The 72089-nt window shown below is 38.0% G+C and overlaps 1 protein-coding gene across 1 annotated transcript; it reads left to right on the top strand.

Annotated features, from left to right (window-relative positions):
• The first annotated feature begins 35859 nt into the window (after positions 1-35859).
• On the top strand, positions 35860-63852 carry LOC124169013 (zinc finger protein 99-like). Its single transcript, XM_046547475.1, has 6 exons — positions 35860-36613; positions 40007-40153; positions 41049-41180; positions 42824-42964; positions 56003-56128; positions 61035-63852. Exons 1-6 carry the CDS (start codon positions 36452-36454, stop codon positions 63459-63461), a joined length of 3135 nt encoding a protein of 1044 aa, XP_046403431.1. The 5' UTR covers positions 35860-36451; the 3' UTR covers positions 63462-63852.
• The last annotated feature ends 8237 nt before the right edge of the window (positions 63853-72089 follow it).

The raw sequence follows: 72089 nt of genomic DNA, 5'->3' as shown, positions 1-72089 counted from the left end.
TGGAATTTGAAAGCCTGAGTGATCACTAATACGGCGGGATGGATGGCAACGTCGCGACGTTGCCATCTTCACTTCCTCTGTAGCCTATATGTTAATACCATCCACAGAATTAGCATGGTTATGGTTGGACGAACTCTGCAAAAATTGCACCGACATGAATTTGCTTAAATTAAGTTCAAGTCCCCACTCTTGGCTTCACAAATGAAGATTGTTTAAATTCGATTATAGAATTTCATTGTCAGAGTGGCCACTAATTTCGCGATAGATGACGGCGTCGTTAGCAAATAAGCGTATTTTACTGTTAATGCTAGGGCAAAGGTCATTTATGTATATGCCTAATGAACAAAAGGGGGCCCGATACGCTTCCTTGTGGGGCACCTTATGTCACTTCAACTACATCAGAGCTAATTCCGTATTAAACTACTTGTTACTTACGATTACTCAGAAAGTCGCGTATCCAGTTTACCACTGTTTCATCTAATCCGCATGTCTGTAAATAGTATATGAGTTAATAGGGAAATTGCATACTTTTTATAGACAGTATGCTGACATACTACAGTAAATACTGAGTACCGCAATATACTTTTTTCCGCTAAAAATTCAGTTTATACACTAGAAAATGAATCCCAAAAGTCTCCCGAGTTTCGCGGGATAAAAAATACCGCCCCCACTAATCTTACGCCGTGACGTCATAATTCAGTAGGAGTCCAAGATCCAAGCCCAGTAACGTCGTAGCTGCAGGTTTGGAAGAGCCAATTTGCGTTTAAAGGAGAACATGGCTGGAATAAGGAAAAATTACATCTGTGCAATAACACCCCAGAAAAAAATTGTCGTTTACATTCCCACGGAGGAAATTAGAAGATAAGCCGCGATACATGCCGTTCGTCGGAATGAGCGTTGCGGAAAAATAAGAGTATAATAAACGGAATGATAAACCCGTGTGCTATATGTGCGAAGATAACTTTAATATAAATGATATTTCGATATTTCATCGACTGAATGACTTGAACCTGAGATTTTTCTATAATTCGGCCGCCTTATAATAAAAACTTCGAGATACTTGTTTCTCGATGGATACGATGGGCTCGAATTACTTATGGCACTTGTTCAATTCCAGTTACGGGAGGACATAGAAAATTCCATGATGTTTAAAATCAAGGAAGGAAACATGAAAATAAAGAGCAGCGTTTATCCTCATGCATTCGAGTGCCAGCCAAGAAGACATCGTTTTCTTCTGCTGTCGGCGTCAAAATGATGAGACGCTGTACTTCGCAACTTTATATCTTGGCTTCAGTGCATGCTATAATTTTATTAATTTATTTATGTCACACCAAAAACAGCACTAAGGCCTTTACATTGGGGCTTATAAACAAGATAAATAATATAAATATAATAATGAACATGTAAAAAAAATAATATCATAAATAACAATCATTTTCAGCTTATACAACAGATACAAAAGGTCAGAAAGATAGACTTTTCACTTGGTTATTAAAATTAGAGACTGAATTGAAAATAGAAGGTAGGCGGAAAAAGAGGGATCTTTGAGATATTGCCAGACGGAAATTGGGCTGGTGTTGAAGTTCAGTATTGCGGGTTTTGCGAGCAGGAATGCGAAGTGAAAAGAAGGATAGGAGATCACTGGATCTGAAGGACCCATTTAAGATGCTGTAAAGAAATTAGATGTCTATTGTCAATCTGCGGTGGTTGGGGTGTAATAATCCAAGTGAATGAAGTATTTCGGCACGTGAAGAGAATCTGAGGTGAGGTATGCGATGTCGAACTATTGCTAAAAAGAAATTGAGTGGACGGTTGATTAATTTTAGTGTGGCGGGAGAAGCAGTTGACCAAATGGGAGAGCAATATTCAAGGATGGGTTGCACACATCCAATGAAGACTGATTTTAAGGCACTCGGTTCGGATATCTTGCTCAGACGATATAGGGTCCCAACCACTGCCATAGCCTTGTTAACAACGGTTTTTATATGCTAGTAAAAGGTTAACTTTTGGTCAAAAGTGACGCCTAAATCGGAGTGGGATAAGACAGAGGAGATGGGTTGTTTATTTAGAATAATGAATTATACGTCATTTTAAAGAAAATTTTATCCTAAATTCCGATTTTTTTAAATTAAAAAATGTAGACACACCAGTGCAATTAATGACTCCGCGCACCGTATAAGTAGCCGTTTTGTCAACTTAATGAACTTTGAAACTCAACCTAGTTTATTAGATTATTTACAAACATCAGTGTGGATTAAAAATGGCTTTTGGGTATTTTTAAAGCGCATATTTTGTTATAAATTAATGAAAATATTTAAACAGTATCTTGTCCTGTAGTTTACCCTGAAAGAAGAAATAAAACTGATAGAAACACCTTTTATTTTATTTGTAATTTTTCTATGACCCATAATCTATAAAAATATTGATATTTGTGAATGTTAATCAACTCTATTAATGCCATGTTGCCAAACGGGGCCGCGGCGGAACCTAGGGAGCTGTTGCGAGAATGGATCGGAGACGTATGATAAAGTAAGTTGTAGATGGAAAAAGAATGGAATACAGAGGTGGTCACAAAAAATGAATCGTAGCATTCTTTGATGTTATTCTACGCCGCGGCGTTGCTTGCTTTCCAGAAAAAGTCGAATCACAAGAGGAATGCTCCGCGGCCCTTGATTTGGAAAATGTGGAGGAAGAAGCAGAATACATGTGTGGATCAGCAATTTCCATTCAGCATTTTATTTTTGTTGTCAGGAAAAACCAAGGATCCATTTAAAGGTTGTCTGGCCATCGTATAAAGTAGGACTGATCTGCACCACAGGGAAAATGGTGAGAATGCAGGTGAAGGTTATCCCTCTAGGATGTCCGATACGGAATTTTTAAGTGGCAACGCTCGTAATGACGATGAGCTCATATTGAGAGTAGGTTCCAGATATCATCATCACTGGTCAACAATCCTAAGATTGGTGTGACGCAGCTCTCCACTCAGTTCTCCTATCAGCTAATCTTTTCACTCCTACGTATTTCTTCTATTTCACATCTCTCTTTACTTGTTCCATATATTTTGTTCGAGGTCTTCCTTTTCCATTCTTGCCTTCCACTTGTCCTTCGACGATTGTCTTCATCAGGCCATCATGTCTCAAGATGTGGCCTATAAGGTTGTTCCGTCTTCTTATTAAGGTTTTCATGAGGCTTCTCTTCTCTCCTACCCTTCTTAGGACTTCCTCGTTACTAACTCGGTCGATCCATTTGATTTTCATCATTCTTCTGTAGCACCACATTTCAAAGGCCTCTATCCTTGCTTTCTCCGCTGCGGTCATTGTCCATGCCTCATATCGCGAGAAAAGCTCCCAAAATGGACGCTCTTTGGAAAATGTTCATATTTTAATGTTACATTAGGAAGGCCTTAATTACAAAATTAACTTATTAACACCTGAAGACGTTGTGTTTATTATATTGATGGAAGTGCGATTGACTGATTCTTTCTGCAAAATAGGAAGTGGCTTCTGAGTTTTTGAGTCACAAGCTGGTAGATTGTGTTAGAAATTCGTGCATATTATCGCTACTAAATTGAAACAATTTATAGTCTGGCTTGCTCAGATTCTAATCTCAAAGAGCTTCCTGTCGCCTTCCAGGCAAACTATTTTTAAGTTGAAAGCATCATTGACTGCCTCGAGGTGGAACATAAGTTCACCATAAGACTCTCTAGCGGACTGCCAAGAGAATACACATGTCACATACGCTTTCGCCAATAATTCATGCAAGTCTCACGTTGTTGTTAACTATAAAACATTTCAGATGCACATCAGCTACCTTTCCATTTCTCGGCATCGACATTCGGCGCCGACGAAGTCTACAGTGTCACTAAAATACCCTGGTATCATGATGGAATCAGTACCAGGAAGCTTGCTAGGATCAGCCAAAGAATAACCATATTCCTTCATCTTCATGCAATCTATTGCTTTCAATAAAAGAAAAATAGATCAAATAATAGCCCTGTAGTCACAATAAACAACTCCGATACGTCTGCACTTCAATAAATGAATCATAAGCACGCCGTCGCTTGTATTCAAGTATGCAACCTCTACCATGGCCGTGCCTCCTCGTACTGAATAATGACGTCACTTTTCTACCAGCGAATCATCGGGCGTTTTCGATTCTCACTTGTATTTGAAAATTCTCGTGAACTTTGATGAATTAAATATCGCAAACCACGTCATAAAATAAAATAAAACTTTCACCGTGGTATGCAAGCATATATTTTTATATAATTTTGGGGCTCTTGATTACATCTGAAATATATGCAAGTTCCCTATTGTGAGGTACCGTGTCAAATGCTTTCTTAAAATCTAAGAATAAAGTGTATTCATGTCTTTTCAATTCGACAAATTCGACAGACATCGTGAAGAAAGAGCGCGAGCTGTGTTTCCGGAAGCCGTGTATATATAAAACATGTTCTCAGTAATAAGGTAAAAGGATAGATTAAATCGAAATCCCTCCGTGAAGGGATTCAGGGCAAATTTTTGGCAGGTGGCTCCTCAAGTTTATTGAAGCCTCCTTAATCATCTAGTTACGACAATTATAATATTTCACACAAACATTTTATTTTCGCTTGATATGTTTTCTTATGACGTATACCCCGGTCTGTCCTTCCCGTATTTCATTTATAGTTAAAGGGTTCCTCGAGCCCGTCCATATTACGATAGTATTACTTACATTAAGTCATCAACAATGTATTCACTACAGCGTATCAGCATTCAACGGCACTTGAACACCTTATAAAAACTGTAACAACTGTCATATAAAGCCTAAATAAGTCTGAGGTTTCAGGCGAGATGGAGTGGAAACGTGACATAATGAAAATGAAAAAGCAGGAGCAATTTCCACAATTTTACACTTATTAATACGATATTTCAGCCTAAATAAGGTTTTAAAAAGGAGAACTGATATCCGTATAAATAATCGGTTATAAACTAGGACTCAACAACAGCTGTCAGCTCCGAGTTCTCAACGCGACGAAAAGTCCGAAAACATTTTGCAGTACAAGACTTCTAAGCCTCTGATGAGCTCAGTTATAACCCCGGAATTTTTCCTCAACAACTGCGCACAGTATAGACGTACTCGGCGACGGAGCCACGTAGTAGTAAGAGACAAACGGTGAGTCCAAATGTGAATCTAAAGATAGGCAGAACCTCGCCAAGGAGCCCGAAAGAAAACACTGCGACAGCCCAACGTGAGTGTGGACGTGGGTTACCTCGGTACATTCCACCCGCTAATCTTAATGCTGATTGGGCTTATGCTAATGGAGTTTGACTCCAGATTCGGTGGCTAGGTCGCGTCCACCTCCATCCTCGTCGGCTCTTAGTTGCTTACGAGGCTTACGAGTGGGGGATGCAGGTCGCTCTATGTGCCAACCTCTCAAGTTTTCACCGACCCGGCCCCATCAGTTAAGTAGGACTACTGGGTGTCTACATACTTTGGAAAACGATAGTACTTACATTCTACGTATGGGGGAAGAATGGATAACTTTCGAGAAGTAATCGCGCGATATCCAAATGAATCCTAATGTAAACCACCACTAACGATTATTCGCGAGTGTATTGGAAATTTTGTGGCTTGGCTACGTATATGACGGCGTTGATAGAAATTCCTATTATCAATAAAAACCGTAACTTACTCTCACTGTAGCGTTGATTTTATTAAAAATATATTAATATGCGTTGTTAGTCATGATATCTATTTTTCGAAATTGAATTCAAAATGGTGTAGCCTATCTACCCACATGACGATGCTGATGTAAATACCTATTCTATTTATCAATCGCTGATTGATAATAATCGTGAAATATTTCAAATTCGTGTCGTTATGGCGAGTTGTGAGACTTGGACGTTGACAGCAGCAGAGAAGTCAAGAGTGGAATCATTCGAAATGTGGTGCTACCGGAGAATGATAAAGATATAGTTGATGAAGCGAATAGGTGCTTTAGACGAATGATGAATATGAAATGAATCGACTAAGTATAATGACGAAGTGCCAAGAAAAAAGGGAGAAAAGAGAAATATTCTAAAATCCTTAGGATAAGACGGGAAAATTGAGTTGGCAATAATATGAGCCATGATAATCTGGCGAAAATCTTATCTTAGAAGGACAGGTGGAAGGAAAGAAGGGCAAGGAAAGTCCCCGAATGTGACATTTCGGATAACATGTTTTTATAACATAACGAACGGTTGTTTTTACATAAAAAATTAATACCTTTGCAATAGAGAAAATTGAAATACCTTATATGTGAAAAAAATTATTTTTTTATAGTCTGTAATGAAACTTTGTTAAAAAAAAAGGTGGATTTCTGGAAAATATCTGCATTTCTAGAGATTGCATTTAATATTCTCTAAATATTTGTGGGCCCTTACGGATGAAGTCACAAGCATTCTTCTACTTGACAATTCGCTGTGTGAATGTCTCTTCATCCGACCAATAAAAATCATTATCAGCCCGTTGCGTGCGAGAGGCGAGTATGTCGTGTGCGAATCTCCACGTCCGCCTACAAAAATATTTCAGCGTGCTACCTCTTGCTTTAAGCTAATCTATTTAATGTTAACAGAGTACTATGTTGTGTTTCATCGCTAGAATTTTGTGCATTGGAGTGCTTGGAACGGCAGAGCAAAACGTTTCTCTTCTCATTTGATACCTTATCTATGCAGTGAATAACCCAATATGCAATAATTACCATAAGTGTACCTCATCGGAGTTTTTGGTTGGTTATCGAGTAAAACTCCGAAGTTGATATTATGTACCTTCTAGAAAATCAAATATCCGCATTTACTCAGAGAGACAGTAAAAGTGTAATAGTAATCGGTGGAGATTTTAATCTTCCATCCATACACTGGGATACTTATACTGTTAAACCGAATTCAAGGAATAGAGAAATCAGCGAAGTATTACTCAACATACATGCAAATCACTCTCTTTCCCAAGTAGTTGACAAGCCTACGAGAGGAAATAAGATATTAGACCTTTTAGCAGTAAGCCATCCTAAGTTGATAAAACAACTCGATATTATTGACGGTATAAGCGATCACAGAGTAATCTTTACAATGTTAAAAATTGATGTAGTGTCAGCCGTAAAACCAAAACGCAATATTTATTTATTTGATAAATGCAACTTCACAAAATTTGGCGAGATGCTTAATGACTCCTACAAAAAATTCGTAGTTACATCAAAGGACCAAAGCACAGACGTAACATGGAAAAACTTCTTAGAAATTCTGCGCCAAGGGATCAACGAACATATTCCGCAAAAACTGAAATGTGATAATAAGGAACCTCGCTGGTACAACAACGACGTCAAAAGGGAACTTAGGAAACAGAGAAAACTATACAACTTGTACAGAAAGTCCATTACGACACGTAATAAATTGAAGGAATTTGAAGCCAAAGAAAGTTACGCTGCACAACGCTCAATAACCAAGAAATCAATGCGCAATGCAATGCGAAAGTTTAAGAAAAAAGTACTAGGAGAATTACTCGAAGAAAATCCAAAATCATTTTGGTCGTACGCGAGAGAGCTTCAGGGAAAACATTCAACCGTAGATTCGTTATTTGATAAAGATGGTAAACTTGTCACCGAAAATATTGACAAAGCTAACTCCTTAAATTCCCACTTCGAAAGTGTATACACTACTGACGATACTCAATTCAATTTAGACATCCCACATACTGACGAATCGATGGAAGAAATATCTATACAACGTGATGGGATAACTAAACAACTACAATCGATTAAGAATAGTAAATCTCCGGGTCCGGAGGGAATCCCCGCGCGAGTCCTCAAGGAGTTAGCTCCACAGATCGCACCTTACTTAGAGATCATATTCAAGAAGTCACTCTCCGAAGGGAAGCTACCGCTAGACTGGAAAATTGCAAGCGTTACACCCATATTCAAAAAGGGAAACAGACATGACCCAGGAAACTACCGTCCGATTTCATTAACATCGATTATAGGCAAGATACTTGAGCATATCATTGTTAGCAATATCATGACTTTCTTGGACAGACGTAACTTCCTCCATGACTGTCAGCACGGATTCCGAAAAGGTAGATCATGCGAAACTCAGCTCGCGCTCTTTCTTCACGACGTTTTAAAATCTGGTGAATCAAAAAGACAAGTTGACGCACTATTTCTAGATTTTAAGAAAGCTTGCGACACTGTACCTCACAACAAACTTTTATACAAATTGCAGTCATGCGGATTAAACGAGACAGTTGTAAACTGGATATACGACTTTCTCAGAGATCGTAAACAAAAAGTAGTTCTTGACGGAATTAGCTCTGATGTTGTAAAAGTTACATCAGGTGTTCCACAAGGAAGCGTAATCGGCCCCCTGTTGTTCATTATATACATTAATGATCTCTGCTCCCGCATTAGCAGTAAAATACGTTTATTTGCTGACGACGCTGTCATCTATCGCGAAATTAGTTACCACTCTGACTATGAAATTATATAATCTGACCTAAACAACGTTCATTTGTGGAGCCAAGAGTGGGGACTCGAACTTAATCTGAGCAAATGCATGGCGGTACACTTCTTGCGGAATTCGTCAAACTCAAACCATGTTTATGCAGTGGATGGTATTAACATAAAGGCAACAGACGAAGTGAAATACCTGGGAGTTACGATAACCTCGAACCTCACGTGGGGAACACATATAAAGAATATTTGCGACATGGCCCTGAAGAAATTAGGATTCGTGAAGCGTATTGTGGGAAAATTTTCGGATGAGAAAGTGAAAGAAAGGTGCTATTTCGCTCTCGTCCGACCGCACCTTGAATATGCAGCGAGCGTATGGGATCCCGTGCAGAAAGACTTAATCCGCGAACTGAATAAAATACAAAGGAAGGCTGCGCGTTTCGTCAAAAACTGCTACGGGCGTACAGACAGCGTTACCCAGATGTTAAGCGAATTAGGCTGGGAGCCATTGGAGACTCGGAGGCTGCGCGTTAGGCTTAGATTGCTTGAACAATTGAGAATGGATATCTTTAAGAGCGACACAGACATAATATTATAGCCTCACTATATTTCCAGGTTCGATAGAAGCGATAAATTAAGAGAGATGGTTTGCCGAACGGATAGATATGGGAATTCGTTTTTCCCCCGAACCATAAAGGACTTTAATAAACGCTAGTACCAACCTCGTTAGAGTACTTCATTTTTTTTAAAGTTGTAAACGGCTGGTGTCCTAACACCCCCTGCCACACGCCTTTTAGGCGGCTTGCGGGGTATTATATAGATGTAGATGTAGGTGTAGATGTAAAACGCATCGGATTTCTTAAAACGATTACTTTTGCAGTCATTTGTATTTGTAACAATTACTTTTACGAAATGCAAGTTTTATTTGTAATTTACTACTTACGTTGGAAGAGGAATCAGTACTATCGATGTAATCGTTAATTGCTCCTAATCGACGCTTACATTATAGATTTTACTGATTTGCCTAGGCCTACGTATAACTTCTAATCCTTGAGTGCCATAATTTCCTTGCTTAGGTTCAGCCACTCTTCTGTTGTAAGCAACAACACAAATGCACCCATTTGTGTTGTTACAATAGTTATCATTGTATGCATCGCGATTTAAAGTGCAACTTTAGCTATTTCTGACTCTAGTTTTCCATATTTTTACTCCAATATTCGACATTAATTGCCAAGTGGTCTTTAGAGTGGACAATTTAGAAGAAGTTAATATAATTTTACTGATTACTTTTAAAATCAGTAATATATACCCGTAAATGATTACATTTTAAAAAGTAACTGCAATATAGCCGAGTTTATTTTTCTCAGCACTTTTACAAACACTGCTCATTGGATAAATATACGATAACGGGCAAGTGGTGGAGGGTTAATTTCACTGGCATCCGAGAAGGTGATTGATTACCGAGGAGCAATATGAAATATTTGACATCTGGTGAGACCTGCCTTCATTTTCCATTTCGCTGATTGTCATTTTGGTACCACTAGATTTGTGCAGCCGAGCTTCTTAACCAGGTGAGATTCTACAGCCTCGAATTAATATTGATATGACTCCCTTCATTCTGTGTAACGGAATTAATTACGTTCGACTGTTTTAGTTACTCCGGTAATCAAAGGTTCATTTCCGTGTCTGAAAACTTCGCGGTGCCCCTTCGCTTGATTAAACTGTGGTATTAAAATTAAAGCAACGGACGAATTGAAGTACCTGGGAGTTATGATAACTTACAATCAATCGTGGGGAACACATATAAGGAATATTTCTGGCAGAGCCCTAAAGAAGTTAAGATTCGTGAAGCGTATTGTGGGAAGATTTTCGGATGAAAAACTGAAAGAGAGGTGCTATTTTATGCTCTTCCTGTCCACACCTTGAATATGCAGCAAGCATATGGGATGCGGTGCAGAAAGACATAATCCGCGAGCTGAACAAAGTACAAATAAAAGCTGCGCGATTCGTAATAGAACTCCAACGGGCGTACAGACAGCGTTACCCAGCGAAGTAGCCACCGGAGACTCGGTGGCTGTGCGATAGGCTAAGATTGTTCGAACAATTGAGAATAGATATCTTTAGGAGTGACATTGAGAACATAATATTAGAGCCCCTCTACATTTCCTGGTCCGACAGAAGCAATAAATTAAGAGAGATATTTTGGCGGACGGATAGATGTGTGAATTCGTTTTTCCTCCGAACCATAAAGGACTTTAAAAAATGCTAGCCGTTATTTCGTTAGACCATTTTCTTTCATATGTAAACGGCTTTTGTCCTAACACCCCCTGCCGCACGCCTTTTTAGGCGACTTGCGGGGTAGTATGTAGATGTAAACTAAAGGGCAGTGAGTGCAACGAGGTCCGGTGCTAAGATTGGCTACATTCAGTTCGTGTTCCGCTCCCGTCGGGTATGGGTGTGTTCTCACTCCGTGTGGTTGACTCAACGTCCAACGTTGTGGAATCGCCGGTTGGGAGTCATTTAGTTACCGGCTAAATGTGTGAAAATAGATGCCTTCATTGAGTGGAAGCCTTATTTGTGCAAAGAAAAGTGTGCTAAATCGAGCTTACAGGAGTGATATCCGCCATGCCAACAACATCTTTCTAGCATTAGTTCGCGTGCAAAGTGTAACACATCTACACGGAATACAACTTCCATCAATAGCGATACCTGCCGTAAAACCTTCCATGGATTTTCTCTTCAGGAGTCGCTGATATCGAAGGGATTGAATCAAGAGGACAATCCTGGAAATGTGTGTACTGCCAAAATTTACGAAAGACAGGACGTATGGACAGGAGTAAATCGGAAGGTAAATCCCTTCAGGAATTATTTTATTTGTTCATAGAGGTTATAAAATAACTAAATATAACGGATCAAAAAAACTAGGGAACACTATTCATAAGTCTCAAGATAAATTGGGAGACAGGTTAAAGTTAATTGAATCGCAGGGTAAAATATTAGAGAAATTTTTAGATCAAATATCCAAATTGCAAAGTGAAAATGTGGTGCTGAAGACGCAACTTTCTGACGCACTAAACCGTTCAGATGGCCTTGCGAAACGCATGTTAGGTATTAAGACGAAATTTCATGGCATCCGCAGCCAATGTGATGAAAATATGGAAGTAGTAGTGAATAAAGTTTGTGCTGCATTACATGAAGAAATAAATAGTAGCCTAATTGTCCACTACTACCCGGTTAAGACGAAATCTAGTTGGGAAACAGGAGGAATTCAACTCCGAATTCTGAATGATAAGCTGTTAGCTAAGTGCCAAGTAAATTTTTTTTTTCTATTCGACTCTTGACCTTGTAATCCGACCTCCTAGTGATGTACAGTCGTTTTCAATAATATCATAGACATCCACGTGTCCCATTTTAGTGAGTTAAAATAATTTTCTTACCCAAGGGCTATAAAATGATTTCAACTACGAATGTAGCTGGTTAGTTATCGAGTATTGCCGATACTATAAGTTGGGATTTTACTCAATGGATATTTGACAGTGATTAGCCGCAAGGAAATTAAGATACAACCACTGCCACCTCCCCGACTTATTTTACCTGTGATTTAATCTGTTTAGAAAGAAATGTGTTAAGGTAAATAGAGGCATTATTTTTATAAATGTAGTATTGACTCTTGTATACTCTATTATTTTATAAAATGTAAAAGAGAATAATTAATTCGATTTTAAACCCTCCCACATTTCACCGCACATGTAATATATATAGAGCGCACATGCAAGCTATAGAGCCACAACTTCGTAAGTCAGAAACGGTGAGTCACGTATGAAAATGAAAAGAGGATATACCATGCCGCGAAGTCAACCTTTTTCCGGGGAGATATCGCGGAACAAAATATCGAATTGATGCAAAGATATCATACTGCCCACTAATTTCATTCCACTCCTCACAGCACGTGTTTCTATTCCTATATAGTCATAATCGGGTACAAACAAATTACTATTCCGGACAGAAATATATATCTTCAAAAGTAGCAGTGGCGAATACATATGCCCCTCCCCCTTGCGGGACCGCCCGCATCGCCTAATATTTCAGAAGCTAAATTGTAACTTTTTTATATCATAAGATAGCATTGTATTGTATATGCGTATAATCATTTAGAATAAAACTATCCTAAACTTTGCATTTGACTTGATTATTCTTCATTACGAGTAAAGTACAGGAGGCTCAAAATATCTTTTGCGCTCCCCCTTGAGTTTTTTCCATATCCGTTACTGAAAAATAGTGAGGGGGAAGTATCAGAAGGAAGTAGGTGGAGGGGTTGTAGGAGGACGCACAGACGGTAAGTCAAGAAGAGTTCATCATACAGGCAACCTAAATTAAATTCCGGACTTGCGTCATGTCACGAGGTAAAAAAGGTTTTGGGGAAGGAAGTGGGGTTAGGTAGCAGTCAGGGGAGTACGTATAAGATGGGGGAGTGACTAAAAAACTCATTTCCGTTCAGTAAGTCAAATTTCTTCCTTTTCTTTTTCGCCATTTCCCACTTTTCGGCCGCACCTAAAATAAGCCCTTTTTCTTGGAACCGAATAATTTTAATATCGAAAATTTGATGTATGTTTTTGTGCCATTGGGCGTTTTGAACAGTTGGGTAACGGTTCTCCAAGCACATATTGCGTTCGGACACACGAGTAAAGAAGTTCCTCCCAGTGTGGCCGATATAAACCCCCTCAAGTGAGTCACATCATAGTTTTTACTTGCCGCTGAGCCCGAAAGAAAAAACTCAGACGGCCCAACGTGTGCGAGAGTTTCCTCAGTGCATTGTAACCGCTAGGGTTTTTGCCCCGGGAGTTCGACTCCCATTTCGCTAGCCGGGCTGCATCCGCCTCCGACCTCGTCGGCGACGTAAAGCAAAGGAAGCAGCTCGCATTGAGTGCCAACCCTGTAAGTGGTCACCGACACGGCCCCATCAATAAAATGGGACTGGTGGGTGTCTGCATATTGTTGAAAACAATAATACTTGTTTACATTAATGAGACCCTTTGTGCTGGTAGAAAGGTGGGGTGGCGCAGAATGATAAGCACTGTAAGCATATTTGGATTCGTGGAGGTAAAATTTATTTGATAAAAGTAGAAAAGGAGCCAGCAATTGTAGTTAGCATTATGGATGACGTAAAACATCTTTGATCATTGCTTTTGTGATTCATAATTCAATGATATAGAAGGTATACCTAGACTATAAGTCATTTTTATGGATATAAATATTACTGTAAATGCCTTTAATGGAATGAATTCCCTATTGATCGTCCATCAAAATATCCCAAGTGTTAGACGCAACTTTAATTTACTACTTTCACATTTAAATAGCATGTCACAATTACCCGATATTATAGCTTTGAATGAAATAGGAATACAATCGGATTAAATTAATGTATATACAGTGAGTGGGTAGGTACTATTCTTATGGAAGTTGTAATACTTCTGAAAGAGCAAGAGGTGTGTTAGCTTTTATAAGACATGACATAACAACCGTACTGAGGCCTTGTCATATAAACCCTATTGATTGCTTGTTGATCAATGTTTCATGCAAGTTTTGTATGTTTTATCTCTTTGTCGTCTACAGGGACAAAAAAATTCTATTGATCAATTTGTTTTAGATTTTGAACCCTAATCAAGGGGCATATCTAAAAAATTAGTAATGGTCGGTGATATGAATGTTCAGTTACTAATGCCCAGCTGCTATTGCAAGCAGTTTACAAATCTCATGAGTTCATGTGGCTTGACTACCTTAATGACTGAAGCAACCAGAATTACTATACAATGAGCTACCTGTTCAGATCAGGTAATCACTCGGTGGTTTAACACATTTAATGTAGACCTCCAAGCCAAGGTTATGCATTTAGGTATAACGCATTACTCTCGAGTCCAACCCAATATCCAATCTTTCTGCACGCGAAGAAAACGAAAGTACACCATCTAATGACACTTCGCTATGGTATTGCTGCCGTAAATCATTAAATGAAAATGTTCGACTGTATTCTCGGGAAGTATTATACGAAGAACATGAAATTTCCTAAACTTTTACTACATTTTCAAACATACTGTTAAAATGTGTAAATGAGTCTTAAGTATGGTCAGGAATGAACGTGCCGTAAAATTAAAGCCCTGGATGACTGACTCCTCGATGATCAAAGTTGCGCGTAAAAAAAATCTTTTTCAAAATCTACGTCATCACCCGCACAATAGCGGCTTGAGAAAAGAGTACCTAAAGATAAGAAATAAACTGTGTATGTGTGTCCTTAATGCGGCTAACTCCTATTACATGAAACAATTGGACAAAGTAAATCGAAATAAAAAGACACAGTGGAGCATCCTCAAGGAATTAACGAGAGCGAAACAAACTTCGGATGCATGAACTAGTACAAAGAAATCGGACCTTAAATGGCCCAGTTATTATTGATATTGACTTCAAGAAGGAGTTCATAAGCACATTTGAGTCTCCTAAATTGTATCCATTTGTAAAAAATAATTCAATGATTGATAATTCATCAAATAGTAAAAAATCATCTAAGCCTAAACTCCTTTTTGGAACCAGTCACGACGCTTGATGTATTAAAAATTGCCAATAGCCAATCTTTAAAAAAGCTGCCCGTCCGGATCAACTAAATGCTGGTATGATAAAATTATCATATAAGACAATGCAGATGTACTCTGCCATTTCTTCAATCAAAGCTTGCCAAATATAAGGTTCCCTGCATCCTTAAAGCAAAAAATTATTGTTCCCGTTCACAAAATAGTCGAACTACGTGGTATTCACAATTACCGTCCGATTTCTTTGCTCTAAACTTATTCTAACGTACTTGAAAAACTTGTAAAAAGAATACTGGTAAATTTTCCGGAAAAGGAAGTAGTTTTGTGACAGTCAATATAGTACGAGGGTCGTTCAATATGTCTTTAGAAAAAGGTATAAAAACAAATTGTATTGGACAAATTATTATATATGTTTGATTTTAGTCTCCTTTCAATTTTTTGTTAGCAAAAGTTGTTCTCTACAATCGGTAACAACAAAGAAACTATGGGATGGACACTGCTGACAAGTCAACTTCAACTGCTGACAAGTCACAAGTGCTAATTTCTGAATAACATTAATTTTGGATACTAAGAGAGCAATTTTTCGGAAATTCTAAGGACTTATAGACCGAACCTTGTATTAGGATAGGTAAAAGTACACAGGACGCTTGAAAAACTTTATCACCCCGAGATTCCAGTCCATTATATGTAATAAATAAACCACTGTTGTATGCATATTTATAAAAAAGCTTTGGATACAATAAAATACAAGATGTTTTTGGATAAAAAACATCTTGCAGAAATTCGTAGCATTTCTATAAAGTCATTTCGAAAGTTTCCTGACTGCGCGCTTAAAGTTTTTAAGGTACTACAACAACCATAGAAGTTCCGAAAATAATTGTTCTGGAGTGGTTCAAGGATCAGCGTTAGGTCCAACATGATTTTTATTATAAATCAATCATCAGTGTAATCTGAATTTCAGTGGTAAACTAACCGCCTTTGCGGATAACCTAGTCCTGTCTTACAAAAGTGTGAACTGGATTGATGTACAGCAATGCATAAAATGTGAAATAAACGATATCAACCAATGGTTTGCATCGAACAAACTTAAATTAAGCGATAAAACACAAATTAAGTTTAAATTTATACAGCAGCTTCCCCATTGACTAATGTTGTGTAACGTTCTTCCAAGCGTACTAAATGACATGCTGATAGTTTCACACTGTTTCGAGTTGAGGAATACGAATACCATGGATCAGCAATTGATGAGCATCTGAAATGGAAGCATTATACAAATAATATTGCAAGTAGTTTGAAAAATTGTAGAATGAAACACTACTTGATTCGTAATAAGTGTTCTTTAACTGTAATTTAAAATATTTATTATGCTTTCGTATATTCGAGGGTAAATTATGGTATGTTGAGCTAGGCTAGTGCATTTAAAAATTCGCTCAAGCGTCCACATGCAGCTCTAAGAGCAATTACACTTGCCCCTGCAGCCGGATCAGATGGCCTTTCACTCTCTTTTCCTATAATTTTTAAACTGCAGGTACTTACTACCCCTGAGACACTGATAAATCTATTAGATGCTAAGGTTTTCTACCTTCGTGGTGGATGGAGGTAGTCCAAAAGTCTCGGACAAGCCCCAATAATACTATCTACGAACAAATACTTCATGAGTATTGCCCAAACCAAATGTTATTTTTTTAAAGGCAGCTTTCTTTTCTTGGGACCAAAAATTTGCACTAGTTCGCGAAGAACAACCAAAGAGAGTAACAATATGTATACGACTACGAGAGTAATACCATCCTTAAGCAAGTGAACCTGGCTGTATACTAAAAAAATATTATAGGGGATTATAGAAGTATTTTCAAACCATATTCCTTTTTATTGTTGATTCCATTTTTAGTTCATATTTATTGTGTGTTTCTAATGTATCAAAAGTTCACCTGGAAGGCATTTCTTGTTTCGCAGCAATATGCACAGAATTACGATTGTATTTCTGAAGGTGATCCCTGCAACAGACAATAGAGTCTGAGGTCAACTATAGCTCCAAAATTATTTATGTATGTATGGTATTTAACTTTTTAAATTGTTTAGTGAGAAATACATGTAACTATTATGGAGGACTGATAATAAAAATAAAAGGTAGGCAATTCACCATTGCAAGTCAAAGCCAATGGTTAAAATCAACGGGAAACTTAAAACGATAAACACGTTTTATTATATTTGGGTTTTATACGCTTTCATTAATATGGCGACAGGTAAGAATAAAACCGTAGGAGAAAAAGATGACTGAATAATCGACTCGCTATTGTACAATGGGCTTCAAAAGTAAATGTCTAGCTGCGACAGGCCACAGATAGTAGGCATAATTCGCTTGACATTTTTTCCGCTTCGGAAAACAGGCACGACAAGAAGAGGAAGACTCGGAGAAAATCATATTGGAGCAACATTGTATTTACAGGTCCCTCAGAAACGATAATAAGAGATATTTTTTCGAATGGATGAATAATTAAATTAGTTTTCCTCCCGCACGATAAAAGAATTTAATAAATTATCGGTAGAAATTCGTTACAGCCTTTCCTTTTTATTCGTTAACGGCTGGTGTCCTAACACCCCCTGCCACGCGCTTATTGACGCGGCTTGCTGCGTAGTATACAGATGTAGAAGAGTAGGTTCTGAGAAAAAGTAAAAGGGGGAAGCTGCGCCTAATATATTGTGCATAAAAGTCTGCTCCTAGTCTAGACCCTATGTGGTAGGTCAATAAAAAAAATCGCTAAGTAACCGATCTACCACCACAAATGTTTTCACAGGAAAACTCCTAATTAGTTTCACAGGATCAAATCCAGACCTCTAAGGTCTCCCCTGCCATCACACCACCAACCCTCAGCTCACATTCCATATTACATCCCTTAAGTCATGGAAATTCCCCTTCAAGATTTTTAAACGACATTCATTTGATATGTCTTTCAAAACTAAAGTTATGCGAGCATTTATTGAAAGAACGAAATTTGAGTTGCGCTTGGTTCGGCATATTTATAATTTCAGACATTCGAGAGAAAAGAAATCGAAAATTAAACAAAATCATATTTTGTAACAAATGAAAATGACGACTCTTCAAATTGATTGAAACATGCTAATAATTAGTGAAAACTATTGTGCATCCTTGCACAAATATGGAAGAAGTGTACTTGGTATTTTGTGGCGTGTTCTAGATCAATGAATTTATATCAGTATTAAGAATTTCTTTTTCTTACAGATATCCTTATAGATTGCCTCCTATTTCCTTAGGCAGCAGAGATGAGAGGTCTTAAGCATTTTGCACGCCTACTTTGGGGGAAAGGAACCCTACTCATGTGTATGATAACAAGGAAGTAAGTTTTAGCCATGATGAGAAATACGAGAACAGGCCGGGTCGTAGTGCGCAAGTCAGTCGAAGTAAGCTAAAATCATGCATTGGACAAGTAAAAATAAACGGCTCTTAAGACAGTTATTTGACTTTAATGCCTATCGATTGAGAAATTGAAAGTTTATCACGAAGTGAAAGGAGAGTCTGGACTGTCCAACAGTGAACCAAGCACTAGAGACCCACGCCGCTAAGTATTTCGCTGCAGCCCTTAGAAGGCAACATTTCACAATAGGGTCGATTACTCAGACAAGAAACCGCAATTCATTATTAGAATTCGGTTGATGAAGTGGGAAGATTACTTACGAGGAAAACTGATCTTCATTCAGCCAATCTCTGTTTAAAATGAAAAGATACGAGAAGGTACCCCCACATATCATGAGTTGGTGATGCCATTACATCTCTGATAAATCAGAACCGACCAGAGAGGGAAAGCATTTCTAACTAGAGAACCGTCTAGTTGATCTCTTATAATAATAGCCTAACCTTCCTGGGCTAATAATTGTTGTATTTATTTTGTAAGCAGTTATTTTTTAACTGTACGCACAGTGGCGAATCTATGGGGGGCTAAGGGGACCATAGGGCCCCCTCCTAGGGTGTCCAATTCACTTTAGATAGAATAGTAATTTTTTTCGGACCCCCACTACTGCTGGTCGGCTAACCCCCACTTAGCCTCCCCCATTTTCCCTATTCTGGATCCGCCACTTCTGATCCGCATCTTACTATATTTCTACTGTTTTCATTCTAGTAATAAAAGTGTTATCGTCGGAAGAAAAAAATAAACCAAGCGGCAATGAACTTCGCTAGTTACGCGAGAGATGCTTGGGAGTTCTAGGGGCGGTGACTCGCTCCGCATTAATTTGTGACGGTATCAAATTTTCTGCCAAAGTCTCGATACCTTCGATTTTTCACCGAGAATTGCTCGATAAGTGGACGACGGGTTGTAAACGGAAAAAAATGTCAGTGCTGTTATCAAAATTGACGATAAAAGAAAGTCCTGAACTGGTCTATTGTGTCAAAAACAAGTATAAGCTCAAATAAAGACGTATCACTCGAGCTGAGAAATAGATCAAAGTAAGAATGGTGCATAGAAGGCAAAGGAGACAAGTAAGCTGGGCAAATCGTAGTGCGCAAGTCATCCAAATTAAGCTTTAATGATGATTATTCATGGTTATAGGTAAACCTATTTATCTTAATGAAACTGAACAAAACTGTAAATCCTCGCAATGAATTAACATGACGACTGTTAACTTATCACTGTGAAGCTGAAACATGCGTTTCATTCGTTGATGATTGAAACAAAATTCTGAAAAGGTTTCTTGAATGTTCTCATGATACATGACCCTGCTTAATGCCACCTCATTGCATAAAACTTTTGAGTATATTTTGGATATTTTTTCCTAGGAGCCTCCCTCACGGAGGAACAAAGCAGACAGAGAAATCTACGTCGAGAAAAAGTTTACAATGCCCGTGAATCACCAAATGAATGTCACTACGTCATAAAATAGTTCTACTTTGCGAGTGTATTGAGACAATGTCAAGTAAAAACAAAATATAAGTGAAGCAAATTCTAAAGGAAGCGAATGAACCAACAAGGATATGTAAAATTAAAATGAACGAAAATTTGACTGACTTACCATACATTAATCAGCACACCTCTCCCATGTGACCTTGTAAGGATTTCCCGCAAAATCTGATTTCACTTCACGCAATCGACAGCGACAACGGATTTGCATTGCTGTAAAGAAAGAAAAATAACAAATTAAATTTCGCCTCGACTTAGTGCTCGATTCAAACGATTACTATCCTTTGTAAACCTCAAGTCATAATATAAATATTAACACTAGAAAGAATTAAAATATGCGAGAATATCTGAGTGAGCCATTTTGATACATTTCTCAAGTAGAAATAAACGAAATTAAAGAAAGTTATTGGAATTCGATCCCCACCGACTGAGAATTTTTAAAAATTTCGCGCCTAATAGTGAACCAAGCGCGACTAGTAGTCACCCACGCTACAGTGCTTAGGAGGCAAAATGCCACAGTAGGGTAGATTTTTCAGACACGAAACCACAATTCATTATACATATTCGGTAGATGGAAGTGGGGAAATAAGTCCGAAGATTATTAAGTTACGAGGAAAATAATCTTCATAACTCAGCCATTCTCAGTTTAAAATGAAAAATACGCGAAGGTAACGCCCACATTTCACGATTTCATGACGTCATTACAGCTCCGGTAAATTTAACCGTTCAGGTGGAACAAATCATACAGGGAAAGAATTTATAACTTCTTGTCGTCTAATTTCTAATTCTTATTTCCAACTTCCTCAGAATTATGGCCCAGCCTTAGTTTCAAAGAAGCGTTTCATATTATGTATCAATGTACTCATTTCCTTGACCAATCCGTGGAATAAGTGGCTGCAAGGTGGAATATATCAACGAAGATTGGCAAAAGATATGATGTTACAGATTCTGATTCACATCACTACATAGTTATGGAATATACGAATACTTTGATTAACAATTTTTGACGCAACCAATATAACACACCGGTGAAAACTTGAAAAGACAATGTCAGTACCAACTGATTATGACGGTATAGAGCAATGTACGGTCCCGAGAATCGCCGATTCAAAAGCCTACATTGAAACCCCGGTCAAAACATTTCTGGAGCACGTCTTACCACCTTGGTTCACGCTTGCCGAGAAATAGTGAATTTAAAATTTGAGAGGCAAGAGAAATTCACCACACACTAAAATGGATATTTCATACGTTGCAAGTATTTTGCAAGTCCCAAAACATGAAAAAACGAGAACGGTTCATGTAAACGAACGATGGAAACTTCCCTCCGAAAAATATATTCACGACCATCATATCGATAACGATTACATTTCGTAGCCTCAAACATCGAATAAAATATGAGGATTCCTCTTGATAAGCTTGAAGACTATACGGGGTCACTGGTTCTCAGCACTTCGTTGAACACCATTTTCCGTAAAATTAATTTACTTTACGGGTTCCATAGTCACTCGCTACAAGAATTATTTCACATGCCTAAAGTCGAAATCACACACCATCAATACCGGAGAGGAATGTAGAATATGGAAGCTGTTAACTTTTTGGGAACACTCCCGTACTCACCTCTTAACTCAATGCCAGTTGCCGCCAGACTGATGAAAGATTTTCAGGAGAAGCATTGTGGGCCTCTTCGAGTGTCACGTGACAACTAGCCACCACAATAAATAGTTCCGATAAATTAAAAAAAAAACAGTAAAAAGCAAGTGACAGCATAACATAAATAACTTTTAAAATATTTAAATCTATTTATTTTAATATTTGATATTGCTTATTAATTTAATAATACGTTTAGGTGCGATTAGAAAACTGATTCGTCACGCGGAAGAACGAATTTAATTTTAAGTCTTCGCGGAATAACTTTAGCGGAAAACAGTATCCTTACGCGAGGGTCACGATGCAATTTTTCCAACCTTTTTCGCGCATAGACCCTCTAGAAAAATCATCCTGTGGAAGGGGGAAAATCTGCTTCAAAGGTCATTCAAAGACGTCATACGCAAGATTATCATCATTTCACGAAAGTATTGCATTATTCCATTGCCTCTCCTAACAGTCTGCTCCGCGACGTAAAATTGGGCAGTAGTCATGGCTATTAGATGTCGAGCCTACCTTAATTCGACGGCCTCAGTAACTGCCCTACCCCGCCTCCTATCAAGTCTAACCCCCCTCTAGTCTAATCGTCACGAACCTTGGTGTCATTTCAAGCAACTTATTTCTTGATTAGACAGCTGACAAACCAGCCAACCCTCTTCGTCAAGATCACCCTCTTCCTCAGCAGTTACGGAAAGAAGACAGTGCGAAGGAGACTACGAAAGAAACATAAAAACTCTTCGGATGGCCATTTACGTGAGTACGAAAATGTTTTACTGGCGGTAGAACAATTCATAGGATAAACTTACTTTGAAAAGGTCATGCGGGCTTTTTACGATAATGTTCGTAATTATTGTACTGGTTGTATGTTGAGGGTGGGAAGAATCGATAAAAAGTAATAGGCATTTGTAAAATCTCGCTATTTGAGATGTGATTTTTTCGTCAAAATAGCAGTGCAATTAAAGGACGCAAAAATCGGTAGCTAACTGATCTCCATGACACTGTTGAAAGCATTAAAATTATTATTATTTTAATGAAATAATTTACTGCACTTTTAAGTGGGTGATTGTGTTGTACGTTAAGATTCAATCGGATTGCTGTTTTTGTGTTGCTTATCACTTTCCATATATTTAAGGTTTCGGTAGTTCCAAATAGTACATTAAGAACTTAATGGTAAAGATCAACTCATCCGCATTTGCGAGCATTTATTTTCGTAATGTTTTTTCAATGTAATAATGGTAATAGCTTGAGGTCATTGGCGTGGTAGCGGTGGGAGAGTCAGGGCGATCTCAATTCCTCTTCCTATCAATATTCTAGAGAGAATGATCATATGCGAAATCCCTCATAATGAAACCCTCCTACCCGGACATTTTATGTGTATGGCAGGAGCAGTCGTTGTACATCGTTGTTTAGGGGGTTCATAAACTTCCATACCGCCTTGTTGTACAATACTTGTCAGTGATATTACGTATGAAGCCTGATATATGTTGACGAGTGCCTTTGTGGTTTTCATGAATTATTGTTAAACATTGTTCATTCATCTCTTCAAACGAAAATTTTCATTGGTAAGCCACCTAAAAGCAATTGCAATATTTTCAATCTTCCCAGAAATTACGTGGGTGGTTCTATCCCCACTACGTTACGACTGCGGCCTTGTTTTGAATAACGGTAAAGGTAATATAGTAACTCTCTCACACATGGCTAACACCAATTCGATGCCTCTTCAAGTGTTTATTCAAGTGTCGAATTACTCTATTTTCTATTCCAATTCACGTAACATTCCAAAAATCATTCAAAATTCTCTGTCCATCATGATGATTATTTTCTGCCATTTGCGTGAATATTTTCGAGACCGCAACGATTTCAACAAGTTGGGCTAAACGATGAAATTTATAGTGCCTGAGAAGTATTTTTTTCTGCTGCTGCTTTCCCGTTGAGCTGCAGCGATGGCTTTTTCTCTCTGGGTTACCGTCCGGGTTAGGCTCCCCAATTTCTGCCAACGTTTCGATGGACGCGTCTCACTAACAGTATGTCGGAAGTCCAAGAAAAATTCATGGTATATTAATTTCCATTTCCGTAAATTCTGAGGGGCAGAAATATTTCTCTAGGGCATAAAATTAACTGCAGGGAATGGTGTGGCCAATTTTCTTCAATAAAAACCTTCGGTTTGCATAAATGTAACTTATTTCCTATTAACTTTCATCTGTTGAGGCGTTAGACCTATTTACCACTCAAAATCAGTCTCCAGCTATTTTCCACGCGTTGATATGACCGGTTAGGCCCAACTTCGCATTACCTCTTTTTAGGGCGAGTCAAGGCCTGTAGACTCAACTGGATCTGAACCTCTCTGCTCGAGTAAAGTGCCCATATAACAATACATACCATTCTACCTCCTAACCTTTAAACTCCCGCCTCTTGTCCTTGCTTCGGCCTGCGCAAACCAACCAGGACAAGGAATGAACTTCTCAGCCTAAGCTAGGATCTTATCTTCGAATAACTCCTATATTTTAAGCTTTGGTTTTTACTTTGTCTCTAGACAGGTTTGTTTGCATTGCCTAACTCTTGCAAAGCAGCTACGGTCTTCTACAACTCCTTACAGTCCTCTTAGAACTCATTTTCAGTGACGTCGCCTTGCCACAGCTCCGTTGCTTATCAGTTGCCAGCCCTAGTTAACCGCTTCGATTTGTCATGCGAAAAAATTGTGCTCATACAAAAACTATCACGTAGTGCCAAACATCAGCGCTGATATTTAGTGTTAGTTTTTAAGAGGACGCATATCTCGAGCTCAATCGGTCTTTTTTGTGACGGATTACTAGCTTAAAACTCATGTACCAACTTCGAATTTTCAGGGTGCATAAAAGAGATCTGCAAGGCAGCTGAGATGGGGAAACATCAGGCTGAGACCCTGCAAGGAACCAAAACCGTGGATGCAGTCAGCAGGAAAAGAACGAGAGCTAAAGCATTGAAGGATTCAATGAGGCATACTGATAAGTACCTACCTAGGGCAGTAGTGAATTTGTGTAAAACGTGCAATTATATGCATTAAAAAGGAGAATGTCTAGCATTTGGTAAAATTTTCAATAATTGTGGAAAGCAAAATCATTTTGCAAATGCATTTAAAGTTAGAAAATTGTATAATAATACTAAAGTAAAATCAGTTGACTTATCTGCCCAAGACGTAAGTGTTGAACACGATCTTAATGATTTTGTAATTGAAAATGTTGTGAGCAGTTTGAGTATACAGATGATTCGAACGTCTGGTCTGAGATTATTAATTTTTATGGTGTAAACGTCAAATTTAAACTAGATACCGGAGCTCAATTGAATGTTCTGCCTTACAGAATACTGACACATTGTAAAAGTGATAATTTGATGAAGGTGGAATTGAAACCCACGTCATTAATATTAGAATCATTTGATGGTCATAAAGTGAAGCCACTTGGAGTGGCAAGTCAAAACACTACGCAGAAGAATTTTCAAATGTTCTGGATTTCTGGATTCCGAATTTGAGGTCCTCAACTGTAATGTGCTGGGAAGGTTCATCAAGAATTGCTCTTTTTACTGAAAAGGATGAAAAGGAACAGTGAAATCTACCTCTTTATCTAAATGAATTAATGAACCAGAACTTAACAACATCACTAACTCATGAAAAATAGGTGGTAAATTTTACATTTTTTTACTTAGAAGTTATGAGAAAATGACTGAATGAGAAATACCTTTTTTGTCATAACTTATCTTTTCCATCCACTTACAGAATTGCCTGGTAGAAATGTAATATTGGGTCTGACTGAAAGATCCCATAGGAAATGAACATGAGCTCTCAAGCATGAGGTGATTTTTTTGGAGAAGTTTGCGATGAAGATGGAGTAGCCTTAACTCTTGCAATTGAATGTCAGGCGAGGGAAGATTATTGGAGGTTTCACTCTCCACCAATTTTTTTTTTCCTTTACGGCACTGCCGTTGATACATCTGTTGAGGAGACCACTAGCCCAGGGCAATCCATCCTCAAATACTCCATTTTTCCAAATACATTGGAGTCCAGCTAATACAGACACATGCAACCCAAACATCCGCTTAATGCAAACAGCTCTAAGACAAAATAGTTTCGAAGAAATTGACTTTTTTATTCACAGTATAGTTATTTCCTTTAATATTTAGGTGCTAAGCACAGTATAATAATTCTTTCATGTGCACATTTTAAAGTATTGTATACGATAAAACAACAAAATCCACACAATATTCAATAATTATTTAAAGTCAATAACTGAACAGTATTGAAAGTCATTAATTCAGAACAAGCGAAATAAAGAAAATTAAATGAGTGAAATTAAACTCTATATAGAATTCTGATACTTTGGCCTACTTGCTCATCATCATCATCACTGGTCAACAATCCTAGGATTGGTTTGACGCAGCTCTCCACTCAGTTCTCCTATCAGCTAATCTTTTCACCCCTACGTATTTCTTCTCTTTCACATCTCTCTTTACTTGTTCCATATATTTTGTTCGAGGTCTTCCTTTTCCAATCTTGCCTTCCACCTGTCCTTCGACGATTGTCTTCATCAGGCCATCATGTCTCAAGATGTGGCCTATAAGGTTGTTCCGTCTTCTTATTAAGGTTTTCATGAGGCTTCTCTTCTCTCCTACCCTTCTTAGGACTTCCTCCTTACTAACTCGGTCGATCCATTTGATTTTCATCATTCTTCTGTAGCACCACATTTCAAAGGCCTCTATCCTTGCTTTCTCCGCTGCGGTCATTGTCCATGCCTCACTTCCGTATAGGAGCAGACTCCAGATGTAGGTTCTTATAAATTGTTTCTTTACATCCATATTTAAGTTTCCCGCTGTAAGCAGGTCTCTCTTTTGGTGGAATGCTCTCTTCGCCTGGGCTATTCTGCTGATAATTTCTTTCTTGCTTCTCCCGTCACTAGTTATCTTGCTTCACAAATAACAGAATTCATCCACTTCGATCAGTTTTTGCCTCCCTATTTTAATGTTGGTCTTGACTTCTTCTCTTCTGCTGCATACTAAGATCTTGGTTTTCTTCGTGCTTATTTTCAGTTGATATCTACTCATTACCCTACCCATATTAATGAGAATATTTTTGAAATCCTTCTCTGTTTCTGCTATAACGGCTATGTCATCGGAAAATCTTAGCATGCTTATTTTTTCTCCATGGATATTCACTCCCAATGCCTTTCCTTTGATTTCATTAATGGCTTTTTCAATGTAAACGTTGAAAATTACGGGTGACAATGTACAGCCTTGTCGCACTCCTTTCTTAATTCTTGCTTCTTCACAGCTGGGCCCTGATTTATCACGGCTACTTGGTTTTTGTATAAACTGTGGATGATTCTTCTGTCATTATAAAGAACCCCAATTTCCTTTAGGATTCCAAGCATTGTGCTCCAATCCAAGTTATCAAATGCTTTCTCTAAGTCCACAAACGCAACGAATGTTGGCTTGTTCTTTACCATTCTCTTCTCTATGAGCAGTCTTAGGGCCAATATTGCTTCCCTTGTGCATTTGTTTTTTCTGAATCCAAATTGGTCCTCATCCAAGTACTCTTCTGCTTTTCGTTCTATTCTTCTATAGATGATCCTTGTCAGTATCTTCGACGCATGTGTAGTCAGGCTTATGGTCCTAAAATCTTCGCACTTCTCCGCTCGTTTCTTCTTAGGAATAGGGATTATAATGTTCCTCTCGAAATCCTTTGGTATCTCACCTGTCGTATACATTTCACTAATGATTTTGTATAGCTGGTTCAACGTCTTCTCTCCTGAATTTTTGATTAGTTCTGCAGGAATGTCATCAATGCCAGACGCTTTATTTATCCTGAGGTCTCTTACAGCCGCATCAAATTCCGATCTTAAAATTGGGGCTCCCATGTCATCGGCATCCACTTCCCTCTCGTTTTCGATAGAATTCGTTCTGAGGCGACTTCCTTTGTACAAATCTTCCAGATATTCCTTCCATCTCTTCCCTTTTTCTTCGTTTTCAATCAATAGTTCTCCGTTTTTGTCCCTAAGGGTATTACATCTTACGCCCCTTTCCTTAAAGTGGTTCCTCACTATCCTATAAGCGGCCTCTACTTTTCCATGTTTAAGATTGTTTTGCACGTCTTCGCAAATGCTTTTCATCCACGTTTCTCTAGCCTTCCGCGCTTTACGACATATTTCGTTCCTTATCCTCTTGTAACGATTCTGTTCTTCCTCTGTTTTCGCAGCCTTGTATTTTCTTCTTTCTTCAATGAGATCTAATACTTCCTGCGTGATCCATGGTTTTTTCATAAGGACTCTTCTTTTACCGAGAACTTCCTCAGCTGCCGCCTGCAGACCACTTCTAATGGTGTTCCAACTCTCTTCCATTGGTTTGTTGGTCGTATCCTCCCCTATTTTATTTTCTGCAGCCACTTTAAAAGCCAGTTGATGCTGAACCTCCCTCAATTTTTCAGCCTGCAATATGTTTTTCACGGCTTTCTTCAACTTTTTAAATTTAAGGTGGCATTTCATCATAACTAGGTTATGGTCACTATCGATATCTGCCCCTGGATAGCTTTTGCAGTCCTTCACCTGGTTCCTGAATCTTTGTTTCACTAGAATGTAGTCGATTTGGAATCTTCTACGGTCTCCTGGCATCTTCCACGTGTATCTTCTTCGCAGGGGATTTTTGAATAAAGTGTTGGCAACCACTAGCCTGTGCTCCGTGCAGAATTCAAGTAGCCTTTCTCCTCTTTCATTTCGGTTACCCAACCCATATTTCCCAGTTATTATTCCGTCTTGACCTTCGCCGACGACGGCGTTCCAGTCACCTAAAATAATAAGATTTTCTTCCCCTCTTACCTGCTTGATAACTTCCGCTATATCTTGGTGGACATCTTGTACTTCTTCGTCTTCATAATCTGACGTAGGCATGTAAACCTGTACCACTACAGTAGCTACGGGTTTAGTATCTATCTTCACCATTACTATACTTTCATTAAACTGCAGGTAGCTTTAACACGCATCCCGGCGCTCTTTCTAAGCATTATGCCTACTCCAGCATTACCATTTAGCGATCCCGTGTGTATCATTCTGTAGCTTCCACTTGCTATTAGGCGTAAACTCAGTCATTGCCGTTTGTCACAATCGGTAGACTTTAGGCCTATGTTTAGTTATATTCCATATCTAATGTCTGCAAAAAAAAACTTCGAATTTAACTTTCAGCAAGATTCCAATGAAAAATATGTGTAGCTGGTTTAATGATGTGTACGATTTTCTAGTGTAGGAATTGCTAAGCTCCCCAGGAGAAAATTGCTAGCCTCATACCTGTTGGGAATGTAAGATGCAGTAAATAGACAAAACAAAAAAGTAAGCTTTTCTTACTTTTGACAAGTATTTATGTAAGTGTTATTTTCTTTCTTGTTCCATCTCTCCCTCCCATGCTGGCCTGAGGAGCCTATGGATTCCCACCTAACTTACTCACTCGTGTGGCCATGTGAACTCATGATGGTTTTTCGCCTCGCAAACGAACCGCATTCACTCTTCTGTCATTTCTATTTCCAGTCCACATCTCTTTACATCCTTTGGCACTTTGTCTCTCAAACGCAGTCTTGGTCAATCGCTTGTCTTATCAATTGGTCTACAGTTAACATGCTGTTTTATCATACCGGCTGTTAGTTGACAATTTAAAGATGGGAAAATATAGCGACTAAAAAGAAATGGCCAGAAACAGGAAATAATGGAGACAGCGTTGGCGCAAGGGACCTACCAACAGGCAAAACTCCAGATGATGATGATATCCATCTTAAGAAATTGCTTTTTATTGTTGCAATTATATCTGGCTCACTACATATAAATCTCTCTCAGTTATCGTTTTATTTCTGATTCATAAAACTACCCTTCCTATACCCTTAAGCAAGGGTAGACGGAGCGTATTTTAGAACATTGGCGGGTAGGCCCTATCCTTCCTGGATTTTGTAGGGTAAAGGCAGATGAAGGGTTGGGCCATTCTCAATGAAGGGTAAAGGAAGGGTAGGACTAATATGAAAACAAAAAATCCATAAAATAATATGAAAATAAAAAAATCGCAACATAATTATCGCAACTAAGCTATTACAATCGCAACTAAATTAAACGAATGGGGATGAGTTGTAACAGTGATTTCTAAAATTAGAAGACAGAAAAAAATTACCCTTCATGTGGACTTGAATCCGGGACCCACACACCGTGAGACCCACGGCTACCAAGGTAACCTTGCCTATTATATATTTATTTATTTGTTTCAGAAAATAACATCGGCATTCAAATCCCGAACATCACTCTCGCCATGTCTCCTTGACAGCCACATAGAAACATTAAGTCCTTTTCATACAATTATAGCAACTACGTTTCCTTAGAGGACTTTTAAATATTTGTTGTGCATCCCGTCTAGCTTTGCTATCAAAGGCTGCTTATATTCTTTTACAGAGAAGAGGTTCCAAGGAAGGATGGACGAAGGATAATCCTAAACTTGCCTTACCGTTGATTCAGTGTAGAGGAAGGGCAGTCAGATGGCAGGGGAAGGAGTCCCAAGGAAGGGTGTACCCTTACCTTACACTCAATAAATGTTGGATGAAGAACATGATATTAGAATGCCACTACATTTCCGGGTCCGACAGAAACGACAAATTGAGAGAGATATGAGAGAGAGATAGAGAAAAAATTGATTACTTCGGACTTGATCCCTCGCAAGATTTTCATGAAGTTACAGCGCACAGTATAGACCCACTCGGCTACGGAGCCACGTATTGTTCAAATTTCCCTCCCACTGGTGCAATAGAAAATACCGAAACTCGATTTCAAAACTGGGGCGAAAGTGAAAGCGCCGCTCCATTTGTTGCAATACTTTTGAATCCGACTGTACACGGTTGGGGAGGTCAAGTCTTCACTGATTTGTCTGTTATTGGTGTCCTTCTTCCTTTTAGGCAACTCATTCGATTGATGATAGGATTCCAAGTTTTGCTCAGGTTGAAACCCGCGTCTCTTTTCATTGTATTCTTTGCGAGTCTTATTTCAATCGCCTCCTTGGTAAGCATCCATTATCCTTGACGAGGATTTTCGTTTCATTGAACTGAATTTCATGATAGCGTTTAATACAGTGGTCGGCCACGGCAGATTTCTCCATGTATCCAAACCTTTACTAACTAAGAGCTGTTTCTGGGATAAATTAAATTTCAAGATTTCTCATTTGAAAAATTTGAAATTTTTTTACTCAATCAAATTTGTTGTGGCAGCTACATATGTCGCCATTAAACTTTACAGGACAATAGAACATGTAGTCTTTCCTGCATAGAGCTGAAAATGAATACATTTTTGACGTTACATGGAAGAAACATCGGGTTATAATGTCTTTAAGTCCTGTACGTCGTCGAAGGGCGAATGTGCTGTTTGCCGGAACAAAGCGTTAGAATTCTTTTTTTTGTCTGAATGAGGATATCGCGCATTTGCTATCGCGTCCCTCCGCGTACGTGAAACAATGCAGCTTTCCTCCGATATATACTTAGAAACTCAGGCGGGTGCTGGCATGTTGCGGAAAAAAATGTTTTTCTTGAGACAATGTCATGTTTCAAGCATTGCTTGCCCCTAATCACCCGCGAATGTTACCTCGGAAAAATATTTTACGCATAGAATTCCTAACCGAGCTTTTTCTACCGATATGAAAATAATGTTTATTACTCAAAACTATGCTTTGTATATTTCTCATTTCGTCCCAGTTCCGATTATACTTTTTGCATACTTCTTTCCGAGTAACCTGATTCTCAATAAAATTTGCTTCTCATCAACTCCGTAAAATGTTTCACAAACCAAAAGTATCAGAATTTTTTTTAAACATTCGATATTCGCATGGATGGGAATTCAAAAGTACCTGTATCACAAAATTATCATCGAGTTCCCGAATAAAAAATTTGTTACTGGATTATTTGCGCTGGCTACTGGATTCAAGGTTTCAAATGAGTTGACTGAAACAAATCCGAATCATCTCCAGTTCAAAGAAGAATATGATTACTTAATGGTCTGAAATATAATGCATGCAAATACAACAGTATTTTTACAAGGAAAATAAGTTCCTAGAATCGCCAATCTCATTGCAGACAAGCAGTTTACAAAGTTTTTGGTCAACCTATGTCTCGCCTCTCCGTACCAGGGGCGCAGCTAGGAATTAAGGCTGGAGGGGGTTTTAGGTGCAACTAATTACCGGGGTGTGTGGGGGTATGGAATACCCACCTGGATAAGCGGTAGGTGCGAGATTAATAAATTGCGGAATTATAAGATAAATGGTTCAAAATGGTGAGTTTTACGGCTTTCCGAGGGATATTTTATTGATCCTTACACTATTCTATTAGTAATATCAATCCAATTAAGTAAAATGGATTACAATTAAAAATTTCCCTTAGCTCTGAGGGGGGGTTTATCCCCTAAAACCCCCCCTCGCTGCGTCACTGCTCCGTACTAGTACCTGGCATGCGTTATATACGCTATCGAATAAAGCTGCGCTAAAAGCTATCGCTACACCATCTTTGTTCCTAATACATGTCGAAGATTCCAATGGAATACTTTGAGTTGGCTGAAAAATTCCACTGACAAGGGCATTGACCTCTCTCAGTTATGGTAAATTTGAGATAGATAGGTATGTGAAGAAATATGCCCATAGTTCTTGTGCTCAACCTTGAGGTAGTTCAAGGGCGTCATTCGGCCCAGTTCGTTCACTTTGTTTGCATCGTCTACTGGCGCCAAACTTGCCCGCGGCAATTTCTTGAACAACAGTCTACATTTTGGCCCAGTCCGGGATTCCCGCTTACGAGCCAGAAAGTAAATATAAACGCTTAGGCTTAAAAGGCGGATTTTTAGATAATTTCAGCTTACTAAACCTAAACTATTCGGAATGTTTTCTACATTCAATTATCACATGGGTGGGGGTTAAAAATTATACCCCAAAATAATATTTGAATTCCCAATTTTAAAAAATATCTTGTAGGGGTATTTGAGCTAGCTGTTATATTCGAGGTTCCGAATGAGTTGACTGAAACTAATATTCCGCAGTAAAATTTTTGTAATTACAAGGAATAGCTTAGAAGCAGTGACGTAACTATGGGAGTATAAGGGGATAGATCCCCCCTAAAGCCTCAGAGAAATAAAAATATCACTTAAAAATATTGTCTAGTTTTGACACATAATAAATTCATCTGTTTGAAGTTAAATTTTAAGTGCCAAAATGATGTAAAATGTATTTCCAGGCATGTCATTTTTCAAAAATTTTCCCGACCCCCGTTGCCTCGGGGGGGGGGGGAGGGAGGGCCACCCCAGGCCATACCATCCCCCTCTTCCCAAAGCATATTCCTAGTTACACTAATTCTTAGAAGAGTTATGAATTTGATGGTCAGATCATCATGAAAATACATTTCGTTTAACATCCCTAATTATATCTTATTTCTACATGAAACTCAGATCAATTTTGCGAGTGGCGACTTTTTAAAATCCATTTAAGTGCGCGGAGGATGACAACAAATTCAGAGGCAGACTTAAGGATCCTCTTTTTTAATACTCATAGCTGAAGCAGTTCACTTCGAGGTGTCAAGCTGGCTTTAGGGAGCCACCGAAGATAATATTTTGACGAAATCATGTCGCGTTGTGTTAGTGTGCATCCGGCTTTCGACCTTGACTGCTTCTGTTCAATGACATCCCCAATTGAACGTCTGTGCCCGCGTTGTTCGTCTTGACAGGGACACACCAATGAATTAGCACCACTTCATTTGTCTTGGCTTCCCCGTTAAGATCCGTTAGCCCTATTAAAATTCATCAGATCGCCGCCCTACGAGTCGGCGGTGACAGCTTTCAATTCCTTTCCTGAAAAGTCATAAGCAATCACTTGTGTTGGTCTTACGCTGTGACCACATGTCCCATCGCATGTTAAATAGGGTGGTGTATTTGGCTGACGTTATCCTGGGATAGGTTTTAATGTCGTGACAAAAGTAGTGCGTTTTAGCGCAGGAATTTCTATTCAGAGCACAAAACTGGCCTTGCCAGGAACTTAGACGTGTATACACAAAAGAAAGAGAATCCAATTTCATATAGGGCGGTTGAAAAAATTTGCAAAGGAAATACTCGAAACTATTCGGAGCACATTCCCTTTGGTAGACGTTTATAACTTCCGTATACCTTAATACGTAATCCCTATTTACGTTCACCACTGATACAAAAAGTAAATAGACAGAGGGAAGCGTTACAATAGACGATTGAGACAATAGATGGGCTATCATTTTATTCTACCTGGATCCTACCAAATGAAGCTAGAATGGACTTTTAAAAAACCTTTTCAACATTTCACAGTTTTATTGAGCCGATTATTAATAGTTATTAATAGTTTCCGTAATCATGAGCGTATCCAGCGGAGGCCAGGAGCCTCCCCCAAGCACCTAGAAGCAATATTAAATTTATTTCAAAACGAAATTTTTAAACAAATTTACTTTATATCCTAGAAAATTGATAGAAGTATTAAACATGTAATTAAAATTAAAATATTTTTAATGATAAATATTTTTATATAATTTAAAATAAAATATTTTATGATTAATAAATATCCGAGCAAAAAAAATAAAAATCAATAAATTTATAATTTTCCTGAAATTTAGGTTTCATAACCTTTTCTGTGTTACAACTTGAACGACCACGAGTTGCCCCCCTCTAGTTTTTATCCTGGGTATGCCCTTGCCCGTAATGATGACTCAGTGCTGAAACCGGTTGAGCTATTATCCCGTGTTGAATATTACTGGTTGTGAGTTTTTATTAGGACCATAATGTCGGAATTTCACAATGTAGGCCCAGAAGCTGTCGAGTCAGAGCTCAAAATAGACTTTAATGGATATATGCTGGATAGAATTCATTTTGACACAACATCCTCCTTCCGTCAACAACTGATCTCACAATCCCTAGCGGAGTAAAACGGTCCTGTTAAGTTTTCTATTTCTTCCGGATATATCACATAATTTTTAATCTCAAGACTTCTTAAAATTATGTATCTATTTTTTACATATTCACACACGCATTATATTCAAAACTTTGCTCATACTAGAAATGTTAACATTGATTTTATTGGCTTCATTGATTTTCCTTGATAAGCTGTAGTTTTTCCTTAGAATTTTATTTCTTCTTGAACATATTCCAGCATCATAGTCGCCATAACCGCTTAAGCATGAGAGAAAATGTTGGTTTTCTATTTGTTTATTGCCTAAATCGATAGATTATTATTCCTGTAGTACGTATTTCACGCTTTTAGACTATATATAGAATCTTGATCCCTGTGACGTCACGTGGAGTGGCATCGCATGCCGCCAATCTGGCCTTTTTCAAATGAGGTTAAAATTGACCATTAACATTCGTCTGAACTGAGATTTCTAAAACCAAATAATTTGTATATTATGAATACACTAACGGTGGGCAACGAATTCAATCAATGCCCTTCGTTTTCTGTGATGAAGGAAACTGTTCTATTACGGCAAAAAATACTTCATAAAACCACACAAGCACCTTTGCAATAGACAATATTTACCCTTATTTTTACCCTGTTGTGTCACGTAAATAGAGAAGTATCCGTCATATACTTCACTCTATTCCTTGTTCTATTAATAAAGGGAAAATGATAGGCAGCAGGATTTAAAACCCTCTGATAAAGTTAGAAGAATTATTTTCTAAGCGTAAATATGGTGCGTCCTTCTAATCACGATTCTGTTATTAGCATCATGCTTTTCTATGCTAAAGCATGTTTAGAAAAGTAATCTCATTGAATTTTAGCAAACGAGGCAAAGGCTCAGATATATCCGCCAGCAGTTCTGGTGCAGAAGGAAAAAAATGCAACTTATTGAGCAACTTTTTATGAATTATGTAGCAGTGGCGGATACAGATGGGGGGCGCGCGCTGGTCCGGCCGTATTGCCAACCATTGAAGAACCAGAATTGTGACTTTTTTATATCATAAGATGGCATTGTCTTATATATGCGTATAATCACTTTAATTAAAATTTTATTTTCCTCTGCCTGTGACTTGATTATTTTTTATCACGATAAAAGTAAAGGCAACTCAATATATCTTTTGCGCCCCCCCCCCCTTTTGAGTGTTTTCTGTATCCGCCACTGTTATGTAGTGAACTTGAGCAACTGTATCTCCTATTAGTCTCTGATTATATTTTGAATATGAAAACAATTCTGTATGTTTCTAATATCTCATTTGTCCCGATTCACTCGTTTGTTTATTTTTCATCTTTTTTGGGAAGAAATGCGAGAATCTTCATGTATATGGTTACTATTTAGCTATCGTTGGATGGATTTTTTGCGATCCATTCGTCACGCATACTATAAATCTCTATCATCCGGAATTTTCAGTGCTGGGCGTATGAGTTATTTTAGGTGTCTACGTGCATTCCTGTGGACACGCGCTTGTTGTTGTGAATCAAAAACCTCTCCTAGATAATCGCCAACCCGATACAACACCCTATTAAAAATACTCAGGTTCCGAATTTCGACATGTAACGATATTATACGCAGAAGGAGACTGAACCTTTACAAAAACATAATGTATAAAAGAGGTTCCATTTTATATTTTAATACCCTAATATTTAGGTATGTAAATTATTAGAAGTGTTTTGCACGGAAACAAAGTTGAATTTCCCTCCGCGTGAATTTCAGCGCCATTAACCCTTGCGGTGAAACGATGTAGTTTTCTGAAAAATAAACAAAGAACACTTGAATATCGAAACGTACACAACGACATACTTCGTTAATTTATCCGAGTGATTCATGTAGTTTATGTGAAAACTCTGTGGCTTAATTTATCCCGGCCATGGGGGACGTGGATTTAGAAGCAAAATCCAGTCATGGAGGAACGGAATTGATGTGTAGACTATGCATGAAGACTAATGGCGGTGCCTTGAACATATTTGTCTCAATTGCGACAAGTGGGTTACCAGTGTGGAATGTTATACAGGACTTAATTCGAGTTCAGGTTAGTGTTTGGTAGCTATAAATGTTACTTTTATTTTCTTGTCGGCACCTGACGTCAGCTGGTGTGAAGACCACTCCCAATAGGCCTTATGGAGAAAGTATTACTCCATGCCAATCTTCATTCTCTAAAGTTATTGTAAAGAAATTGTGAGTGTGCAAATTAAACGTATGCGGATAATTTATTACTCTTCAGCAGTTCTTGCCATCGTGTATAAGGTGTTTTAAATCTAAATGTGAACTGATGTGGAAGAAGTAAGGTTGACACTGCCTTGAAATGACAATTGAAAATGTTCAAGAAATGAACAGGAAATTAAAACAATCCCAGCACATAACGTTTTAAAACTTTGAATTTTAAGTTGATGCGCACTTGAAGATAGTAAGTTCAATATTTACAGCCAAAATCAAATGAGTTAGGACATATTTGAAAGAAGATAGTGCGAAAACCACCCAGTAAATATCATCTACTCTGTCAAAGACTGTTATGAAACTGTTACGGAAATTTTGTTAAAAATTAAGCGACGATTTCTACTCATTCTTTGGTTAAACTCTATTTCAATTCTTTTTTTTAACATCCTACGAAATATTTCAAGAGAGATTGACTCAGCTAAGTCACACATTGTGACAAGGTAGCTAGGGGCACTCATATTTTTTAACGCCATGGCACTCCAGTGTATCGTGTACCATTGTGCCGTACCCCATCCATCTTACCATTTGCCCTTTTATGACCCAGTGAAGGTGTATTTATTGAGAAATGCAGCCCTAATTGCCTACGTAGGAAGTAAACAGAGAACCTGGGGTCTCATTTCCCAAAGAATAGAAGCAGGGGTGGTCTGGGGTGACTGGGGGCCCTTGGCTGGGGTCCCCCTCTACCGTAGAATTCGGAGGTCCTCTGCCGGAAAATTTTAGGTAATTATATGCTCAGAATTAGATTTTGACACCTTTCAGGCTCGTAAAAACCAGATAAAAGTTAAGAAAAAAATAGATGTGACGTGAGAAAAAATACAATGAAAAGTGGAAGTTTCACAGCTTATAAAATATAATAATGTGTCCAGTGGTGCCGACTCCATTGGGCCTGAGGGGGCCCGAGCCCCCTCAAAAATTTGTTATGGGTGTGAGGAAAAAAGTGTCAGGCTTGTCGATTTTCCTCGGTATATATAGATATCCAGATTCGAGTTATTAGAGTTCTAATGTAGATCAATGTGACTCTTCTAAAATGCTTAAAAAACTTAAAACTCACTACCTATAAAATTTCTTGGGGCAAGATCCCCGGTTTGGGCCCCCCCAATATTTTTTATAAGTCGGCATCCCTGAATGTGTCATGGTTCTATCATCTATTATTTGGCAAGTTTCTCCAGTGAAACTGCGCAGAAATCTGAAAAACCTCTAAAATAACATTTTCGAATAGCCCTTTTAAAAAAGCATTTGGTTCTCATTTATCTTCTAACTTTTGTATTTTATTTATTTTTTATACACCTAATATTTTACACTTATAATGATTTCATTGTAAAGCCACCAATGAAAATGTAGAATTTTATAATTACAAAAAAAACTTTGGTTCAAGTGATGAGTCTTTTTTTTAATTTCACCTTTTGTATAAACTTCACCATAGACATGAGCGTTTTGGGGGCCCCCTAAGCTTGGAGCCCTCTGTAATTGCCGACCAGCCGACTCGGCCAGACCACCCCTGACAGTATTAATCACTCTTTGGGTTCATCATCCCATACTTTTGTTGTGGAATGTCACATACCTATTTGGATAGAATGAGCTACTCACCCTTTCAAGTATCGCTATTTACTAATACTGCCATCTTTCATAATGGTTATTCCTCATTTCAAGGGTTAACGATAGAGGAGCATTATCACTTGTTTTATTCAGTGATAGAGCAAAGGTTCCCAAAGGTTAATACTTTCTATGCCATCCTTCACTCACTCAAAATAATGATCGAATTTATCTCTTTACTTCTCTACTCTTTACCAGGTAATTTCGATCCTTTCCAGCTCTCACTCCCTGATCAAGGTTGCTATAAACCATGTCTCTGTAAAAAGCTAAACTTTTAATTGCTCATAGCGAAGCTCCCCTTTCATATTTTTGTTGAATTGTTTTTTATTTGTATTTTGTAATCTTGTGTCTTATGGTTAACTGGTTGACACGCCTGACCGGCAATCGGGAGATCCGAGTTTTGAGTCCCGGCTAAGTCAAATATTTTTTCATGGTGAACTTCATCCTTTGGTGCATTTAACTTTGCATCCGTGTGCGTGACTGCGTACGAAGTCAGTTGTTCCTGCAGTGCTTTGTGTCTTATGTTTTGTTGTTGTTTATAATTTAAATTTCTTTCTTAGATCTATTATTCTTATGTTAATGTTTCACTTAAACACATTCAGCGCAGAGCATGTCAATTGACATGGTCCCATCCAAGCCGAGATATGGAGCACGTCAATTGATGTGCTCTGCCAGTCGGGCTGGGAGCCCTTTTTCCGCCTCCGTTTGTGTCTAAAGGCCTGTTTACACGGTACATTAACACGTACGGGTTAATGTCTGAATGTATGAACGCGAGAATGAACGCCAAAATGCACCGTGTAACCACCCAACTGGTGCGAATGCATGCACAGAAAATAGAACCTGTTCTAATGTGGTTCATGCACTCGTACATGTTCCGTTCCGGTCCACAAAAATCATTCACGCAAACGTACATTAACTCGTACGTGTTAATGTATCGTGTAAGCAGGCCTTAATATCCGCTTCCTAGTCTTCCGATCCTGTGCTTGGCCTTCAGCAAGCTTCCCTCTTTCCACCCGTGTGCTCCATTTGTAAATAGCAGTATTTGGACAGAAGTTATGGCACAAAAACCTCTTTCTATTATTATTTCTTATTTTAGCGGCCAATTCAGATGACTTTCATGAAAATCTGACCCGCATTGAATGTGTCAAGTAGGCAGAAATGCTGTAAGTGAACAATTAATCAAATAAAGAAGTAATAACATTTACGAACAATATGTACTTAAAAATAATAGATGAATATCTTAAAGTCACATGTCCATGCCTAAGAGACCGCTAGACTCATTATTGCTGAGAGATGATGCATACCACCATTTATATTACCAACTTTCTCTTTCAAAGTGACTAAACTTTGAATGAGAGTTGGAACAGAGAATTTAGACAAGGTTCTGCCACTCCATGGTAGGTGCTAGATGAGGAATAACCACCTTTGCTAAACCACTGGGTAATGATTTCATACACCTAAGGTTGTGTTTTTTCGTCAGAGTTGTGGCCTCTATGTATATATTTTGTGTTGATTCCTTACGAAAAAAAAATTTATTGTGAAATAGTAAATATTACTTATTTGAGCTTTAACTAGGAACTGTGCTTGATTTTGATGTTATTAATTATTATTTTAGATTTCTGAAGGTGATGGATTGCCGGACACAGTATGTTGCAATTGTTTGAGGAAGCTGATGGAATTCAGTGAATTTAAAGAAATGTGTATTAAGTCTGCATCCGAACTTGAAATTAGAAAAATAAATGCTATCAACACTACTTTAAAGGTATGTTTCTTGCTCAACCATTCAACCCCATTCAAGGTGTATATTTCTATGTCAATAACTAATCTTCCTGAGTTTAAAGTGACAATTCTCATCTTTAATACATTTTTTTTTCCTTCAATGTTTCTTTTGGATCAATAATCATTCTTTTCTAAAAATTCATGACATAGAACTTTACAGTAGTCCTCCTGGTTCATTGAAACTGTCACTTAAATTAAGATCTCACCCATTGAAGGCTAATATCATGTCCCCCTATTGAGCTGTAAATCCCAGCTCAATTAGTAAAAATGAATGAATGGATGTTTGATTCTAGTATGTTTATTTTTGTCTTTTCCATTTAAAACTAATTCCCATAGCATTACTCTATATTTTGAGGCACAAAAATTTTGCTAATACCATTTAGAAGTGCAGTTTATTTCAACAGTACCTAATTGTGCCTGTAGTTGTAATTAGAGTAAGAAATAATCACTTAAGGGTATGCGTAACATTTCCATGTGTTCCAAGTCACAATCATTGAAACACAAATTGTGTAACCGAGCTCTGAGGTTTTGCTGTTAGAAAAATGCAGTACCTCTGTATATATTGCATTTACATCTACATAATTTTTGCCTAAAACCAAGTCATAAATTAAAAACTTATTATAGAGCTTATTATTTACATAGTTGCTGCAAGTCATTGATCTTGTTTCGCAATTTTTGGCTAATTCCACCGGGAAAGAAAAAAACTCAGCCCCACGTTCTTTATCAAGCACTTCAATGTTATTTAATTGTTAAAGTCATAAATTAAAAACTTATTATAGAGCTTTTATTTAGTTGCTGCAAGTCATTGATCTTGTTTTGCAATTTTTGGCTATTTCTACCAGGAAAAAAAAAATTCAGCCCCATGTTCTTTATTCCAGGTGGAGATCAAAGAAGAGCCTAATATATCCGATGAAGAGTCAGAACAGGGGCAGTCGTATAGAGAAGAAAACATAGTCCACAATGAGACAGAAGAGATGCAGGTTGCGTGTGATCCACTGGATGTTGACCAGGTAAAGGTCTATTACCCCTTCTTGATCTGTTGCCCTTTGCTTTTGATTAGCCCTTGAGGGCAGCCATTTATAGCCTTTTTTGCAGGGAAGGTACGAGTATACAATAGCGTGGTTTCCAATTTTTTTATTGCCTAAATCAATAGATTATTACTCCCGGAGTACGTATTTCACGCTTTTAGATTTTGAAATGACAATATCTATTTTTTTGTGATTAAATGAAAAGTGAAAAGTTTCAAGCATGTGAAAACACGACAGCTAAGTATGAATGCTGGGAAAAGCCCGTGTGATGTCATTCTGGTTCTGGCTGCCGCTGTGGCCACCTTGGTGTGAGGCTATGAGCGTCGCTACGATGCAGGCTGCCAGCAGGTAGCAGAGTACCCTGCTAGCAGATAGCGCTTGGCTTAAATAAGGATTATTAATGCCCTATCAAAGGAAGGAAACTTTCCCACCATAGGCAATTTTAATCCCTCGTACGCTATTTTAATAGGTGATTATTAAGGAATGTTTCCATGAGCTCTGTGCCTCATGCATGCATTGGTAATCTCAGACAATGTAAAACTCCTGACTACCCGCATAGCATCTAGGTCCCTGTGATGTCACGTGGAGTGGCATCGCATGGTCGCCAATCTGGCCTTTTTTCAAATCAGGTTAAAATAAGTGGCGTAGCCATGGGGAGGGTCTGGGGGGGTCTGGACACCCCTCCCCCCCCCCTTTCCCCCCTCGCCCCCCCCCACCCTGAAATATAAAATCACAATTATTTTCCTTAATAAAAGAAAACAAATTATTGAAAAATCATGAATTTACAAAGTATTTTTTTCACAATTGAGGTTTTTTCGATTGTGAAAAGTGTTAAAATTAGTTTAAAACCCATAACTTAGTACCCTATTTTTCAAAAATTTCCCCCCCTGGTTTTGGACTCCCCCCGAATGAAATTCCTGGCTATGCCACTGGTTAAAATGGACCATTAACATTCGTCTGAACTGGGATTTCTAAAACCAAATAATTTGGATATTATGAATACACAAATGGTGGGTAACGAATTGCAATCAATGCCTTTTGTTTTCTTTGATGAAGGAAACTACCCTATTTCGAGCAACCTTTAAATGTTATACTATTGACCTCTTGAGAAGAAAGGAGGCAGTTTAGATACCCTGGAAGAGCTGGAGATTTTAAGCTACAGGAATTCATACTTAGTTAATGGCCACCTTTATCCATCTCGCTCCCCCTCCACCAATTTTCCATTTACTCATCCAATCCTCCACCCACCCTACCCACACTGATGCCTAGTCAAGCACCACCTCCCCCTCACCAACAGAACCCGGAAGCTTCCCTCTTCATTTTTAATGCTATATATATGTACTTCTTAATTTACCTGTACTCCTTACCTTGAAAATATTATGCTCTAACAAAACCATGTTGGGACAAAATAAATCACCTTGTGCAAAATGCCAAGTTTTTATTACTTCAGCTCCCACTGACTTCTTATTTTTTTTATCTCATCAATTCTGCTCCCAGTGGCATATTTTAAGACTATAAACTGAAAAATCCAAGGATGTTTGAAAAATAAGCCAAACACCAGTGTTCATTGAAGACATTGTTCAAGAAAATACACTAGTCAGTGCTTGATTAATTCTTTCTTTCAGGTGGCTGTGAAGGAGGAGGCTTCACTGGATGCATCAACTCATGAAATGGAGAGTTATGGAGGGGATGACGACAGCAATGACAGCTCCCAAGAGAAAACAGGATATAATGTTGTATGCCTGCCAATTGACATGGGAAAACAGGTTAGAGAAAATCCTATTTTATTCCTGAGAATTTCACAACGCTATCTAAACATACCCCTCATGGTTAGATGCCAGAATTTCGAGATGCTGTAGACTCCGGTTAGTTAGTATGTATCAGGATCGGTACACTTCCTGATCTCTCGCCACCTTTCAGCCAGAAAAAATTATCCCCCTGCGGAATGTTCACCTTTGAAATTCCCCAGTTACTTCTGGATGACAATATCAGAATAGGTACACTTGCGAGAAAGGATCTCTGTGAATGTCGAATCTCTGAATACATCGAATAATGAGCTTTTTACAGTATTTGATATTCAATAGCACTAAGTTATCAATTATTTGAATTTTGAATACACAGCACAGATCGTCCGCGAATCTAGTTAAATCTGTTGACAATTTTTGAGTCTTTCATGATGGTTTGTACATTAGGTTGGCTCAATTCTTTAATAGTATTTTGAAGAAAATTTATCATTAAAATATGTATAATGCTAATGACTCCACGAGAACAAAATTAAGAAGAATGAATGTATATGTACTTTCAAATGCTCGCAAGATTGTCTTCTCCTTTTATGACACCTTGTTGCATGACAAAATTTACGTTTTACATTTTCTAATTGTAAAATATTTGTCAATTCTTTATTTAATTCAAGATTTTCCATAAAAGCAGTAAAGCTTTACTAATAATATGTATAACCTTAAATATACATATGATGATAAAACAATTATGGTGCACACCATGCACACAAGTTTGATGTAATGGTGGATGACAGTTGCGTTAGGATTTAAAAGCCGTATTAAAAAAGAATGACTTGCAAAGTGTTCTGCCTTTTTTATTTTTATTGCCATTTGTATTCAAAATTGGTGGAAAAATGCATATGAAGTATTCACTAGTGCAGTGTTTGATATTCGAGTGAGGTATTCGGGGAAAAAATAAGGTATCTATTCATATTAGATATTCGAATTCAAGAAAAATCTCGACCCATCTCTGTTATTAACCTTTAAGGTGGCTCTCCTATTAAAGTTCTCCTATTCGAGTGAGGTATTCGGGGAAAAAATAAGGTACCTATTCATATTAGATATTCGAATTCAAGAAAAATGTTACTCGACCCATCTCTGTTATTAACCTTTAAGGTGGCTCTCCTATGAAAGTTTGCTTTCATTTGGAGGTTTCTATTTCATAAGCTTTACAATGTAAACGTATAAATAATTTATGAATACACAGTGCAATCCCAATTATCCGGGCTAATGATGGGGAGAGGCGGCTCGAATAATCGGAAAACACGGATAACCCAAACTTTACTTTGATTTCCTATCATTTTCATAATTTACCTACATCAAACAATCTTTTATTATGTGAAAGATCCACAGAGAAAAAAATCATTCGCCTTGACCAGGATTCGAACCCGGATCCCCCGATTTCCGGTCGAGTGCTTTAGCCAGTTAAGCTGCCGAGGCGTCATTCTTCCCTGTGGACACTACCGGACAAGATATTGCTGGACTGCAGAGCATATGATACCACAAGCAGTCCAAATCGTGCGCACAGCGCCACAGCCGGAGAGCAGGCGCGGACATAGAACACAAAGAGGTGTTCGCTCTGGACTAGTTCATCTAGACTAGTATCTTGTCCGGTAGTGTCCGAAAATATCCATAGGGAAGAATGACGCCTCGGTAGCTTAACTGGCTAAAGCACTTGACCGGAAATCAGGGGATCCGGGTTGGAATCCCGTTCAAGGCGAATGATTTTTTCTCTGTGGATCTTTCGCACGATTGTGCATTGCGGGTGACTCCCGTAAAAGTTATGAACTAATCTTTTATTACTTACACACATTGCCTATAATTTTAGACTGCTTTCCGGAATCGTTAGGAGCTTTCTCTACCCGACCATGATCTTTTTTGCGGTGATAACATGATTGTACTCTTATTCCTACTGCTACATGTAATACCTGGTTTCCGAAAACCACGCTCCCATGGCTGCGAGGTCACCGATTTAGAAAAGTGGTTTGCACGAATACTTCAAAACCACTGTGTGACGTCGGAAACTATACTGACAGGCACCATGCCAAGTAGTCGCGTCTCGCACAAGTTGCCTGGGATGCAACTGCTGCAGGACGTGGATCCGTAATCACTGAGCTCGATCGCACACTGCGATGCTTGGAAAAGAGGAGCACGAAACTCCCGTGCAGGCAACGGGCATGTAATTACACCATCGCGTAGTAGCGGTTATAGGAAATCAGGACGTAAGGCAAATTGTCTACGCAGGCAAGTGCCTGGCTATGACTCATGCTATCTCTACTTCTACTTCCCCTGCTGCTTTCAATTCTAACTATACCCTTCCTCTCCAGTTTGGCCTTGACTGGTAACGGTGTAAACATGCCCGAGTGTGGAGGCCACTCGCCACATGCGAGGCCACTGCAATAATTGTGCATTTGCAATATGAAATATACAATTAAAGATCGTAGTTATCATTTCTCTGAATTTACGAATGATTAACAGTTGAAGAGTCTTCTAAAATTAATCGAGCGTTTTCTTCCTGCCGCTGATCGTCGTATACAATGCTAGAGCAGACGTTCAAGTAAACTTGAAACATTCCTTGTCAGGAAGTAGATAAAATGATTCCACTTTAAGAAAGGGATTCTGGTGGAAATAATTAGCCCGGTGTAGCATTGTATTTAAAAAATGCAAATATCTTGGTGCTTTAGCGTCCGATTTTATTTTTTATAAAGATCGCAGAAAACTTTGAAGGAACATGAACTCGTGCACGGATAATCCAAAACCTGGATAAACCGCAGCCAGATAATCGGGAGTCTGCTCTATAAAGACTTACGCCATTTTTTCTGCACCTATTGGAGCTCGGACACATTTTTACTGTAATATATTGCATACTATCTAAGTGCAGCAGAAAATTAAGAGATCCCCGAAAAGAACTACCTTAATCCCCCCTTAATAGTATTACTGCTATCTGTGATTAATCCTTGTGATGATCAGTAGAGTAACCAATCTTAATTAAAATTGAAACTCTGAAATATGTTGTTGGTATAAATTTTTGTATGTGCTTTCCAAGTTTAAGTCATGCGGAGCAATACATACTTTGCCCTTGGTTAGCTAAAGTATTTGTTTTCTTTGTTATACCATTTACATGTAAGTGAAGCTCTATGTGCTTGATGCCCATTCTGAATTTTGGAATCCAAAAGCATTTCAACGAACATCAGGAAATTAGTTTCAGCCAGGCTTACTGGTGGCAATTTGAGAGGGTTCTTGAACTTTCCAGTGTTTTTTTTGACCCCATACTTCAACTGAAGAAAGTAAAAAATTATACTGGTTATTATGATGTACATCAATGGGCTGTGAGAACTCCTTCAAAAGAATTCCTTCAAATAATTTCACTCACTGGTGATTCCAACAGAATCTAATAAATATCGCATGCAGTCTCTAGTACTTAAGATGACATATCTGTAACACAATGCACATGTGTGAGTTGTAAAACATGAATTAAGGTTCTGGATTAGGATTGGGGGTAACTAAGTGAACATGCCCTGATGATTGCTGGTTTAGGGGCTTTGAATATTGAGAGTGATTGTTCAAAATCATTTACTCAAGGATTAAATTTGATGCAGATAGGCATATGAAATAATGAGATTGTTTCAAATAAGATGGTATCTGGCATAAGTTTAAGGAATTTATGTTGTACCAACAAGAAAAATCATTTTAAACTTCCACAGAATGATTTTTTCACGACCATGGTTTCTTCGCACTGTCAATATCATGAGATGAACAATTTATAGAACATATTCCTTGGTTTTGCCAATCAAGGTGACGTAACATGTAAAATATTTCAGTTTTTTGGCTCTTATTTAAACTGCAAGAACTGGATGACAGAAGAGATCATACTGGATGACAGAAGAGATCATCAAGAAGATAACGGCTGGAAATAAAGCTTACTTTGTAGGTTACAAGCTCCTGAAATCTGCACCCCTACTTAACAAGAAGAAAATTAAAATCTATGATATATATATCAGACCAGATGTAAGGAGCTGAAGCCTGCACCATCTCTGCTGAAAGTGAATGAGTTCTTGCATGTAATATTTGAACTGAAAGTTTAACCATGGAAATTTGGCCGAAGAGGACATGGACATACAAGTATATGAATGTGGAGAAGTGGAACCATAAGAGAAATAGAAAATATTATCTGAGGTGAAAATATAGTAGAATATAAAAATCCAACAGTTAAAGTTAGAAGATTAAGGCATCGAGTGGAAACGTAATGTGCACCACCTGCACCATCAGTGAGAAATCATAAACTTTCAAATTCTGCAATATGGCTAAGTGAAGGAAGGATAACTTAAAGGCTACATCATGGAGAAATGGGTGGAAAAAGAAACTGGGGAAAAGATGGTACTGGATGAGTAGAAAGACAAAGAGGCAATGAGGATCGTGAGATGATGGGAAGAATTGAAGAACAGAATAAAGTAGACAAGAATCTTGGGGAAACCAAAGCCTGTGCTGGGCTTTAGTGCTAAGTGAGTAAAGTACATAACTCGACACCTTTATATACGGCTACGTTCAAAGTTGTTGTTCATTGAATGCCTTATGGATTCAATATGGATTATTTTCAGTTTGTACCGGTGCATTTGGCGATAGAATAGTTTGCTTGAGAAGTATCAGATCATTCTGATTTCTAATTGATCTGAGATAAATTGGTATACATTGCCATTCTTTTAGATGCTTGACTTATGCATAACCATATGAACCAAGCACCTGCTATTATTTCTATTAACTTATTCCTCCTCAACCATTTTTGCCAATCATCTTTGGCCTGCACACACTTAACCTCTCAGCATATGAATCTATTCTGTAAGTTTTTCAATAGAATTGGTGCTTTTGCAGTGGAATTACATGTAGGAATGCCACTTGCATTTCAAGCCTGATAAAAATATCCATCATACCAGACATTTCTTTCATCTCCTAGTGATCTTCCTCAATGGTGAACTAGGTTATCTGAATAAGCTGTGTAACTAGTTGCATACCTGACTAGCCTGGTCTAAATTAATTACTTAAAGTGTGAAAATTCAGGGAGAAGTACAAAATAATCTGGAAAAATTGTACATGGTGCAGAAGCTAAATTGTCATTATTTTATTGCTGTTACACATGCATATGTAGTTAGATCTTCTATTTGTGACCATCTGTTGTCCAAAACGTTGTTCAGATGGTGCTTCGTAATTGTAAAGTTAATTTTTGCATCGTGATTTTATTTGATTTAATATAAGAGTAATATTTACCTGCCTTCAATTAAATGTTTATCTCCTCCAGCAATGGGTATTTGATAAAAATGCATTGTATCAAATAGTGTGTAAAACTATGAAAGTAGGGTAGATATCCTGGAAAATTAAGGGAATTCCAGGTTTATATGTGTGTGTCCACCTTGATTGATCTTGTATCTCAGCTAAGCCCAATGATTTTTTCACGTTGAATTTCAACCTTGCTGTAAATATCTATGCACCCGTTGTGTATTACAGCATGAAAAGTCACTTGTAACATGTAGTACTTAGTACTAAGTGTACTTAAACCTGGCTTGAAAATTGAGAAGAATTCTTTAATATTATGCACGAGGAAAGCTAAAACTCTAACTTCATGTTTTCGCCTCTTTCTCCTGGTCGTCTTCAAATGTATCCCATTATATTTAGGTGCTTATATTCGCATTCATCGCTCATGATTGGAAAATACTTTTCATTTCTAGGTGCCTACAGCAAATACGAGTGAGGCGCTTCATGATAGTAAGAGTAGAACATTTAAAAGAAATGAGTTGACTTTACAGGAAAAAATTGACCTCATTGACTACGTCGAAAGGAATAAGTGCCGTGCAAAAGATGTGCAATTGAAATTCAACTGTGGGAAAACGCAAATGTACAGCATATTGAGACAGAAAGAGTTTCTGCGTGCTCAGTATGCTAAAGGTTAGTACTAACATGAATAATATTCCCTGTCATAATGATTGTTATAAAAAAAAGTTGTTATGAGAGTAATCTAAATCAGTGAAATGTCTTTATAACGAACGCCAGTGTGACAAAATATTCAGTATAACGAAATTATTTTCCGTCCCATATGACGAAATTTCCCATATAACGAAATTTCAGTTTAACTGACGTATTTCAGCGGTCTGTAGGATTTCATTACAAAGACATTTCACTGTACATGCTGGTGAATTTTGGTTAGGTCTGCCACTGTTTCTGGCTATATTTTTTCAGCATTTTAAGGTGTGAGTGGTACTTCATTATTATTGTTATCACTGGTATCAATGAATAAGTCATATGTTGAAATGCTATCAGAAATTTAGCTAGAGACAATTGGCACGCCTGATTATAATTACTGGCATCATATGCCAGAAAAACCTCTGGTCATTCTCAAATCATGCTGTTTATTTTGATGTATGTAATCCACCATAATACTAAATCGTAATGAAACTCTTTACGGTAACAATAAATTCATGAGATGTGGATTGCTTTCATGCATGTACATAATTTTGATTCGAAATTTCACTTCCATACGCTAAGGCAAAAGAGCTTCCAGCATTCAAGTCTAGAGACTATGCCATTTGCATGTCAAAGCATCTATACATACCAACAACTTACATTTTTGAATAGCCTCTTACGTATTTTTCCACTTTCAGCTCCAAATAATTTGGGCTTCTTAAGGAAAACAAGAAAAAGTGAAAATGTACATGTAAACCAGTTGGTTTTAAAATGGGTTCTACAGGCAAAAGAAAAACATATGCCACTGTCGGGACCAATAGTTCAGGAGAAAGCAAGGGAGATAGCGGACAAGTTTGGGAATCCAGAATTCAAAGCATCAAATGGATGGCTAGAGAGTTTTCGAGCTCGAAATAACTTATCTTGGAAAAAGATCAGGACAAAAAAAATCAAGCCGACATGAACATGATGATCGAAAAATCTATCATTGAACCAATAGGCTGAGTCCCAACCTTCTGTGGAGAGCAATGATTACCAATTGATATGCTACAACAGTGAAATGAGTGGAAACTCTTTGGTGGACATCATTACCTTCCTGTTCAGAAGAAAGCAATGGTGGAAGAGGTTTGGAGAAGATGAAGTGCATGACCTAAAACTAATTTCAGCATTGCATCAAGCTGTTAGTTGCCTCATCAACAGAACAAAGTGAAAGTTGCATTCTTATTTAATGAAAACAACCATAAATTTACAATCATGTATGTATGTCACCTTGGAATGCAATTGAATCTGTAAATAGTACAGAAATTTGTTCATGCTTTAATCTTATACTATAGAATGAATGGCGGTTTTCCATTTTTTAAACAATTTAATGAGATGAATAGCTACATTACTATACGTATCATTTTTGAGTCTAAAATGTTAAAAGTGTAAAGATGTCGAACTCAAAAATTAAATAGTGTTGAAACTAGTATTCTCATTCTAAAATACCATGACTAGCCACAGTAATACATAACTTTATGGAGTCTTCCCACAATGCATAATTTTTATTTCCATCAAGGGATTGCCTCATTTGCTTAACTGGCTAAGGCACTCAGTTGTATTTGAGAGATTTGGGTTCGTATCCCTGTCAAGGTGAATGATTTATCCTCTTTGGAATTTTGCACTAGTAATCTCATTCAAATTTTGTGAAAAAGTGGAAAGTTGCAATTCATTTTAAGTGTTGGCACCAAAAGTGCATGATGGAACAGCGACCTTACAACCGTTTTATGCTTGTATCTGTTGAGGTAATGGGGTTATCCATTATTGTCAGTATTTGAAATGTAATTGATGAATGCTGTAAATTTGATGGTATTGTAATTTTTTGATGAAAAAATTTTCATATCATCGGCCACTGCTTGGTAAATTAAAAGCAAAAATTCAAAAGAGTTTTGGTCTTTCTAGAATGTCATAATGTCATCAAGAATTTGAGCCAATTTGCAGAAGAGTAAACACTGCATTGCAACATAAAATGAGTTATTGCTGATCAAAGGAGAGCTCCAAGCGACATAACTTTCAGTATAACTTTCTGTTGTTAAAGTATTAGATGCTTCACTGCTAAGCAGTTGACAGAGAGTCAATAAAATTTTAAAAAATATTGTTCCTTGTATATACTGTTAAGTCATATCAGAATGGGCAATAAAAATATTGGAGGCAACCCAATTTTCTCATTTTAATGACCTTATAAACCTACTGACCTATTTCATTAAATTAGATGAACTGAAATTTTCTTATAGACACTAGGTAAATCATATAATTCCAGTCTCTCAGAGAACTTATGCAAAGTGCTACTCATTGATTTAATTCATACTTCCATTAGTGCATAGTCCATAATAGAAAACTGAACTCGCGCCCCTCCACCGAGCCCGCGCTGACCCAGAGCAGAGTCATTTCAATGTGAAAATTGATTGTAGGCAATCCACACAGCAAATTTTTACACAGGTGGCCTTGGTTACAGCTGGCACCTGGCTACTAGCAGTTCTGTTGGTAAAAATTTGAGGTGCAGGCTGCCTACCATTAATTTTCAAAATGGAATAACTGGCTCCGAGTCCACAATGGTGCAGGTGATTTCTCACGATCCACTACGGGCAATACAGCTAAGTAGAATGAATGAAATCTATCAGTATCCCTTCGTGAAAGTTCATAGTCAATTGCATATAATCATAGAGTAATAATTTGTATGGGCCGAGTCTATAATTATGCGTAATGTACATAAATGGCAAATATTTTACTAACCACCAGGCAAAAATAAGTTATTTACCAAAACAGTTCCTTCCTCCCTCCACATAGCCAGGTATTGTCTAAGTCTAAACCACCCTTAACAATGGTGAAAATGATAAAAATTAAGCCAATTCATATATTGAAGGAGCTTTCCAAGAGCATGATCATTTTTTGTATAATATTTTTATACATGTGGCCACAGCTGATTTCTTACAAGAAAGTATATATTTAATGTGATAAAAGTATACTGCATGCATGAGTTTGAGCACATAAATATACTGAAATGCTGATTCCCGTAACATCCTTAAAGTTGAGCATGTGTGTTTGGACAAGGATTACCAGTCTCCTACCAACAAGTGTTAATCAGGTTAGATATCAAATTGGCACAACATGCATTCAATATTTTGCCTTGAGCACAAAAGGAGCAATTTAACCTAATACAAAATCAATTACAAACACCCACTCATTCAGTGATTCAACACTAAGATTTAGTCGGATAGGTGAAGTCATCCTTATTATAAAGTCTCTACCAAGCAATTCTTGCTTATCACTGCACCTTTGGTATAATGTGCATCAAGAAACTTTGAAAGTTTTTAATAAGTAGCTATGCATGTACATTTAATGTGTGCATAATCCTTGGGAATTAATATTCATTGGGCTCTAGATAAAATAACTTATTAGGCCGCATTACAAAATGCCAGGTTTTTAATCACATTTCAATCAATCACAGTTTTTAATCAATCATTATTTGAATTTTTTAACCCAATTACAAATAAATATACATAATGATTGAAAATGGATAAAGAAATATTAGCTATAATAAAAAATAGCCTTATGAACAGATCTAATGGGAAGGAATAAAATCAACTGATTTGGGCGATACTTGGTGGAACGGTGAGATATTCATGGTGAAACAAAAATCGGCTCTGTTTGTCTTGATAATGATGCTATAGCTATTGAAACTAGTTGACTGCAAATAAAAGTTTGTGGAACAGTACTTGGTTTTTGTTTCACCATGAATAATGAGAAGGCTTATACAGGCTTTCCAGAAACTGGGAAAACCAAGATTGTGCATGCAATTGTAGTCCCTGGAATTGTGCTTGAATTATTCATGAACTATAGCTCCAATCTTTTATTTCAAGTTCATTTAACATTAAATTTAGCCATTTCAACACCCATTTTTGGGCCTCAAGTGTTTTTGTCATAATTTTAAGTAGAATTTTTCACAGCCGCATCGAAACGTATAATGTCATACAAGACAACAGAATCAGAATGTCTAGCACTCTTGATGCGAGTAAGATTGAAAAACACAGAGAATTGAATGCCGGGTGACTTCAACATCTACTTATGTGGTCAATCAGCTTCTTGGGTTGCATTGAATACATTTTAATTTTAAATACAATGTGTGTTAACTAATCTATTCCTTGTCTTTGTACTTACATAAGTTCAATATTATTTAAAATTATTGAAGTTACTGTGGGTAAAAATTCTTATCTATCGCAGTAATCACGTAAGATTAACCTGGAATTTTGTAAAATTTCCCTGGAAAACTGGAAAGTAGGCATGAATGTTTCTGGATGGACACCCAGTTTTAATAGTATCAAAGAATATTCAGTATTTTTGACCAATGAGTTTCTGGGGCCTTAAGTAGACAATTTGGCATCCATGTATTGGTACATTGTTGCATTGGTTCATGTATTGCTGGCTGTGGAGGTAGGTTTGTGCGAGACTCTCGACCACCCATGAGTCTCGACGGTCGAGACGAGAATTTCGTTTCTCAGAATTGTCAGGACGAGAATCGAGAAGTCTCGCCCTTTCTAGATTCTCGACACCCATCGAGACTCCCGGCTCCTCGAAAAAAATAAAACTATTTCTATTTAAGACATTAAAATTAATTTAACAAAAAGATTATTTTCAGACGTTATATAATTCCAAAACCAAAAATAGTTGTAATATAAGATCGAAATTGACAATTTAAACATATTTCATTCTTTAATTAACCAAAATTGACTAGTAACTATGAACCTTAGTTACCATAAATAAACATTTTAAAAAGAATTATATAAAATTCTATAGAATTAGATTATGATCTCTTCTTTTTTGTTAATGTACAAGTGAATGTTTCTTTTTTATTATATTACTATAGTCATAAACATTGATGTAACCCTTTAACATGCATATGTATCAAAATTATATGCTCAGTTTCATTTTAAGCCCTGATAATGGTTTATAAATAAATGGAAACGTCGGCAAAATTTTCATATCAGACCTACACTCAAAGTTCAAATTTTATATTAAATATTGAGGTCAGGAAAAGGAAATAATTTTTTTTCAAATCTCTTGTTGGGAACTCTATTAGCATTGTGCACAATCTTTAAAAAATTGGATGCAGAGGGTAAATCACTAAATAAAATATTTTTATAATTTGAATAAATCTGTAAAAGTCATAAGGGATACCTTATGAAACTCTATCATCGACTGATTGCGGTATTCATCAGAAATTCTCGCCTTGCCCGAGAGTCTCGACCGGTGTCGAGAAATCTCGAAGGGGCAAGACTTCTCAACTCTCGTCAAGACTCGACCCAGGCGAGACTCTCGCCGCACCGAGAGTCTCATCCCGACAATGCCGAGAAATGAAATTCTTGTCTCGACCACCGAGACGAGACTCTCGCACAGCACTATTTGGAGGCTAAGATGTTGTGTTAATGCCAGGGGTACAGTGCCACTGGGCAGTATGTTTTTGTGCATAGCACCACAGTCCTCTGGCTGAGGCGAGAACTTTAAAAACTAAAGCATTCCATGTACACTATCCAAGGAAATTACCATGGTTGAGCATGTGTTGCTATTTTTACCTGCAATTTTTCATAAAAATAAATAATAAAATCGGAGGTGAAAGCCATATTTTGAACATCTAGGGGTTTGTGCAGACATTTATAAGAAAATTAACCTAGAGCAAGATAGTAGTAATCCTTCCACTGTCATTTGCTGGTGCACTCATGAGTCCAAAAATAATAGGGTGGTTTCCTATTATTTTTTTATTGCATAAATCGAAAGATTATTACTCCTGGAGTACGTATTTCACGCTTTTAGATTTTTAAATGACGATATCTACTTTTCGCGATTAAATGGAAAGTGAAAAATTTCAAGCGCACGAAAACGCGATGGCTAAGTAGGAATGATGGGAAAAAGTCCGTGCGACGCATTTCTGGTTCCCCCTCCCACCTTGTGAGGTGACCTTGATCGAGGCTCTGAGCTCTGATAGGACGCAGGATGCTAGCGGGTAGCTGAGTACCTTGCTGGCTGGTAGCGCTTGGCTTAAAAAAGGTTTATTAATACCTTATCAAACAAAGAAAACTTTCCGACCTTAGCCAGTTTTAATAGGTGATTTCTATCTGGCCTTTTTCAAATGAGGATAAAATTTGACCCTTGCCATTCGTCTAAACCGGTATTTCAAAAACCAAATAATTTGTGTATTATGAATACACTAATGGTGGGTAACGAATCGCAATCAATGCCTTTCGTTTTCTTTGATGAAGGAAACTACCCTATTATGCAAATTAAAGATCAAGTTTGTGGTTCCACATCAAAACCTCAACACTTCATTTAATTAACTCATAGTAGTAGAAGGATAGGAAAAGTCGCACAGAGAAAAGGAAGAACTCATGTCGGGAACAATCACGCTTTATTCTCACTTCATTGACATACCAACGCCACCTGCCTACCATGCCGTTCTCTCTCCCTCGTCAGCGCTTCAGGTATTGGCTCGGATGTGTGATCTGATTGAAGTTACGTCTAATCTTACTCGACCATGCACTACTAAAGCTACACTAAGCTAGTAGTCTACACTTATAGCCAAGAGTTTCATGGTACCCATGTGCAATCTCCCAGGGATGCTTCAGTAGCCTTGAAAATCCACACAGTATATAATAAAATATAAAATTTAATCCTAAAAACCTATGAAAAGAAATGGATGAAAGCTATAACTTGTGATTCGTAGATAGCTAACTTAAAAAAAATTATTTTTAGTTAATTAGAGCACTTGCTTCATAATCATACAAGTGAGCACATTTTAGGGGAGGGGAGTGCTCAGAAATAGTCTTGGATCCTATGCCAAACATCCTATGGGCTACACTAAGATAGTTGTCTACACTTATAGCCTAGAGTTTGTACTCTCCTCCCTGAATATTGCTACCTAGTGGATCAAAAAACCAGTTTTGGAGATAATTTCTTATTTCAGCTTTGATTGGCTATGGATTTTGTAGCCTTCGGGCATATTCTTTTTTGCAAATTAAATATTCTAATGATGACATTATTTTTCAGTATGAAATGGCTGAAGAATCTGATTCCAGTGAAACAATGACTGCAAAAGAGGAGCCGAGTGATAATGAATACAAAGAGAAATCTAACTTAGGTATGACTGGTCAGCGACAAGGGATTGAAAATATGGTAAGTGCTAACCTTTGAGGAGATTGGGTGTTAAGTAAATAATAAAGAAATTAAATTCGACATTTTTTTTAATCATTCACATTAGAGTCAAGTATTAAAGCATGTGATCAAAATGCTTTCAGAGAACACTTGATATATGAGGTGGACATGTGTTTAAATTTTGGGAATGAAGTAGGTAAAAAAATTCAGTAAAAAACACCTAATTTTAATATGAATAAATATGAATGAAGTAAAGCACTTATGAAGCTATAGAATATACAATTAGATATTAAATTTGATTTTAAATGTAACATATGGGCCATCCTGTACTTTTGGTGTTAATAGCTATCTTTTCATGCCTGTGAGCCATGTTTTCAAATGGGCAAGGCATTTTTACTAAAGTAATGTACCACTTAAGGTTTGCATGGAGCATTTGAAAATCACTTCAAGTTGTCCTCACTCCAATCTTGTATTTTCCTCTTCAAATCTGAATATAATGTAATATAAGTCCTATTCTCTTTTCCCTTGCCAAATTGGATTCTTCCCTCTAACACGATTTTTAACATCTCCTACCCACCCTGTACTTGCTCCACCCAAATCCTCTGTCTTTCCTATATCTTTATAAATGAAAAACTTTGTAAATTTCACATCTGATTTCCCTAACAACCCCTTGCCTCTCCCTAAACGCCTCACCTAATTAATCGGTGAGTACAGCTTTATGGTGCAAAATGTGGATCTTGAGGAAGAAGGACAAGAAGAGACTACAAGCACTTGTAATGTGGGCAAGGAGAAGAATAAAGGTGAAGTGGACAGATCCGAATAAGAATTATAAAGTGAATGACTTGGTGAGCAAGAAGATAAAGATTTTAGGGGACATACAGAAAATTAATGGTTCGAGGCGTGACTTGGTGAAATCGTTTCATTTTAACCCTTTTACTGCCAGCCCATTTCAGGTGGGATGTACGAAGACTGCCAAGGCTATTTTCCGGAATTTGCAACATTTCAGATTTTAAAAATTTTCAGCTACTTAATTTTATTGACCCCTTGCACTGTAATGACGAGTCTAGCCCATCATGAACTTTCGATGCCAAACCGTGCAATGACCAGTGTATCTCGTCATCGGATTTTCATAATTTTAGCACTATTTAGAGGAACAATGTAATTATTTTGAAAGCTTAACAATGTCAAAACGTTCACAGTAAATATAAATTGCTCAGATTTTATGATACATGATGTATTGGAAGGATTAAAATGATTTTATTCGAGTAGCGATAGCTGTGTTCTCCATGATTAATAATCACATTTTATTTCACGGTTCTACGTTTATAACAAATTACAAAATATCATTTAATTACCTACCATTTACAAGAGAACCACAGAAAAAAATAATTGGAGAACATGAGCACGATATTCGGAAAATAAATCGAAGTGGAAGGGGTTAAATACGTCTAAATTTTTTCCCAATTCTTAAGATAAAGTTACATCTTATAACCATAGATAGATTATGGGGGTTTACATAAATTACAGCCATTAAAAGGCCACAATCACGAAAAAAAAGTTAAATCCGCCCCTGGCAGTTTTCACTCAACCAGCGAGGGCTGATATGTCAGCCCGGTGGCAGTGAAAGGGTTGAATAAAAAAACTTAGTTAATTTCACATGTGATTTTACTAACGACCAGTTTCGTCACTCTGCAACATCATCAGATTCAAATACAGGTAGAGTATGGCCTTATAAACATTGAGTCAGTAGGGGTAGCCACAGGCCCGTCGCGAGGGCGGGGCAGCCAGGGCATTTTGCCCTGGGCGCTGCAAGTTGGGGGCGCACCGTGTTCGCCTACTAAATTTTTTTTATTTTGACTAACCACGTTATTCGCTGTGTGGCGCTCTCAGCTCTCCTCAACCAGAGTTCTCTACACTACTCCCTCATAGGGTCTATGTAGTGTATTATCAACAATCCAGAGGACTCTGTCCTCAACACAATGAAAGAGCTCCGAGTCTCCTTCACGTCGCAAAACCCAGACACACATAACATCGGCTCTTGTCTTACGCAGCCACGCCGTCGGCAAAAGTTTTTTTTTTTACTGATAATTTGCATCCTGCATAAATGGTAATATCCCCCCAGAAGTGAGAAACGAGAAGTTGATATTTTCAATTAAAAGAGAAATTTTCAATTATATTTTCAAATCTCCCGATTGCAGATATATCAATGTTATGGGGGGGGAGGGCACGATCCCAGTTTGCCCCGGGAGCCAGATCAGCTAGAGACGGGCCTGGGTAGCCAAGGTAGTTACAAAATTACAAAACTAGTGTGCCTCCCATTTGGCAACTTTGTATGACCTAAGTACAGCAATACAATCCTTCCCAGCTTCCCCACCGTGGCTACCCCTGCTGACTCAATGTACAGCACACTCCCGATTACCCGGGCTAATGATGGGGAGAGATGGCACAAATAATCGGAAAACACCGATAATTCAAACAATTGTGCATTTCGCACAATTGTGCATTGCGGGTGACTCCCGTAAAGTTATCACCGTGGCTAGTCCCGGTATACTTAAATTCGTCAAGAGAGAACACCTCTATGTGTTCAAAGTTCGGGCTTTACTCCCCGGCTGTGGTGCCATGCGCACGATTTGGACTGCTCGTCGCATAATATGCTCGGCAGTCCATACCACCATGTCCGGTATAGTCCACAAATTTCCACAGGGAAGAATGACGCCTCGGTAGCTTAACTGGCTAAAGCACTCGGCCGGAAATCGAGGGATCTGGGTTCGAATCCCGGTCAAGGCGAATGATTTTTTCTCTGTGGAATTTTTGCACAATTGTGCATTGCGGGTGACTCCCGTAAAGTTATCACAGTGGCTAGTCCCGGTATACTTAAATTCTTTATTCGCCAGTTCGCGATCTTTTTAGCGACGCATAACATGGTTGTACATACTTGCATTATTAATGCTCCATGTAAGGCCTGGTTTCGAAAACCATACATCCGTGGTCGTGATCGCTTCAATTTTACAAAGGGGATTATAATGGAAATAATAAGCCTGATGTATCCTAGCATTAATTCAGTAATAGGGTAGTTTCCTTCAGCAAAGAAAACGAAAGGCATTGATTGCGATTCGTTACCCACCATTACTGTATTCATAACATACAAATTATTTGGTTTTACAAATCCCAGTTTAGACGAATGGCAATGGTCAATTTTAACCGCATTTTAAAAAAAGACGAGAATGGTGCCCATGCGATTCAACTCCACGTGACGTCACAGGGACCTAGTTTCTATACGAGTAGATAGGAGTTTTACATCGTCTGAGGTTACCAATGCATGCATGAGGCACAGAGCTCAGGGAAACATGTCTTAATAATCGCCTATTAAAACTGGCTAAGGTCGGAAAGATTTCTTCGTTTGATAAGGTTTTAATAATCCTTAATTAAGCCAAGCGCTACCAGCTAGCAGGGTACTCTGCTACCTGCTAGCATCCTGCGTCATATCAGTGCTCAGAGCCTCGCCCCAAGGTCACCTCAGTTGCGGCAGCGGGAACCAGAACGACGTCACACGGACTTTTTCCCGCCATTCCTACTTACCCGTCGCGTTTCCGCGCTTTTGAAAATTTTCACTTTTCATTTAATCGCGAAAAATAGATATCGTCATTTAAAAATCTAAAAGCGTGAAATACGTACTTCAGGAGTAATAATCATTCGATTTAGGCAATAAAAAAATAATAGGAAACCACCCTATTCCGATAATTTTGCATCCGATTTAATTTTTTTTAAATAAAAATCGCGGAAAAATTGAGCGAGAGTGAAAATCATGCACTGATAATCCGCATCCCGGATAAACCGCAGCCGAATAATCGGAAGTCTGCTGTATATAAGGCCACACTCTCCCTATATTTGAACCTGACAATGTTGCACAGCAACGAAACTGGTCGTTAGGAAAATCACATGTGAAATTTACGAAGTTTTTTTATTTAAAACGAAACAATTTCACTGAGTCACGCCTCGAACCATAAATTTTCTATATCTCATCTAAAATGTTTCTCTCCTTTCTCACCAAGTCAATCACTCTGTAATTCCTATTCCGATCTGTCCAATTCACCTTCACTCTTCTCCTTGCCCACATGAAAAGTGCTTGCAGTCTCTTCTTGTCCTCCTTCCTCACTATCCACATTTTCTATCATAAAGCTGTACACTCCTAATGGGGCATCCAATAATTACGTGAGGTGTTTAGGGAGGAATGGGTCAAGCAGATTCTCACCCAACCTCGCGTGGGGGAGAGGGTCCTGGTAAGTATCACGTAATTTTTTTTCCGAAAGAAACAGTTTAAAATTAAGATCTAAGTTCTGATATAAAAATTAATTAAACAAATTGTTTTTTATAGCAAATCCAAGGCAGCGAGGCATAGATTAACATATTTACGCGGAAAATATGCATTTTGAACAATCTGACATGAGATTAGAGGGAGTGGGGGAAGGGGGTCGAGCCAAGTCTCAGGATATCTCACTGAGGGGTCCAAAAAACACTCTATGTAATTATTCGACACCCCCTAATGAGGCTCTTCACTAGTCTTTCCTCCAAAATTCATTTTAGCTAAATATATCCAGTATTCTCATACTATTTTTTTACGGAGATAACTAAGGGAAGAGCTTTAGGTGGTCTCCTATTTCATAGGACCAGAATTGAGTCACCATCAAAGAACGAAAATGTATGCCATAAAAAGAAAATAATAAGGCAGTAAATATTACATGAGTGTTTTAAAGAAATGACATCAAAATAAATGTTCAATTATTTCTTGAGAGAAAACCCAGTCTGTGGCAAGTCTAAACATTTTATAGGAGGATTTAATTTTGAATACTTTATTTTATCCCTTTGTTGATTGTTTTTTATCTTTCACTCTTTTGCAGGCTAATGCATAATGTTTCTTTCTTTTCAGGAGGTTAAGATGAGTGTTGCGAGAAGCATTTCTTGCACGAACAAAAAGAGGTTGAATGAATGGAATGCAACGAAGCAGGGTGAAAAATCAGTCAATCTCATTGTAAGTAGAGCCGACATAAATCAGTCAATGGAATCAATGGAAGAAGTTCAAGGACCACGGTCTTCAGCCAGGGATAATGCAACGTGCTCCAACAATGAGGAAAGAACTGAGACGATGAATGAGGCTGACTATGAGCACTTAAAAAATCATGTCGTGGACTGGAGCGAATACGTTTGCAACTATTGCGGATTCAAGTGTTCCACTAAAACTAAATTAAGCACTCACATCTCCAGTCACGTTGTACGCAAGAGGAAATATGTTAGAAGAGCACCATGCAAAGAAAGAGAACCTGTGGTGCACGAATGCGAAACTTGCGGCAAAAAATTTGACCACAAGGGTCACTTGACGACCCACAAAGTCACGCACACCAACTTGAAGCCATTCAAATGTCAAGTATGCAACAAGGGGTTCAAAAGGAAAACCACTCTGAACTCCCACTCGCAAGTGCACTTGGATTCAAAACGGTACATTTGCGAAAAATGCGGAAAAGGATTTCGCAAGCACAGTTTCTTGATGAGGCACTCGGTCGTCCACTCAGAGGAAAAGCCTTTCCAGTGCACCGACTGCGACAAGGGGTTTTATCACAAAAGTGGTTTGTTAAATCACTTGGCGACCCACTCCTGGTCACTGCCGGGAAGGAACTTCAGGTGTGACATATGTGGTCAGTGGTTCAACCTCAATAGTGATTTATCCAGGCACAAACTAACGGTCCATGAAAGCAAAAAGAGCTTCAGGTGTGAAAAATGTGGAATGGAATTCAGTCAAATGGGTGATTTGGTGACACATTCTGTTGATCACACTGGTTTAAAGTGTATTGTATGTGGACAAGAATTCACTCGTCTGAATCATTTACTATCACACTCGGCCTTACATTCTGATTGGCTACCGGCCTCCACCCAAACCACTGAAAAAAGGTTACCACAGCAACAGGAGGTAGCTTCTTCCTCGTCTTGCCACATTGCAAATGCTTATCCTGTTAATCTTTCCAGTTTGAAGTGTCAAGTAAGTGGAGAGGGATTGAAACAGCTGAATCAGTTACCATCCCACACAACTGTGCGTTCTATTTCAACCCCAGTCATAACGATAACTACAGTGAAAAGGCCGATGCCACAAGGTGAAGCCAATTCATCTCTCCGGCCATTTATTAATGCAGATTCACCCAGTCAATCCGGTTTCAAGAGCGAAGCAGGAGGAGGGGAATTTCGGCCTCTGAATCTTTCGCGGCCATACTCAGTCATTCAGTCTGATTTGGCCCGAATGGTCACTGCCATTAACGCAAAGAGGGGGGCACAACAAGAGGGGGTTGATTCACCTCGCCCATCATTAAACGCAGAATCAGTCACTCGCTCTGGTTTCAGGGGCGAAGCCGGTGGAGGGGACGTCAGACCCCTTAATCTTTCGCGACCTTACTCTGTCATACGTTCCGATTCCACCAAAGTCATTACCAAGGCTACCAACATGAGGGCTGCACTACCAGGGGAGTCAAATCCGTCACCTCGCTCAATTGCAAATGCAGATTCAGTCAGTCACAGTGGTTTCAAGACTAAAGTAAGTACAGAGGATTTGGAGCCTATGGATGTTTCACAGTTAAGTAGTGTCGTCCATTCTAATTTAACACCATCCATTACTTCAACTAGCATTAAAAGGGAAACTCAACAAGAGGAAAGTAACTCATCACCTTGCCCAGAAACAGATGCTGATTCCATCAATCGTCCTAGTTCGACATGTGAAGCATCTACTACAAAAGTGTTAAAACAACCATCCAAGGATGTTTCATCACCAAGCACTGTTAGAATACCGGATAACCCACCATTTCGGTGTGGATCTTGCGGTAAGGTTTTCAATCGGAAAGTTCAGTTGGAGAAACATGCCATCTTGCACGATGGTTTGAAGTCATTCAAATGCGAGACTTGTGGAGAGCTATTTTTCCTCCGAAGTGCTTACGAGCAGCATTTAACCAAGCATACGGAAGCGAAAGTTTTCAAGTGTGCGGTATGTGATGAAGAGTTTGAACGTCGAAAAGATTTGACGGCACATTCTGCAACGCACGAAGGAGCTGGGCCATATAAGTGTGAGACTTGCAATAAAGAGTTCATTCGGAGAGACTGTTTCTTGCGACACAAATTGCGGCACGTCGATGGCCATGCGAAAATGCACATCTGCAGTACTTGTGGGAAAAAATTCAACAAAACTCGTGATTTAACGAGGCACGTGGAGATCCATTCTGCCGTTAAACCACACATTTGTGAAACGTGTGGCAAAGGGTTTTGTCGGAAAAGTAGTTTAGTTACACATTCAGTGATACACCTCGATTTACTGTTGTGAACACCGGGAAGAGAAAACTGTTTGAAAGAGTCTATTTTTATTGAAGTCTGTCAGGCCACTTGATTTTTGCAAATGCAAATTTTTGCGACATCATCGTTGTTCTCAGCTTTAACAAAAATTTTACACATACTCAGGCTTCACTTTATGGCACCACACTAGGGTAATTGGAAATAATTTCATTTAATAATATTCTACAGAAAGTATTTTATTTACTAATCTAGGATTGCAGCTTTAATAAGTCATTTTAAGGCCATTGATACTTGGATTACCTTGATACATAATGATTTGATAACCTAGGTTGATTAATCAAAAACTTTCTGTGTAGCATTATCATGTGAAGTTACTGCCAAATATCTCAGCTTTTACACTAGATGATAATGGCTGTAAACATTTCATAAGTGTAAAAAATCATAAATAAAACCACAATGATGTAAAAACTGCAAACATGCGATTTCACAGGGGATACCCCCAAACGCCTTAATATTGAAATGTTGAAGGGTATTTTTCTGAAGTTGTATTTCAACAAGACCCTTGGAAGTCCTGTGGCATGAAGACCTACATGTTTTATTATATTAAGCTGTTCTACCAATTAGGGTAGGTTTCCATGGAGTACTTAAGAAGCATTCTGGCAGCCTCCCCTCTGTCTCCTCCGTATCATCTAAAAGCTGCCTCTCCTCACCCACCATATCCACCACCTTGTCATTCCTCCTCCTTTCCGTCCACTTGACCTTCTCCATTCTTCTCCAGACACACATCCCAAATGTCTCCAGTGTTTTTTCATCTTCCATCCTAAGCATCCAAGTTTCTGCACCATATATCGCTTCACTCCCAATCAGACTCTTCACTAACCTTTTCTTTGAACTCTTACGTAACGATCCTCTCACAAGCTCCATCCTGATCATGCACTATTCCTTCGCCAGGACAATTCTCTTCCTTGTGTCCTTACTGCTGTATATGTTTTCCTCAAATATGCAGCCTTAATAGTTGAATTTCTATACCTGCTCAAGTTTTTCCTCTCCTACTTTTACCTTGAGCCCTAATGTCCTAGCTTGCGATGCTTTACAAAACTGAAACATGAAAATAAGCCACATCAGTCACATGAGAAAACATTTCCCAGAGTCAGGAATCAAACCACAGGCCCTCTGTTTTCCAGACTAATACGTCAACAAATATGCTTATTCAGGTTCTTCAATTCCTGTGGCAATTTCACCTAGATTCATGCTACTATGTTAGGAAAGAAACCTCTATAAAATTGTCTTAAGAATTGACCCTTTAAGTACAATGCAGAATTGCATAACACATATGTATCATGTGAAAATTGCAAAGCTATTCACAAGAACACAGCATGAAACAAGTGACTTTGTACGAAGTCACACGCACAGGTGCAAAGTTGTATAAAAGGAGGATGAAGTTTGCCATGAAAAAATGTTTGGCTTAACTGGGATTCAAACCCAAATCTCCAGATTGGCAGTCAGGCATGTTAGCCAATTACACCACCAATCCATCTGCCCAGTGCAAATTTCAGGATGCATTTCAATGAACAAGGTGTTGATGTCACAAGATCATACTGTCGCAAATGCTATAGAAGTTGTGCTTACTAAGCCACTGTTGGAGAAATAAACCCCACTATGTTGCCATTCCCTGATGACAAATTTCAAAGCACCGAATGAAACAATTGACTTTGTCCACACGCAAGGATGCAAAGTTCAATACACCAAGGATGAAGTTTGCCATTTGCAAATATTTGGTAGATCTGAGTTCAAATTCTGGTTAACCCATTAAGGCCAAGGCCATTTATGTCCCAAATTTTTGAAATTATCTCAAAATTAAATGAAAAGGTGTATGATTGTAAGAATTGGTTCTATTAAAAAATAGGCTATTGACTTCTAGTTTTTAATTCTTTTTTTGATATTCTTTAGATATTGATGTTTCCACATTATTAATAACTTTCACTTGAATGGCTGTTTACAAAGTGGAAATTTGATAGTTTTTATATAACAACTCAATGAAAAGGTCATAACAGAACTTTCGGTTTATCCTTTTTGTGTTTTTAGCCTGTGGAGTTAGTATGAAAAACGTCGCCTTTGTGCTTTAATTTCCACAAAATTAGTCTTTTTATGGCATCGGACACACAAGTCCCAATGGACCATAAGGGAGCGAGGACTGGTATTACGTCCCACACTGTATCTCAGAAATGATTAGAGATATCACATTCATGTACATATTTTTGGAACCAATGCATTAATATTAGCCTAAAAACGTCTTTTTTATGCAATCTAACGGCTGCAATCTTTGAGGACCTTGAAGGGTTAAGCCAAACATTTTTTCATGGCAAACTTAGTCAGCAGTCATGTGCAGAGGTTGTAAGTTATACATGTTCCAGAAATTTACTCTTTGCGGTCAAACGTCAAGGCTGGCTCGACAAGTTTAGTGGTACAAGCACATGGTTTGTCGTAGCATCAGGTCTAACTTCCAGTTGAGCTCGACACCAAGGCGAAGCAATATATACAAGGGTAATGTTTCAAGAGATTACCTGATTTTCTGTCAACTCAATGCTACCTGATGCTACGACAAGCCTAGTGCTCGTAGCACTAGACTTGTCGAGCCAGCCTCAACATTAGACCGAATATAGTCCCCCCCCTAATTTTGATCCTTCAGTTTCAGGAAATAATTTTAAAAATACGTTTGAATGTAGTCCCCCCTTTACTTTTACCACGGACATTTTTGGAAAAAAAGGCGGGACTATATTCAGACACATACGGTATTTACCAGAAATTCTCACCTTGCCAAAAAATATTTCTATAAAATGATTAATACGCCAAGAATTTTACTAGGTAAAGAAAAATTCTCTTAGATGGAAGGTTATTTGGGCATTCCACCGGGTCATGTTCTCCAACTCCATCTCAGCCAACGTTTCGATGTACGAGTCGTCCATCATCATCAGGGCATGATGGCGATGGACAACTTGTTCATTGAAACGTCGGCCGAGATAGAGTTGGAGAACCAACCCGGTGGAATGCCCAACTAACCTTCCACGATTCAATAGGCCGGGAAAGCCTGCGATCACTCAAAACATTCTCTTCTCTATCAGGCAGCCATTTTTAAGAAATTAAGCAAAAAACAATATCATGTTAAAATTATTTAAAAGTAACACCAAATTTTTCAGCAAAAAAATCATATTAAATGATACATCTGATCCACTACAAGTCGAAGCAATTGGAGAAGTATTGGTCTACTGTACTACAGAAATGCTACCCACAACAGCACTATTCTGGTTACTTTTCAGTACCCCCTCATATTAATTTATTCTATTGTACAAAATGATACTCTCCTAAGTATAGTGGGAAACCCTTAAATACCTCGGTATAGATATATTAAAAGATATTTAATGAAAATTGTGATAGGAGCGCACACTCAACCATCCACAGTGGTTTGAAGCGACACCTTAATGAAATATGTGAAGAAGCATTTATGATGAAGAGTAAATAAAACTTTGTTATTCAACATAAATATTTAATGCACGACCTAGGCTTCGACGTGGCATATCACTGGCTGGTACAAATGCACAGAAGACAGTTATGGCGTTATTCTCTGAGTTACTGTCTTCTTTGCATCTGTACCAGGCGATGACATACCACATTGAAACCTAGGTCGTGCATTAAATATTTATGTGGAATAACAAAGTTTTATTTAATTTTCATCATGTCAAGTAGATTCTACAAAGTTCATAAAGTTACACCTGAAACAACTAATTAAAGCATTTATGAGTTATTTTTGACATTGTTTGAGGTATTCATTGATTTATTAGTGTGATTAGCAGTATTAACACATTCAATGTGGGCCCGATCTTCATTGAAGTCGTCAAAATCGGCCGTTAAAATAAGAAAGAAAAATAGAGGGAAGTTTCCATGCCATAACTTCCATTCGAATACTGCTATTTTCAAACGGCACACACGGTTTGAAAGAGGGGAGCTTGCCGAAGGCCATACACATGATCGAAAGACTTGGAAGTGGATATTAGTCAAGTACGGAGGTGGAGAAAGGGCTTCTGGCCCGACCAGCAGAGCATGTCAAATGACGTGCTCCATACATTGGCTTGAATGGGACCACGTCAATTGACATGCTCTGTATCTTGGCTTGGACGAGCATGAGAGGCAAAACAACTTAACTAGATGCAAATCCTATCTAGCAATAAATAGCATTCTCTGGATAATCCACAAATCTTAGAACATTTGAACACACCCAAGGAAGGGATGAGTTCTAGGTGTAATAGAAATTGCATAAATATAATTTTAAAAAATCTCCCAATTATTTAAGTTGATACACCTGTCACCACTAGCTACTTTACTCTGGGGAATATTTTTATTGCAAACTGATAACCTTTTTTTTTAATTGCAGAATAAAATGTTGAATACATTTTAACCTCATTTCCAGGATCAGGGACGAATATCGAATACATCCTACTGTCTTATATTTTGATAATCATTAAAAATTCAACTTGTAAATAGTAGTTTTCAAATAATATATTCCATTGAGGAAAGTAAACGAGGTGAGAGTCTCAGAATTAGGTTTTTCTTAGGCTCACGCAAATACATTATGTTCACACCAGAAATGTTGGCCCCACAATCATTCATTTAATCTAGACATCTCTGTTTTTGTAATCATCAGCAAGAAAAATAATTCATCTCCATAATTAACTAAAGACTATACACTGGCGAACCACCAAATGTTTCTTAATACACCTTATCTTGATTCCCTCTAAAGGATTTTTGGATGCTGCATTCATTTAAAAACTGGTTATTTGTGTACATCTACTCCTTCAGCAATTGTTCATTAAGAACTCTTCCCACCCATTGGACAACCTCTGACTACAGTTTTAAGTATAACGGGACTAGCCACTGTGATAACTTTACGGGAGTCACCCTCAATGCACTAAGTGTGCAAAAAATTCACCGAGAAAAAATCATTCACCTTGACCAGGATTCAAACCCGGATCTCCCGATTTCCAGTCCTTTCCTTCCTTGGTAGCTTAGCTGGCTAAAGCACTTGATATGAAATCGGGAGTATCAGGTTCAAATCCCGGTCAAGGCGACTGATTTTTTTCTCCATGAATTTTTCGCATACTCAGGCAAGAGTCATGCCCCTGATAACAGATACTCAGCTTGATATTTTGGGAGACATCCAACTAGCAATATCAAGACTACGATGAGATTAGCTCTCTAATGGTGTTCCTTAAAGATTCAAATTAACCATCCAGATACCTAGTTACGGATCAACTATCAGGTGTATAAAAAATTTTACTTGTTGTCTCCTAATAGGGAAGTTTCTGCAAACAAACACTGAAGGAATGAATCCAACTATTTACTCCTTCAGCTAACCCACTTTAATCTATGCCATTATGTAAATCAAAATCACGCATGTAAAGTCTATCTAGAAATCAATCTTTAGAATCTTCAAATCTATTACAAATCAATTTTTCAGTTGACTTTAGACAGATTGATCTTTAGAACCTCTTGAGTGTGTGGTAGATTTTTGTACGCCCATTAAGGTATCATGCACCTTTGTTTGCCTTCTCAACCTGTTGAATGCTTAAAATTTAGCCAAACTCATCATCACTTAATGAATAAACCTCTTGAGAGTGAGGTCATGAGAGTAAGTGTTTGCATTATTAAAATCTTTAGGGAAAGCCCGTATTCTGAAAATCTGCACTTACTTCCATGGTGCTTTCCCAATTGTAGAAGTTTAGCTGGGAAGCCTTCTGGGCTCTGCACCAGGCTATTGGCTTCATTTTCAATTCATTTAATTACTTTTCAATAGCCTGGTGTGGAGCCTGACAGGAATTCCTAAATATTATTCACTGGGAAAAACTTAAATTGTATACTTGTGGGAGTGTATGGTGTTATCTGGTAGCAATATTCAACTAATTCTTAAATTGAAGTCATTGTATATAAATAACATTGCTGAGGAAAAATATATATATTACACATGGCCATGGAAATGTTCCTTATCAAATATGTACTTTATTTGAATTATTCATGTGAGCAGAACCTTACTTATATTGTTTGCAAATTACGGTAAATGTCTCACTGGAAAGCTGTTTATTCTAAACTTGTATGCTATCATGCATATTTCTTGTGATTAATTTTTCTAAGAGTATGTATGTTAAGGGGGCCAACTACTTGTGTTACAGTAAGTGGTCCCCTGTTTGAACAGAGAATACTTGTTGTGTGTAGAAATGGTTAATATAAAATAAAGCTAACTACTTTTCTAAAAAAATCGATGGATTTTAACTGGTTGTGGCATTTTCAGTGTACCCACCCAAAATTTCTGGTATTGTCACTATAAGCTTGCCGCATATCTGATTTGAATTCATTTTTACAGAAATTCATGAAAAATTTTCGGTAAAAGCATAGAAATGAAGGTATATGTTCCAAAATTACTAAAATATTAGTCCCATAGTGTCATGTTACAGAAATTGCCCCACTGTTAAGGTAGAAATGACACAGGATCAGGAGGGACCAGATGAAAACCAAAGAAGATACAAAAAAAACCATTGTCGAGTAAGAGACAACACTGGAGTGAAACTGGACATTTCTCAAGTTTAGGTTTACTCAGCATATAAAATCCAAAGACCATAGCTACATGGGGTGGAATTCATTGACACAGAAATAATAATAAGCAATTTGCCAAAAAATGAATCCTTGGGCGATGCACTTCATTTTGTGGCAAATGTGTTGCTTCGACAAAAAGCAAGTGCCGTTTGAGATGTCATTAGAGAGGAATCGAAGGTATGATATACTACTAATATTATTCTATTACTGTTCCTTTGAAACCAATCTCATTTCATGAACTTATCTCATGTCTATTGTCTTTTGGTCCACGGGAAAATGGTAAGCCTCCAAATCGATGGCGTATCCAGATTGGGTAAGCATTTCGCAGGCGTCAACATCCAATTCCATGATCCTCCTCAGGACTCTGGGGGTTAAAGAGCTGTCGGATCGACAAACGGCAGCTCATTTTTGGGCAGTAGTGACAAAGCTCATAAATGATTACGGAATGAATTGGAACCAAATATATTCGTTCACCTCAGACGGTGGTTTGCATATGGTGAAACTATGGATAAAGGAAAGCAGTACCACCAACACATTGTTTTTTAAAGAAGCCTGAAAACAACTCAATCAAGTATCTCCTCTGATTTTTGAATGGGTGGTTATTACTGCATAAAAGGCCAAATTACAAAACAAAATGACAAAATTCCGGAATTTTAAAAGGATAGTTCCAGCTGCACTTGTAGCAGAATCAAATAAAAAAATGTGCCATGAGAAGTACACCAAATATATTTCCAAAGAGATACATAGCTAACATCATAGTAAGATGTCTTGACTAAGGATGGGATGTTCAATTAGTTGAATCACCGAATGCCTCAAATAATGATCTTTTAACACAATATCATGAAATTTACATTTTGCATATTCTAATTTTAAAGTAGCTGTCAATAATTTATTTAAGGTTTGCAATAAACCAGTGGCGGCTGGTGGTAATTTATCTAGGGTGTGCATCAGAGCAGATATGGGATGATTTAATTACATTAAGTTAATCCTAATCCATGAGCATCATATTTCGTCGTAATAGAATACATTGCGAGCAAAACATTTCACTGGTACATTCTACCCTTAAAATTGCATGAGTAGAAATAATATTAGCATGATAATGAAATGAAATAATTATTCTAAACACACCTTTACAAGTGATGGTAGATTAAATTCATTCTCCTTTCCTTCTTCGGAGCGAACTTGTCTATCACCTTGTCGACACCTTGAAACCTTCGATATCATCCAGGAACTTTTTTTCAATTGACAACATTGCCAAAGCAGTGAGCCTGTCCTCGTCCATCGTGCTACGTAAAAATGTTTTAACACGCTTAAGGGTTGAAAAACACCTCTCTGCTTCACTGGTTGTCATCGGAATAGTCACCAGAATTTTCAGTAGTTTTCTTGTTTCACTGAATGTGTTTTTAATGTTATTGTCAACAATAAATCCTAGTAGAGCAACGACACTAGAGACTTTCCGGTAGTCCTCGCGCATGTAAATTATTTCAAGCTCAGTCCGAAGACGAACTTGTTCTATGAATGGATATGACTCATGTACACTATGCAAATACTTTTCTGGGAATTCCTGGTTGAAATTTGGGAAATTTTCGGAAGAGAAAAGGACCGATGCCATAAGATGGCCCGTAAAAGAGAATCGTTCCTTAGCCTGACTGAGTATTACATCACAAACCTCTTTTGCAGCCAGGTTTCTGGAGATGAAAGTGTCCTCACGTCTTCTTTTTTCATGTCTTGTCTCTGAGTTATTACAAAGATTGTCAATGCTCTCCCTGACACTCATTACTGCAGATTCAAAATCCTTAATGGCTGCATTTGCTGACACTGAGTCTATTAATTTCCTCTGTAGCTGATCGTACAGTACACTCACGTGTGGCATTACTCTATGGAAGACTTCTAGCCAAAACATAAAAACTGGCAGTTCAATCTTAAGGCGTAATCTTCTTTCTTGAGCAATAGCACTACTTTGTCTACTGTTATTTTCAATCTTCTCCAAACATTCTAATAATGACTCTTTGTGGGC

The sequence above is a fragment of the Ischnura elegans genome, chromosome 12, assembly GCF_921293095.1.
Source record: "Ischnura elegans chromosome 12, ioIscEleg1.1, whole genome shotgun sequence".
NCBI lineage: Eukaryota > Metazoa > Arthropoda > Insecta > Odonata > Coenagrionidae > Ischnura > Ischnura elegans.
This window is presented reverse-complemented; position numbering and strand designations above follow the sequence as displayed.

Bases quoted from the DNA above. Each gene is read 5' to 3' on its own strand.
- LOC124169013 (XM_046547475.1), top strand. From the start codon at position 36,452: ATGGGGGACGTGGATTTAGAAGCAAAATCCAGTCATGGAGGAACGGAA. The intron at 40,154-41,048 runs GTATGTTTCTTG...TCTTTATTCCAG, and splicing joins CTATCAACACTACTTTAAAG to GTGGAGATCAAAGAAGAGCC. The intron at 41,181-42,823 runs GTAAAGGTCTAT...TCTTTCTTTCAG, and splicing joins ATCCACTGGATGTTGACCAG to GTGGCTGTGAAGGAGGAGGC.